At 37.5% G+C, this 61,956-nt stretch overlaps 3 protein-coding genes across 4 annotated transcripts in view; 2 read left to right on the forward strand and 1 right to left on the reverse strand.

Annotated features, from left to right (window-relative positions):
- The window catches only part of LOC144445317 (uncharacterized), a 1,507-nt gene extending 848 nt beyond the window's left edge, over positions 1 to 659 (reverse strand). Inside the window, exons 1-2 of the mRNA XM_078134855.1 lie at positions 600 to 659; positions 369 to 479 (exon numbers count right to left, since the gene is read on the reverse strand). Coding sequence (XP_077990981.1) covers positions 369 to 479; positions 600 to 659 — 171 coding nt within the window. The remainder of the gene's footprint in view (positions 1 to 368; positions 480 to 599) is intronic.
- A 26,486-nt stretch (positions 660 to 27,145) lies between these two features.
- Positions 27,146 to 33,784, forward strand: LOC144446062 (uncharacterized). 2 transcript variants are annotated; one of them, XM_078135754.1, is made up of 3 exons: positions 27,146 to 27,266; positions 33,088 to 33,255; positions 33,633 to 33,784. In XM_078135754.1, the coding sequence occupies exons 1-3, from the start codon at positions 27,215 to 27,217 to the stop codon at positions 33,641 to 33,643; spliced, it is 231 nt and encodes a 76-aa protein (XP_077991880.1). In that variant the 5' UTR covers positions 27,146 to 27,214; the 3' UTR covers positions 33,644 to 33,784. The 2 variants fall into 2 exon arrangements, with proteins under 2 accessions (XP_077991880.1, XP_077991879.1); XM_078135753.1 differs by lacking the exon at positions 33,633 to 33,784 and having other exon boundaries at positions 33,088 to 33,563.
- Positions 33,785 to 43,672: 9,888 nt separating this feature from the next.
- LOC144445318 (uncharacterized) lies at positions 43,673 to 60,166 on the forward strand. The gene is made up of 6 exons (XM_078134857.1): positions 43,673 to 44,048; positions 53,470 to 53,532; positions 53,767 to 53,832; positions 55,073 to 55,114; positions 58,125 to 58,331; positions 60,129 to 60,166. Exons 1-6 carry the CDS (start codon positions 43,940 to 43,942, stop codon positions 60,164 to 60,166), a joined length of 525 nt encoding a protein of 174 aa, XP_077990983.1. The 5' UTR covers positions 43,673 to 43,939.
- Positions 60,167 to 61,956: the final 1,790 nt, after the last annotated feature.

Raw genomic sequence — 61,956 nt, forward strand, 5'->3', positions numbered from 1 at the left:
TCAAGGAGGTATACAAGACGTAGACGAAGACATTTATATGAGATGAAGACGAACACAATATACAGATTGTAACTTTTAACTAAATCTTAAAAGGTCTGGTTTTTCTTGGATGTGACTGAAGCAAAATTGACCAAATATATTTTGGCAAGAATATTAACAGGAAAATAGTAGTAAACATTCACCATTTTACTTTTTTGATTGCAAAAATTCTTTGGAATTTATAAATACGGAAAGGGAACTAACTTGTTTAGAGTCGGCAGCTTAACTATACAGGGCCGGTTGTGTTACCGGAAACACTTTGTTTTTAGTTAGCCTTAGATTTTATTTTATCTATTATTTGACGAATTTGTTATTTATCGTATACTTACCAGAATATTGTATGGCTTGATGTCGTTATGGACGATACCAAGTTTGTTGTGCAGGTAGTCGGTAGCCTGACAAAGCTGAATGGCTAACCGAATTCTGGCAGTGTAATCAACCTGTTTGATGAAAAAAAATGAAACTTGAAGTACATATTTATCATTTCACATATAATGAAAATGAAATTCAATATTCATGAAATTATGATGACGTCATAAGGTCACAGGTCACCAACTCACCTGTAAGTCTTCGTCATAGATGACATCACCTAATGTGATCTCACCAGAAATATACGTCATAAATATAGACACGGTGAATACGTCGGTAGCTACTCCGTACAAATGGGTAAACTTGTCATTTCCGCCACGAGTGATATCCCTAAAGAGAGAGAGAGAGAGAGAGAGAGAGAGAGAGAGTGAATGACGATGAAGAGTACAAGATGAAAATAAAATTTAGGCATAGATTAAAAGTGATATGTGTAACACACTTCCTAGACTGTAAGATACGTCGTGACGTTTCGCCCTCACCGGCCTCCTCTCCGCACACCAATAGGGTTGGCCGATGTGTGAGTGTGCCCCATCACGGCATACCTTACAGACTACACACTTCCTAAAGTTGGCATAGTGCCATGACGGTCTAATGGGTTACATTGGCTGGCTTGCAATCTGAAAGTTGTTAGTTCGGCCCATCGTTGCAAAATCACTTCCTCTTTTACGGCAATCCAGTAAGGCGGAAGAAATAACAGCTCTGGTTTGCGACAATGGTTCTGCCTCGCCACTTCTATTCCTGTTATTTCTTTCTGCACGATTTACTCTTTTGGCAAAATTTGAATCATTGGTGTGTACGGCCCCGTCAGCCCAGGTGTAAAATTGGGGACCTGGTAGGATAGTCGTTGTAAATTAAAAGCTTCAATCCTATGCGCTTATAGAGGATGCAATTGATTGAGGAAGTTGTGGAAGTATAATAACCATTGTACCGCTCTAAATCTTTGCCATAATAGTAAAACACTTTGAGCACAGAGTGGGAAAGTACTATATAAAAACTAACATTAATATCAAATTATAATAAGTTGCAAATTATTAATACATATTGATTTGCAATTATATGTTAACTCACCTTAACAATGTCAATTCGTTATGAATATCACTTAGTTTCAACTCATGACCAAGTTTGATGCGTTTCATCGCCATAAATTTGTCTTCATATTTTACTTTATGTACAGAGGTAAATTTACCACTGTAAATCACATCAACCATTTCCCAACTGTCATAAGGGACAAGGTTTATATCTGTAAATTGAAAAAAAGAAATTATGAATGTCATTCTGAGACGTCTTGATCGGCACAGATGACGAAACTTCCTGAACAGTTAGTTCATTGTAATATTTTTACCATGGAAGTCGGGTTAGTATTATCCAACATTTGATGAAAACGAATAATATCACACAAAAGTGTTAAAGGAATGTGTGTAAAGATCTTAGACCACAAACTTAGCTTAGACAGTCACGAGATTCTTTTACTCACCAGAAGGTATCAAACCACCAACAATATCGCCACCACCATTAGCTCTTAGACTACTATCATTGTTGCTTTCGTCTCCTTCTTCATCTTCTGGAGTTCGAAATTTGCTTTTGACAGCGGACCACAACGTTTTCCAAGAGTTCCGTTTGAAAATACACGACACTTTTCGGGGTACCCCGAGCACAACGTCCACACACTTCAACCATTTACTTTGATGTGGAAATTCAAAATGGTTATCTTCTGAACAAGAAAGACAGAAACAACGAGAATTAACACTGTAAAGTCGGTCTACGCAGACATGGAGACGCTGCGTGTTTAGAATGTACACGATGTGCTGTCATTATTATAAATCAGAAAATCAAAGAATTTGTAATAATTTTAAGTCTACTTACCAGGCTTACACTGAGACTGGTGGATATCCAGTTCATGTAAACCTTCATAACGCGAAATAAACTGAGAGAACATACTGACACAGTTTGTATTTTACGGACTGAAACTAAACACGATGTTCACGAACTATCGTACTGCTTCGAACTAATAAACTAAACGCGAAGTTGACGAACTATATGGTAGTAGTGCTTCGAATTTGGAATCTTTCCCGAAACAGAACAAAGTTACCATGTGAACGCCTAAAGTGTTCTTCTCGACAAACATAGTCTTAGAACGCAAGACGCAGTACAAACCAATGATATGAGGCGAGAACTGTGACGCCGACATCGTCGATTGAAAGTTATAATAACTACGTAAAAAAGTTCTATTTTTATCAGAAGTCATTTACGTTAAACCCTGTGTCTCTTTTGTTTTATTCAGCTGTTATCAACGAAGCCAATGTGACGTTTTCACATTTACTGGTATCGTCAACTTCTCACAAGAAACAAGATGTTTCTTGTACATATTGTCATAAAACGGAGATTGGCGTACAATGTATTTTACAACCTCTCAATACTCGTGGCAACTGATTAGATCTTCAATACTACATATTAATTATTTCTTTCCAAAGATATTTACTCCGCAGATATTACCATATATCTTCTGATAAAAATTTACCCAAGATATACAGAGAATATTAGTTTTTGTAGGCCAAATTTTGTGCTATGAATCATTGAATGTCAGTTCTAACTTTCATCCGTGAACTGGTGCGTCGATCGTTTTTCGACCGATGTCATGCTTTCAAAGAAGTGAACATTTACGATGTATTATATTATACCAGTATATTGATGGTGGAAATCGAGGGATCTGATTGGTCTAGACATCGAACTAGCGCGTCTAAAACGAGTGGTAATGGACTAATGCACTGCTGGCACGATAATGCACTGCTGGCACACGTCCAAATTTTGTTTGTTTTGGCTACGGTCGAGCGTTGAGTTGTAGTTCGCTGTGATACTGATAGTGAACTCTTCGAATTGTCAGACAGAGGAGGATTTTCTCTCAATGAGACAATATTTTATGAGAAATTATTGAAGGAAATTTCGAAAGCAACCAAGTCATCGCGTATTTGAAATCGGTCCCAGCCTCGGCGCGGCTAGCTGGGGTACGGGTGGAAACATTGGTGAGTTGCCCTGTCCTGTCATAAAAATGAAGCAAGTGAAAGAGCTTACACTGGCCGACTTACCATTAATCTAAATATAAATTTGTCTGGGATCCTGTCCTAGAGTATCAGTCATCAATCCGAGAGGGAAATCCTCAAACCCGAAAATCTACTGACGTAATTTCCAGTAATATAAATACATTGTAAATATCAACCTGTCTATCACTTCACCGAGTCGCGAATTCGGCCGGGAACGATCGAAGCATGCTATATTCAATAAAACACTTCAAGTTTATACCTTGAGTCAAACAGGTTGTTTATTCATCACTGTGCACTTTTAATGAGCCGATCAATGTACAGATTATCCCTAGAAACGATTCGCAGATAAAATAAATCCAGTCACTGCACGACGTTCACGATGAGGCCAGGATCAGCTGTCTTGAAAGCAGTGTTATTGTTATGCAAATTAGCCACAGGGGCGCATATGAAACGAGAAAACGTTAGTTCTTATCTTGTTTCCGATATTTTCAATATACTGGTATAATATAATAGCGATAAACCACCCCCTGGGAAAGGTATACCACTCGGTTTTGACCAGTGAACTCAATATATGCACTCGCTATCGCTCGTGCATATATTTCGTTCACTGGTCAAAACCTCTTGGTATACCATCCCCAGGGGGTGGTTTATTGCTTAAGTATTTCATTCTTTGATAAAAAAAAACATCTTTATTTTGCCTTAAAGTCAAAGATATGTCCGTAATAGGTGAACTATCTGGACGCCCTAAAGGTGTGTTGTTCTTGTGTTATTCAAATTTCTGTGACTATGTCACCAGACTATTATGTATGTCATGCCAGTGACGTTTTCGAGATCTTTCGACTTCACGTACGTGGAGAGAGTTCATGCATGTAATACCGTGCAGTTACCTCATGATGCGCTACAAATCCATATTTTATTTGCATGGAAAGTTGTTTGTGACTGTGACGTACCATGCCTATTCCATTATATTACTATTCATGAGCAGTACATGAATATTCATTAGGGGTTGGGTTACTCATTACCCTTGGCTTGTAACTTTTAGTGTACACATAGACCCTCCACCCAGTGGATGGAGGGTCTATGGGTGGAGGGTCTATGGTGTACCACATGTAGAAATACTAGTAGTAATTTGACTCAAACTGAATATTCTCCAGTTGCCCAGTCCACAGAGGACAGCAGGTGTGTAATTGATTGATTGATTGATTGATTGATTGATTGATTGATTATGTGATCGATCGATCGGTCGATATATTGATTGATTGATTGATTGATTATGTGATGGGTGGAATGAATGAATGATTGATCGATCGATCGATTGATTGATTGGTTGGTTGATTGATTGATTGATTGATTGATTGATTGATTGATTGATTGATTGAATTATTCGTTTTTGTGATTAAATAATACTTATTTTGTGTGTGATATTGATCAACAGACTGGTTGATTTTTGTGGTGATATAAAACTTTTTTCTTTTTTTTCCTGGCTAGTTTTCTCTTTCAGCTGTATAGTATTCTCTCTTTATTAATTAAATATAAAGACTTCTTCTCCTCTTGTCTAAATTAAAACACCTCTAATCTTATAATTACCAAGGTATCGGTTACAGGAACAATTTGCTTTATCTCTGATCTTCTGGGAGATTATAAAACCATTACTTAGCCATATACAAACTAGTATAAAAGAGAGCTCTACTTTGTACATGGCTAAGTGTTTGCTTTATATCAACACAAAATAAGTCAATTGATCCATGCAATACTACACAAAAAAATTAAGTTTTATTTTATCAGAAAATTAATCATTCAATTCAATCAAATAATCAATCGATCAATCAATCAATCGATCGATCAAGCAATTAGATGTCTGCTCACCCCTGTGCCCAGATATGGAATGATTCAACGAATGTTAGTACTAAAATAACAACATCAATCCAGTCTACTCCATCTGTTGTCTTAATTTAGCTATCTCTGGTTTATTAGGGCGTATCTTCTGTGGACTTCAGTTTGTGTCGATGTGCCAACTTAGTCTGAGCATTTAGAATTTATAGAATTCACAACTATTGTTTAAACCAAGACTGCAGCGATATTGTAGTGAGTATAACGGTTTGATTCTGTATTTATCCATAAAGAATGATAACACTTTAATTTGTTTATTTAATAACAATAGCCGTCTTACACTTAGGCCTACGACTACATTCACCTTGTGATCAGAAAAGACTTCGTTAACATAGACGGCACCTCGGAATTCAGCACTTTATATATTTGTTGTTTATTTGTTCAAGAAAACTCCAACCTGTTCTCGGTTAAAATCAATAAAAACGAAATGTGTCAATATACAATTTATTTTAAAATAGAGGTCAAAATGATACCAAAATCTATTCATAAATAGAATCCAATATGATAATAAAAGGTTAACGATTTCCATGAAACCAAGATGGTGAACCCCAAATTTCTTTGAATATTTCTAAAAGGACCAGGACCTTTCGTATCTTGGATGATACGATAAATTTCAATGCCAACACAGATTCCATTGTGTAGTAAAGTAGTGGGCGAAAGACAGACTATTTTGAATAAATTGTTTATATCTCGTATACAGATAAAAAAAAAAAGCTAGGGAAATGATAAATGATAAAGGCCACGTTATGTCTCAACACTTTAAACTTCTGCAATCAGGGAGACGATTTCGTGTCCTAAAATTCAGAACAGTCAGAACCAAATCAAGTTTTGTGCCCACTTCAATCAGAATATCAAACCAAACAAACTGATTTTTTAAAGAGATATTTACTCTACATACATTGCTTTGTTTTATCAATATATCTGACTTACTTAGGTCCAAGCAGTGTAATAGTTAGAAGATATTAATGGTAAACTTTGTAATTTGTAGTGTCACACTGTATTTAATTGTATATTGGCGTATTTCGTGTAAATGAAACATAAACCGTGCGTATATTTTCATATTGTATCTTCATCTGTATTTCAACATGTGTTTAATGTATGGAACCACGTCACCGTTTTTTTCTCTTACGAGAGATAATCAAGTTTTCTTGTATCTTGTACAGAGAATTGTCGTAAAGCTGACTGACTTTTGGGCCGCGTTGATAATGGATTTGGTAGTCCGTCTTAGATTAACTTTAATCAAAAGAGGCTTAGTTCGGATTAGTATTAGAATATTTACCCTGGCTTATTTTCTCAATGCAGCATTTACGATTTTAAATTGTAAATTTTCAGATTTCGATCGTACAGTTAATGCACCTTTCGTGGGTTGGGTACTTTTGTCAATAGCCTAATTTGCTCTATGAAACCTTTATGAAATTCATACAATGCAATGTATGAATTTAAAGTCAATCGGACCGGAGATAGTTATGAAAACAAAATTAAATCACGACCCTAATATATATAAAGTCAGATTATGCCCTTTATCTCATAGAAATGTCATGCTTTCATATGGCAAGGTTTTGGAGAGAATTGTTGTAAAACTGATAAGTCGTACAACTGACTGGCTCATGGAAATTAACTCTGCTCGAGGTTGTTGAACGTGTTTCAATATACCGCTACCTATAGGAACACTGATGACAAACTTACGTTCCAACAGAACACTGAATAATGCTGTATATACGAAATGCCAACAGCGAGTGCACTTACTGCGTAAACTAAGATCACTGAATATTGGTCCAGATATATTGAAAGCATTCTACTCTAGCCACATTGACAGTGTAGTTAGCGTTTCGTTTCTAAGCTTGTTTGGAGGGTTGACTGTTTCAAATGTTAACAAATCGTAAAACTGACTGGCTCATGGAAATGTTATGTTTTCATATGGCGAGCTTTGGAGAGAACTATCGTAAAACTGATAAGTCGTAAAACTGACTGACTCATGGAAATGTTATGTTTTCATATGGCGAGCTTTGGAGAGAACTGTCGTAAAACTGATAAGTCGTAAAACTGACTGACTCATGGAAATGTTATGTTTTCATATGGCGAGCTTTGGAGAGAATTGTCGTAAAACTGATAAGTCGTAAAACTGACTGGCTCATAGAAATGTTGTTAGGTTTTAGGAATGATAACTTAGAATATACATGTACATGAATATATAATGATATGTAAACGATGATATGTTTATATGGTTTTAACTTACCGCACCAACTGTTCTGTTTTATTTTATATTATCACCAAACATACAATCAGATAGCAATGGCGAGATCTAACAGTTGGATTTTTAGACTTGACTTAATTTTACTCTTTCTGTTATTGATTCCAAGAGTTCAAGGTAAGCACACATACACGTCACTTTTTCATTTCATGTAAGGCGCGAGATAAATATTTCATTGTATGAAAAAACCTCAATTATTTTACTTTGGAGGTTGGGTGGGGGTGGGGTGGGAGTGGGGGTTAAGCCATTTTAGTTCTCATCCTGAAAAAAAGGATTTATTTATTATAGATCTGTGTGTATCCCTAAATACAAATATTTCTAAAAAATGTCAAATTTAGAAATGGAAGAACTTTTGCTATGGTAAATGCACGGCACTAAAATAAAGTAAAATGTCAACAAAAGAATTATTTTTTCTCACTACATACTGGCTTTGTATTCATAACAACACTATATACTACTACATGTACATACTGATTTGAAATTGATTGTGCTGTCTGAAACATTTTCAATTTGGGCAATTTATTTTTTTTGGGGGGGGGGGGTCTGAGGCCTAACTAGAAGAATTTATTTTTTGAAGTCCAACATTGAATTAATGATCTCGCCCCCAATATAATGCACAGCAAGGTCATTCTACTCATTGCATTTAATATAATACAACTTGTCGGTTATTTTTAGTGTTACACCATGCTATATTTTGATGTAACTTTAACGCCATGCTAATTTTGTTGTAACTTTAACGCCATGCTAATTTTGCTGTATAAACGTTCGACGCCATGCTAATTTTGTTGTAACTTTTAACGCAATGCTAATTTTGCTGTAACGTTCGACGCCATGCTAATTTTGTTGTAACTTTAACGTCATTCTAATTTTGCTGTAAGGTTTGACGCCATGCTAATTTTGTTGTAACGTTCGACGCCATGCTAATTTTGTTGTAACGTTCGACGCCATGCTAATTTTGTTGTAATGTTTGACGCCATGCTAATTTTGCTGTAACGTTTGACGCCATGCTTTGTTGTAACTTTTAACGCCATTCTAAATTTGCTGTAACTTTCGATGCCATGCTAATTTTGTGGAATGGGGGAACAGATGCAATATTGACATCATCTTAGATGCATTTCTATATTTTTAGAGACTCAAAAATGTCATTTTCACCAATCATACATCGTGTAACCTCTCTGAAATAGTTATGAGAATTAGAATATTTTAGGCCTTCTATACACTGGTGTGATGCATTCTGGGAAACAAACAAAGTTAGAAGCTTAGCTGAGGCTATTGTTTAAAGGGATCAAAAGCTGCTAACGCTGTTTGTCGCCTAGTATGCCACGCCCTGCCCATTACAGAAGACTTTTCTAAGCCAGATTTTGTCATTTTTTTAAAGTCTAATTTGCTAGAGATCATGAAACACAGGTTGTGAGTATATCTTCTTTCTGGCCCTAAGCATAAAAATGTAGCTGAGATAAACTAAACCCCATCTGTGCTCCCACCCTGTCCTTTTACCCGTTAAATAGTCAAGTAATTTAACAATTTAAAGCATCATGTATAATTTTAATATTTTGGCAAAAATGCTGACGACAGTGATGTTATTAGTCTGAGATCGGGTCCCCTTATTTGAGATTTAGTAGCACCAGACGTGAGAGCTGACGGTTCTCCAGACACAAAGCTGGCCCCGCGTGTTTCTTCTCAATTCATACGACAGTTATTGATGGGATCGCCATCGGCCCATTGTCGGCAAAATCTTTGTTAGCCTTCGATATCTCAGTACATTGTAGCCGCCTTTGTTATAGCCACATGGATTAGATATGAACGTTTATTTATTTGTCTTGACAAATTGATGCTTGTGGTCATATAAAACTGTTTTCCCTTCTTTCCCTTGCTACTTTTCTCTTTTTCAGCTGTATATAATTCTCTCTTTATTGACTAAATAAAGACCCCTAATCTTATAATTACCAGGGGATGGTTACACCAACGATTTGCTTTATCTTCTGGGAGATTATCACCGAATAAACTCCCAGTCATGCACTCTCTTCATATATATAATACTTGTGATAATCTCCCATAAGATAAGAGCAAATTTTTGGAGTAACTAAGTGTCGTTTTATCAGTAGTAGTACTAGTATAGTAGACAATTAAAACTGGCTTTGAATTTGAAAGTGCCAAGATGTCTTTTCCTTGTCATATTTTCAAACTGACATACATTGATACAAATCAACAGCGGATGCCTCTGACGTAGGTTCACTCATGTTCTTATAAGTTTGTTTATGTCTGTGAAAGTTATTTTGTCATACTGTAGTACACCATATGGCTATCATTCGTAGACATAAACAAACTGATAAACACATTGCTTGAATCTACATCAGCGGTGCCCGTTATATTATTGTGTTTTTGTATCAATACATGTCAATTTGATTATATAATGCGATACAGGGAAGACTTTTCGGGTACCTTCAAGGCCGGTTAAGATTGTCTACTACTGACAAAACGACGACGTTCTGAATAGGGGCATCTCTAGATGGCTGCCGAAATGATTGTATCTTTCTCCCAAGGAGAGTGTCCAGCTGGGTATGAGGCATTTCAAACGTCTTGTTACTGGTTTAGTGATGGGGAGCTTCTGTCATGGTCAGATGCGAATCAAGCCTGTATCAACATGCAGTCGGTACTAGCAGTTCCTGATACAGCAGAAGAAAATACATTTTTGTTTCAAACAGGATATCCCAAACGTTATGCTGGCACAGTGTCTTGGGATTATTATTGGTGGCTGGGATGTCATGATCAAATTGTGAGTTGAAAATTACAAATTTGTATTGTATTTTCTAAATCACAAGACTTGACGAGAGTAAACTATAGGAGAAAAATCCATGACAAATTACGTCCGCTCCTTCTGAAACTCCGGACACTGCATGAGACATGCTTGTTTTTCATAATTCACCGGACAGGGCGCCCCATCTTATTATATATTGAATGTTGAAAACCAACAAAGCCAAAAGCCAAAAGCCAAAAGGTGGCCCATACATACAATGGAGTAAAGAAAGCCTTATATATGGTGGCCCATACATACAATGGAGTAAAGAAAGACTTGTATGGTGGCCCATACGTACAATGGATTAAAGAAAGACTAGATTCGGTGTTACACTGAGCTTGAATGGAATCAAGTGAATCACCATCTCAAGAAGATGGTTTCCAAGTTAGAGATAAATGCTGCCTCATAAATGCTCAAGTTGAATATATTCTTTTCTTTCTTTCTTTCTTTCTTTCTTTCTTTCTTTCTTTCTTTCTTTCTTTCTTTCTTTCTTTCTTTCTTTCTTTCTTTCTTCATTTATTATAATTTTGTTCATAGATTGATGGTATATGGCAATGTACTGATTCATGTGAGCTAACATACTTTAATTGGGGCCCAGGTCAGCCGAACAACTATGGTGACAATGAAGATTGCTTAGTGATGGACATGAGATCAGGGAGACCACCAAGTGTATGGAATGATGGTGCCTGTCATGTACCACTGCCTTTCATTTGTGAGATAAACCAGGGTCAGTCAGTATGTTAATCACAACCAAGTGTTACTTATCCAATTCATTGTTTACTTTCCCTGTTTGTAACTAATTCAGCTTGTGAATGTTTGCCTACATTTGTTGTAATCCAACCCCAACCCCCAATCCTTACTTTTACTCATTTATTCTGGGTCACAAAAGGCCGAAATCTAAAGCATAGCAATGGTTCTCGCCAGAAACACACTGGAAACCTAGCAAGTGCGGCTAGGGCCACTCAAACAGACCTTTGTGTCTGAGCAGAATTTTACATGCTTTATCAAACTTAATATTGCCCGAACTTGAAATTGGTAGGATGTTATATAATAATTGCGATGCAACACATCATATATGTCAACAAACAAACAAACAAAGAAACACACACACACACACACACACACACACACACACACATGCACATGCACACACACACACACACACACACACACACACACACACACACGATTTTGACATGTGTCTCGGATGACAAGCAACCCCACTGTATATTTTGCCCACAATTCTCTCTGATTTGTATGCTGGGATGTTCCTCAGTTATGCCATCACTTCCGAGATACGCAATATGTCTTAACATTTTAAAGCATACAGTTTATAGTTGAATGACATGTACCAGAAGTGTGATTAAGAATCAAAAAAATAAAAGTTGCACATTTTGGATGAAAATGTACCAACAACTAATACTTTCTAAAATCAAAATCAAAAACTTGGGTAGTCAGTCTGTGTATAGAGATTTAACAATAAATTTATTTTGTCAAACCTATTCAAAGAAATGATTACATTGTGTGAAGTGATCACAGGTGCATATATTTTCCCGTGTTTCCTTACAAATATTCTACATACCTTTCAAGAAAGTCTGTTGACTCTCCTTCTACAAAAAATCATAGGTATTTGACCCGATGGAAATCGGTATCAGAAACTCACTGGTTAAAAAAGTATGATTCGAAAATCATTTTTAAAAAAACGATATTTTCATAAAATCCTGTACAATGGCGAGATTTGTCTGAATTGATTTGCTATATGTTATAATCTTAGCTTGTTTATTGTTACTTTTCTGTTGCTAACCAGGAAAAATATATATCTTTCATCTCATAAAAACATTAGTGTCATTTAGCATTTGCCACAGAGAAAATATCCGGCGTTTAGTGTACTGGGTGTATGTATTAAATGGTTGATTTGACATGTTTTGCAAGATGCAATACTTCTGCAAATATCAGTACTTCAACTCAACAGCTGTTGTAGAAAATTGATATGTGTATGGTATTTTAACGGTAGTTTTTGTACATTTTAGCCCTTAGCTCCGTGACTATGGTATTCCTTTACTGAAATAACACACAAGTATGTCCTTTATAGTATTTACTGAATATTGTTTAATGAACGAGTGGCTCACTAACAAATACAAAAATAAAATAAATGATCATTTATTTGGGCAACCCCATAAGCTGTCCACATTGCAGATATGTAATTGCACTTTGACCTTCGCTATTCACTTGTCCTGTTATCAGCATTGAACGCATTATTGAAGTTTGAAATATCTGCCTAAAATGATTGGTAGCGACTGAGAGTGAGAATGCTACATCTGATTATCTATTTATTCAAAGGAAGTCTTTTTCTTAAGAGCTTTGTCATTCATTATTCTGTAGAAGTGTAAATCTGGGATGGTTTTCGTATTGTTCAGACATCCAGGAAAGCAGTATCATTAACCAAGTACCCTATACCCATGGATATCCACAAGGTACACACAGACAGGAAGTAGAGCGGCATCATAGCAAATTTTGGAAAGACCTAAAAATAAAACTAAAAATAAAAGATAATAATATCAACAACACAAACTAAAGTAATAATTCTGGCGAGGACCATGGGAATAGTTCACTTGGATCTAATCTAGCCTCTGGTCCTGTCAACTAAAGAGATATACTATTTACATGACGTACAAGTAATAATATAATTCGTCCCCATTATTTCAACCGTGCTCTCAATTTCATTTAGCAGACACTTTTTTTTCAGTTAACGGGACATTTTTTTACACATACAAACACATACTGTTAATCCGTGAAAGAAAGTGTCTGCAGAGACTTGAATCCATGAATGAAACTGTCTGCAGCTTGTTCACTATTTCAATGGCACTGTCCCCACCTTGCCAACTGTTACAATGCAACCAACATGTCCTGTCCTGCCTAAGACCGTATGCCACCACCCACGTCTAATTATGCACATTTCGCTCTGTAAAGTATGTGTAAAAATCGCTTACCTTGGCCAGGTCATGAACACAGTACCTCTAGTTATGTATCCAACGACATGCTCTATAGCCATGTCACTACAAAGTAACTTGTACTGACTGTTTCATTATAGAAACTGTCGTAAAGTGTATCAGGTGCAGTTTCTTGTTGGTTTCAGCATGGTTGTATCAAACAGGGCCAAATATCCAAAGAAAACAATGTTCAGTGGCGCTTAGAGTTAGAAAGGAGATGAAAAAGCTCTCTGAAATATGTGGGTTTTCAAGCGTCTTTTGAAAATGTTAACATTGGGAGAGGTTTTAATGTCCAGGGGTATACGTAGAGAGTTCCAAAGTTCAGGAGCTGCTGAAGAGAAGGAGCGGCGACCATAGGAAACCAGATTCCATTTGGGTGCATGCAGAAGGCATTTATCCGATGAACGAAGAGTGCGTAATGAAGAACGGGGTGTAATTAAGTTCTTGAGATATTGTGGAGAGATTCCATTTAGGGCTTTATAAGTGAAGAGCAGAAGTTTGAAAACAATACGATGAGATACTGGAAGCCAATGAAGTTGTTTTAGAATAGGGGTTATGTGTTCGAATTTCCTGGTGCGCGTAATAATCCTTATGTATTGTGCGCGTAATAATCCTTATGTATTGTCTCACACAGGTCCCACCAGAGTATGTCATACCACGGCATCACCTTCTTCAAAAACAACCAAGTTCAATTCTACTCCTTCACCCACGACAACGGAAACTACCACATCTTTGAGAACAACAACGGAGTCAACAACGGTGTATACGTCACCATCAATCGTAACACCCTTATTTCCATCTTCAATAACCATAACTCCACCGAGGACCGAACGAAGCGCCTCCGAAACAGTCACTACAACAACTACAACAACGCAAGATGAAGGGACAACATTGATGTCTAAGCTGTCAACAGGACAACAAACTGTAGTGAACCGGGAAGATGAAACTTTCCATTCGACTTATCCTAAGACGCTGACCAGCTTGGTGTCACCAATGATTACTGATAGGGAGAAAACCTACACCATGACCAGTCTGAAGACCGAAGCAACCGAGACTATTGAGAAAACCGACCCTTCAGCCAACTTTTTGTCTACAATGGAAATTAATAAAGGTGTCAGAAATGCGAGACAGGGTGTGCAAATGTGTGGTCATTCCCATAACCAGTGTTCTAAGGGTAGGTATACATGTGTTCGTGTTGTTTGTAGCCCCAAACGGTCGACGTCTCTGTGGGGGCAGTAGGAATAACCTATGTCCGTCCATTCCTCTACCCATTCGTTCACCATGACCATGTACTGAGTTCTATCTCTGACATCCACCATTTAATGTTCAACCAAACCTGGCACAAATGTCAGGCACCGTGGGTTACATATGTATGCCACTTAACTTCAAGACCATGACCAATATGGCCAAACACTAGCTATATTTGCCATGAAAACTAACATTTTAAAACATTTTTACCAGGGTTAGCTTTCTGTTTGAAACCTCACAGAACCTTTCACCATGACTTCATCTTCAAGGTCAAATGGCAGTTTGTTCAATACATTAGCAAGTTTGTTTCCATAGAGATCAATCAATCAATCAGTCAGTCAGTCAGTCAGTCAACCAGCCAATCAATCAATCAATCAATCAATCAATCAATCAATCAATCAATCAATCAATCAATCAATCAATCAATCAATCAATCAATCAATCAATCAATAAATCAATCAATCAAACAAACAAACAATCAATCAATCAATCAATCAATCAATCAATCAATCAATCAATCAATCAATCAATCAATCAATCAATCATTGTGATTGATGCGACCACACTGATGTGTATCGCGTGAGTAACTAATCAGTATAACGACGTTATCAAAAATGTTAAGTCGACCAACACAGAGGGCGCACTTTTACCCTAATTACCAATTATGAGTACTGTAGTGCACAATTAATGATAACGATCTAAAAGTACATATTTTCAGAAACCTTTAAGGTAACTGTGTGAATTTTACAATACGACAGTGAAAGTGGGGTACTATAAATATAAAATCTATTAGTCATAAACCTCCCTTTCACTTGTTTTGTCAAGGAACGGGAGATGATAGGAGCATAGAATCTTGTCGGATTTATGATAACAAATCATATAGGAACAGAAATCCTCGCACGATGCATTCAGTTTACAACTGGTTTCGTTTTTTCTCATAGGTTTGGTGTTGCTATGGGTGATACTGGCATTACCGTTCATAACATCAATGTGTGCTGTGATTCTAATAATCGTAATAAGTAACAAAACAGGAAAGTGATAACAGCAGACAAGTTTGCGGAAAACAACTTATTAAGGTTATGGGTTATGAAAGGACTTGTTCCGCAACCGACTGTTGATTTTACATTTAATTGCATACAGTGAACTCTAATTTTTTCACATTCGAAGAGTGACAATTCCTTCACGAATTATTAGTTCAATGCATTTCGGCAAATAGCCAATTTAGAAAACACCGACACCTACACCCATGCACGCACTCACGCACGCACACCCCCTACACTTGCACATACACCGTGACACACAGACAGACACAGACAAAGACACGCACGCACACACACACACACACACACACACACACACACACCTACACACACCTGTGTATCAATAGGTGGGGTTATTTCTTTAATGAAGACTTGTTTCAGTTTGTATTTCACACCCCTGGACGTTTTATCAATGTTGGCCATATTTAATTTATTAAGATCTCCTAAAATTATGTTATAGGATGTGTCTTATATCAGTACTTGTGGTAAGCTCATTTAGCAAACGTTGTTGTACCGTTACTTTCAGAATCTCTTCCAATCTAGCTGCTATCCCGTCGGGCTTTCTTTTGATATAAGGGAGCCTTCAGTAATTACAAGGGGCAGGGTAAATCAGGCCCGGCCGTGCTGCTACGTAAAATGTGAACCGCTCCCAGTTCGGTCGTGCTAAAAAGTGACCATCCCCAACAATCAAAATAATATTACTTTTGTAAGTGTGCACCTACCGGCTATATTGCACGGAGTTGACATACAACTGTGCATAGATGTCAGTATTACAAAAATAATACTAAGCTAGACAATACAGTTAGTCATTTTCAAAAATAAGGCCTTCCCCCAAAAACCGGTTTGTAAAAGGTGACACCCCTCCCCAATTCTCACGCCCCCACCCCCTGGTGATTATTGAAAGCTCCCTAATGGACGACTTAGTTGCACATCGAGGGCGTTTACACTTGACTTACAGGTACGGTCACCCGGACTCTAAATGTGTTTACATGAAGATGAATGATTAAAAGGCTTGTTTTATGTGACGTATTTTAGCTACGTTTATTTAATGTCTTGTCTGTATGAAAGGTATACATATTGACTGGTACTGTCACTGTACATACATATACATGTATCGTGTGTAGTGATGATGGGTGGATGGAATCTGCATGTTGTTGGTTCATTCAAGCCCCGTCGCTGCTGTTTGTTTCTAAATGGCTAAAGTTGGGCAAGATTTGAACCACAATTGTACCCTCAGTCAACCCAGCTTTATAATTGAGGACCTGGTGGGATAGAGGTTTGTAATGTGAATGCTTTAATCTTATACGCTTATAGAGGCTGCAATGGATTGCATGCTCCCCAGGGAGTTGAGGAAGTTAAGGGCCGCTGTATAGTCTTGCTGCTAGACGTTCGGGCTTTCTTTCGATGCTAAAACTATAAGCGAACGAAGTTCGCATGTGAGGGCCTGCCCGAACTCGGATGTTCCATCCTCGATAGCGTTGTTCGGCTGTGTGTCGTATTTTATCGGAAGAACATCCGAGGGCTAGCTGATAGACTAGTCGCTGTACCGCTATAGATCCGTACCGTGAAAGCGCTGTATGAAACACCAATTACTATCTTCAGCTGCATGGAGCGCCCCCAACGCAAACTAAGAGAAAGTTGTTAGAAATGATTTGCCCGTGTATGACGTAACAATTACCTTCTAATTTGCAATCGTTATCATTTCATTACGCTCGTCATATTATTATTACCATCAGATTTGTTCGGTTCTTTCATTGGTCATAATTCTCCCTAGAGATCTAGATATGCCTATGACGTCACACATGTGTTTGAAATTTCGGCAACCCTTTAGTAGCATGCTGATATCACTATTTTTGGGTCTTTTCTTGACGCTTGCGCGACTTGGATACACAAACACAGAATGCAGAGATTATATGCGATATTCGACGGATGCTGGCGTGTATGGATATTCACTGAGTAATAACACGAACATCCAAACTGTCGATTCCTGTGCTGAAATGTGTGCGCGGGAAAAAAATTGCCGCTCTTTTATTTATAACTACAGTAGCGGGCTGTGTGAATTAAAGAGTGCTGGAGAAGAAGAACTGGATGGTTTGCAATTATATGATGGCGACCATGTCGTTGTGTATGTAGAAATACAGTCTGTGGCGGAGGTAGGATCATATTAGAATTCTCTCACTCATCAGAAACACGTTTCCAACATGCCATGACAACATATTTTCACACTAGTGTTATCGCTTATCAATAGGAGTCATAAGGATTACCCAGGATCTTTCTTTTCTTCTGGACCTAGACGACAGTTTTTCACACCTTGGTTTTAATGCTCATCTGATCTGGCCCTTTTAAAAGGACATCGTGATGTTGACTGTCTTAGAATCAAATCTCGTGATAAGCAATCATTAAGTTCAAATACGCCTCTTTTGTTTGCAAATACAAAATGTCGATTTATCCTCTTACGAGACAGACGAGTCGGAACTGAAAGGTTTTCTCACTACTGGCTAATTTACAAGATCTTTGAAGTTATCATGAAATGTGTTCATCATTTATGTTTGGGCCTACAAGTGTCTTGATAACCTAGCTTGTACCCGTGAATTACATGAATGTACAGTGCTTAGAAAATGGACGTTTGCATATACCCCCCCCAACATCCACATCCACACACACACACACACACACACACACACACACACACACACACACACACACACACCAGTAAAAGAAAGCTATGTTGAACAGAACTACCTCTGAGATTGCCAAGAATTAAACATTAACCCACTTTATGCCAATTTAACGTCACATTTCTCAAACGATATTTTACAGGAGGAAGAGATTGAGAGTGAAACAACTTCTGGAAATGACGGTATGTAAAATTTGATAAATCGGTCCCTGTCGCGGCGTTCACGTCAGAACTCAGTTTATGATTAAAATCTGATGTGGTGAAAGGGGCTAGATGTCTTTATTTACCTCTATTTCCATCGTTTTGTGTCGTTCACTTTATTCCGGGTGATCGCCGCCTTCCCACATCTGACCCTGTGTAATAGAAATTCTCATTCAAATCTCGCGCTTTTTTGAGAGATTTCTTCAACGGATCAGCACGTTTCTTTCAAAACAGAAGCTTAAAAAGATAAAATGGTGCGAATTTTACCTGTTTCATCATGGCTGTGTTCTTTCTGGTTCACCAATTTTACTTGAAGGGCAATATGACAATGTGCATGTTTTGCTCACTGCGCTCACTGCACTTTGCCAAATCGCAAAAAAGGGGCTGGCACCTCCGAGTTCTCTCCCAGCCCATAATTTCAGAAGGCATGTTATCGGAAAATATATTTATTTTTGTTTTATATTGGTGCGCACGGACCTTTTTATCACAAACGATGTTAGTAGTATAATTTCAATTCGTAGGCTATCAAACAATCTCCTATATAATTCCAGCCATTAGCCATGCACTCAAAGTTTAAACTCTGTCTGGTTTTTTTATAGGCTGTAATATATGGTACCATGGCTATACAGGTTTTGACTATAACTATACATATATACCTATGGCATATGAAGCATCATCCCATCGTTTCATGGTCAGGGGACAGACAGAGAACGTACACATTGCAGTTGCAGGGGAAGATCCAACTCTAGGCACCGTAAACGTGTATGAGATAATTCTGGATCGGACAAACGGGACACATTTGGAGAACGCCGTTAGATTTTGCAATAGTAGTACTATGCAGTGTGAAGACGTGGCAACTGAAGTTTCATCCGGTGTGCTGGACGCGGAATATTTCCGCAAATTTAGGGTGCGTTATTTTGGTAACGACAACGATATCTTGCAAGTTCTTCGAGAGAGCGAACTTCACGTGGCTTTACATAATGCACAGCCAATGCCGATCAATTACTATGGCTTCACGGGCTGGCAGGGAGGCCAGGTGGAGTACATTGTATGTGTCGTCCGTGTATTACAGGAAGGTGAGTACGAACTCTCAAGGCAGGTTGGCATCACGATTATAGCAGTGACAAAACAAGATGATGATGATGATGATGATGATGATGATGATGATGATGATGATGATGATGATGATGATGACGGCGAATACGGCGACAACAACAACAACAACAACAACAACAACAACAACAACAACGATATGACAACACGAGACAGACAGACAGACAGACAGACAGACAGTCAGAGAGACTATTTGGTAATCGTGACGTTTTGCTATTTTCGACCACTTTCTCTGCCATTTTGCCATATCAAGAGTCTTTATGGCTTGTCTAGCTAGGAGACATTTTGTTTCAGCATTTATGATTTTCGTTATATATGTGTCAGCATAATCTGTGACGAAGTGAGCTGAAGAAACATCGCATCGTCGTAATAAAGGATTGTACTGTTATGGGTCTGTGCAACGAGTAACAATGAGAGTACACTACAAAGTTGAAGTGAAACGTAGATAGGAGAATATCAATATTGTATTCAAAAATAATTTCAATTTGTCGCTTTTTGAAACCACTGTCCACTCGACGCCATACTTGTTTGATCATTGCCGTTGGGAGCGCATATAGACTTTTATTACCAGAAGGAACATTGGCAAGTAAGTGTAGCAAATTGTGAGGTAAATGTAATTTTTACTAAGAAGACAAGCTATTATTATGACGTATAACTTTCATCCCTAGCAACCACGACACTGTCTATAGCAACTACGTACTAACTGCTTATATGTTATTTTTAATAAAGGTTATTTGTGTTCATGGTCCGAGTGGCTGGACAGTTATGATGCCGACAACATTGGAGATTTCGAAACATTATCCAGTACCCGGGAAATGTACCCTAATGACGTATGTGAGGCTCCCTATGCCATCAAGTCCCGTTCTCAGAATGGAGCAGCCATTCTTCACAACAACGAGATTTTACGTCACTATAGCGCCCTAGAAGGTTTGGTGTGTTACAACGAAGACCAGATAGACGGAGTAACGTGTAGTGACTATGCGGTAGCTTTCTGTTGCTAATATCATTGCAATGTATGAAATTAAATGCTTTCAGTTAGGGACGATTGACAGACATGAATATTGATGAAAAAAGTGCACTAAAACTTACAATCTACCTCAACGTCAGTGTATATACATATCTCTGTCTGTCTGTCTGTCTGTCTGTCTGTCTGTCTGTCTGTCTGTCTGCCTGCCTGCCTGTCTGTCTGTCTGTCTGTCTGTCTGTCTGTCTGTCTGTCTGTCTGTCTGTCTGTCCGTCCGTCTATTCGCAAGGATTTGAACCCCTTCCGTTTTGATAGAAAATGACTTAAAGCTGCACCAGCTGCAACTGGAATGTTTAATACAGTAACCTACTCTTACTATCATACACCCTGAATAGTATTGCATTACCCGTGAGTAAAAATTGTTTTGTAACTTATACATCATAATCAAATCAAATCAAATTGATTTTGTGTCCGACCCCTAAAATCAGCGCCCTCAACGGCAATCATGATCTCGACCAGTTTCTGTACTGCGTATGGTCAATATCGACCACTGGTTAACAATGTAAAATCATGTCTGATTATAATAATTGGCATTTCAACAATTTTCAGTGGATATATAGATATTGTCCCATCGCGAAATGATACTCCAGTTACAACTTGTGCAGTTCAAAATGGCGACAGATTCAACCCTAAACTTTTGCTCAAGATTTCTACAGAAAATATTGATACAAATTAACAGATACAATGTCTTTTTATGAGTAATTGATAGGTATTTTTTAGTGAACAGTTCTTTGGTTACTTGATGAAAACAAAATCTCAGTTGCAGCTAGTGCAGGTTTAACACTGTGTATACAATTACAGTCTGTATTTAAGTGAAAATTTGATTACGTAACCGACCATTCACCAACATTTATTTTTGATACAATACTTTAATTGATGGCATTCATTTGGCAAATGACGTACTTCCGGTTTAAATTACAAAACACTGGCATTGACAGTGAACGACAATATAATGTAACCGTGGGCAATATTTTATAGTCTACATGATTGGTTACCTCCTTAACCGTGTTTAAGTACAGTGATCAAAAAAGTATTTTCTTAATTGGTTTGAACTTTCTCAGGGTGCACTCATCTATCTAAAATATTTATGTGATGTAAATAAAAAGCCGTTATTTTCACCTCAGGGATATTTCGACTTGATTTATTTTCAGTAATTGGGATGATATTCGCACGGAAACTTCATAGTTTCAGCAAAATTGAGCTCAAAGGGTTTCTCAAAAAATCTGACTAGCTTACGCTCAAAATCAATCTGATTAAAATCCGATGTAGATGTCGGCTAATCGTTCATTGCTATTTTACCTTCGTTATTTTGCCTGAATTGACCTTCTTGGTACATGTTTACATTTTTTAGCCTGATCACCTTCTCTACTGTAGACTAACCAAGAACTGGACCTACGATACAAAACAACACAACACAACACAACACAACACAACACAACACAACACAACACAACGCAACGCAACGCAACGCAACGCAACGCAACGCAACGCAACGCAACGCAACCCAACCCAACGCAACGCAACGCAACGCAACGCAACGCAACACGACACAACACAATGCAACGCAACGCAACGCAACACAACACAACACAACACAACACAACACAACACAAAATGCAATACAATACAATATATCACAAAATACAATACAATACAACACAATATAATACAGTACAACACAAAATAAAAATATAATACAATACAATACAATACAATACAATAAAAATACAATACAATAAAAAATACAATACAGTACATTGCAATACAATGCATTACAAAATACAATACAATATATATATATAGGTCGTTTATTGCAGTCCATGGCCATTGGCCCAAAATGCAATACATTTACATAATTACATTCACTTGTTAAAAGCAGAAAAAAGGAAAACAAAATGTCGCTCACAACAAAGAATCTGCTTCTTTCCTCAGAGAAAGAGCATGAAAAAGAAATACAGCCAACTTTTGCAATATATCTCCGTTCTCACTATGCATTATTTCAATAAACTTTTCGTAGGATGGTGGTGAATAATAATAGGCAGGAATATATTTGTTGCGATATTGGTTGAAAAAGGTACATTTCAGAAGAAAGTGGAATTCATCCTCAACTTCTCTAAAATCACAAAGTTTACAAATACGATCCTGTCTCTCTATGCCATATTTTCTCTCACTTTCGATTTTTAAGCAATGTGCAGAACACCTGAAACGTGCTAACATCTTCCGATGTTTGTCAATGGTAACAGAGAACAAATACTTTTCAGGTTGCAGCAGGGATTTGAAATTTCTGTAATCTTCTAGTTTATCTAAGGTTGATATTTCACTGTGCCAATTTAAAAATAAAAACTGTTTAAATCTAGTGGTGAATGTGCCTATAAAAAGGTCTATATTGTCAACTTCCTGTGCGTCCCATATATCTTGTAAACCAGAAATAGAGAGTAAGGTTCGTACTTCTCTGACCCATGTACCCTTAGATCTTAAACCAGAGTTTTCAATTTGGTAAAGCATATTATAGCATTTTTTTGGGTATCTATAATTTGGCATATTTACAAGTTTGGCCCAATATTTAATACATTTTTTTGCTGTTATTAGATATATTGGGTATCTCCCACATTCACCAAGAACAGCACAATTTGGAGCGCAATGTGGAAGCCCTAAAAATATTCTGCATGCTAAAAGCTGTACCCTTTCTAGTGACAAGTAACTTTGAAAACCCCAAAGTTCAGATCCATACGTCAAAATTGGTGAAATCATTGAATCAAACAACTTAAAGAAAGTATCATATGACAAGGTACCAACTCTATTACACTTGCTCCAGGCGTTTATAAAAGCTTTTCTGCCCTGTTGTGATAGCAATTTGGTGGCTTGAAACCACTTTAAACGACATGATAACAATAATCCTAGGTATTTGTAGTATGAAACAACTTCAAGTGCCTTCCCGTTAAAAACCCATTTTTCTCTCTTTGACTACTATTTTTGTCTTAGATAAATTGACAGTCATCTGCCATTTACTACAGTATTCACTTAGAGTGGTTAATAATTTTTGAAGTCCTATAATTGTGTCAGAAAACATTACAACATCGTCTGCAAATAGTAAACACATGATTTCAACTAAGTCTGGGGACAGCTGCACTCCACGCTGGCCAGTAACATGGATTTCCCTTGCTAATTCATTGATAAAAAATGAAAATAAGAAGGGGCTAAGCATACACCCTTGGCGTACGCCACTGTGACAGTTAAAATATTCAGTATTACCATCACCTGTTCTCACACAAGACTTGACACTGTTATAGATACTGTTAAGCATTCTGAACATCTTTCCCTTCACACCACCTTTCAAAAGGAGATACCATAACCTCTGACGTTCAACCGTGTCAAACGCTTTAGAAAAATCGACGAATACGCAATAGAATTTCCCCTTATTCATTGTCAGATACTTCTGGATAATTGACTGAAGGATGAATACATTATCGACAGTAGAATAACCTCGTCTAAAGCCAGCTTGCGCTTCGTCAATTTTATCGAAAGCCTTTGCCCAAAATGTAAGACGCCTGTTTAAAATCCAGGTAAATATTTTACTAAAGATACTTAAAAGAGAAATACCTCTATAGTTATCTGGTACATTAATAGGTCCTTTCTTGTGAATAGGTACAATTATAGCTTTTGACCATTCTGTTGGAAATAACCCAGTGTCTAAAATTCTATTGAACAAAACATTTAAATATGGTACAAGAAAATGTGAACAGGTCTTCATAAATTCGCCCAAAACTTTATCAGGTCCTGGTGATTTACCATTTTTCAGGTTTGCAATACTACATAAAATTTCCTCGTTTGTAATAGGACCATTCAGAATATCATAGGTCAAATCTCCTTCAATAGGGAAAACGTCATCAACTGTAGATTCTAACAAATGGGTAAAATCATCCGATAAATGAAAAGGTGGGGGTTCAGAATCATTTTGGAACAGCTTACTAAAATAATTGAACCAAACATCTGGCAGAAGAGAAGGGGTGCGTGTTCTAAAAGAAGTAATTTTATGGAGAGTATGCCAGAAACGGGTTGGGTCGTTGATAGAAGTAGCCAACTGCTTTCTACGAGTATCAAGAAATTTTCGTCTTTTTACATTACACATATTTTTAAACTCTGATCTCAGTCTTTTAAAACTATTGAGAAAACAAACGTTACCCTCAGAGCGAAATTTCCTCAAGCACCTAAACTTCTCCAATTTTAATTTTTTGCACTCTGAGTCAAACCAATCGGGTTGTTTTCGCTGGCGTTCTTTACCCAAGCTGTACACTTTCTTGACCATATTACACTTAGATGCTGCGTCATCAAAAATATGTTGAATGGCTGACACAAAATCGTCTACCTCAATATTGTCATTCTCAATACAATTGTTTAAAAGAGCAGTAGCGGAATCTGACTGACAATGATTAATGAAAGAATACAATACAATACAAAACAAAATACAATATATTGCAATACATTGCAATACAAAATACAATACAATACAATACAATACAATACAATACAATACAATACAATACAATACAATACAATACAATACAATACAATACAATACAATACAAAATACAATATATTGCAATACACTGCAATACAAAATACAATACAAGACAATACAAAATAAAATAAAATACAATACAATACAAAATAAAATACAAAATACAGTACAGCACAGTACAATACAAATGTATTAATCCTTCACAGGAAATTTCAATGTCTGTCAGTAAAAACAGAACGAGGATATAAAAACAACTAAAACGAGTACATCAAATGCAAGACTTTGAATCAAATATAGATATATTCACAATAAAAGAACACCACGACGAAAAAGATTGGACCTCCCAGACTAAATGCACATATATCCAAGTAAAAGCTGGTGTATATCTCGTACTGTACAGACAGTTACATTCATCGCATTGGGGAATAAAACCACATTACGTGACAAGTGCTCCGAATCAACACAGTGTCAAATAACATTGCACAACGACAGCTGTATTTAACGGAAATCCTGTACCCGTAATTCAATAACTGCACGTATAATCATAGTGCCGTAACTATAGCAACGTGTATGCTTCATAAACAGTTGTAACGATTCATTCTGTAAGATCATATTTAAAGACAGTCACGTCGTCGGAAATCTTAACAATTAGATGCAAACATGAATGCAGGAATAGATACACGGATGAATAGAGGTGTGAATTTATATTGCTAGACAAAGTCACAATTCGTGAATCAATCCGATGGAGTAACTATGAAAGCAAACTCTCTATATATCTGGGTACGTTTAATAATATATACAAGGTTAAAGCAATAATTTGAATATAATAAAGAGGGAGTTATATACAGTTGAAAGAGAAATCAATCAATCAATCAATCAATCAATCAATCAATCAATCAATCAATCAATCAACCAACCAACCAACAACCAACCAACCAACAACCAACCAACCAACCAACCAACCATTCAGTCAGTCAGTCAGTCAGTCAGTTAGTCAGTCGATATTCCACCCATCCATCCATCCATCCATCCATCCATCCATCAGTGTCTGTCTGTCTGTCTGTCTGTCTGTCTGTCTGTCTGTCTGTCTGTCTGTCTGTATGTCTGTCTGCCTGTCTGTCTGTCGTTTGATGAAAAATGTCTGATCGGTAGATTGATTAAATTCAATGATATTGATTTCCATGTAAATTGGCGGATTGATTCTATCATTCATCAACCCCCCCCCCCCCCCCACACACACACATTGTACAATAAACCAACAAATGCATCGATCATACAACTGGTTACAACTCCAGCGCGATAAACTTTAACTACCAACCAACCAACCAACCAACCAACCAACCAACCTACCTACCTACCAATCGAATCAGTGACCGATGACCAACGATGATCTTCTTTTTCAAACATTTTTCATTCTCACCAAAGCATACAAAAGTGACAATATTTCTCAGTCCGAATGATTACATTTAAAGGGAACTCTGACCCACATGTACCATTTAGCAAAATAACCGCAAGATTCTCTTACAGTAATGGATTGTATTCTTCTCACTAAACGGCAATAAAGAACAATACAGACTGACGATTGTTTTTCATTAAAACTCATCTCAAGGTCGAAGAAACAAACTATACAGAACAGGTTGTCTGAGAGATTGTATTGAGAATGCCAATGGAGCTTTCTTTTTGTCACGGGTACTGCCTTCCTACTAAATACTTGGTATTAATTGGCGGTCGACAATGCTCAGTAAATGTTGTAATGTATGTACCTACAGAATGGGGGACAACAGAGGCCAGCACTCAAATGGACGTCTATTCAAATCCAAAGGATTCTCAATTGACGTCAGGGTCCATAACACTCCACTTGTGTACACCGTTATAATACAAGGTATGTCGTCAGGAGTACAGAAACAGATCTATACTGTCATCTGCACATAAAACGTTTCTCTCCGTAAAGAAGGTGTAAACAAGTGCTAGAGTCAGTTTACGTGAAAAGTTATTGGTGGTAATATGTACATGACGTCATGGGTTGTGGTTCAAGCATCGACTATGAACATGAACGTGAACGTGAACAAGGTAAGATCGGTAGACACTGTATTATTTTTAACAAATTTTAGTCATACAGTACCGACCATCAAAACTGAATGAAGACACTATTTTTTATCACTTTCAACATCATTAACGCGTCTTGCGCATGTCTAATTCAATCACCAACCCGTTTCTAAGATACATATTTGTGCGACTGAATACTAAAATGAATGTGGAATTGGCCAAAAAAAGTTAGTAAAAATCAAGAGTTTCTGTTTACGGTCTCTTAGTGTTGTACGTTTTGTCCAGATATTCCCCATGCCCCTTTGTATATGTTCAATGAAATTTGTGTTGAATCACAGACAAGTAAGGTGGTTGAAGACAGATACAAAGCTATACTGTAAAGTGGGCTCGGAATAAATTCAAAGCTTACACGATATAAATTAGTTCTTTGTTGTCAAAAACCTTAGAATTTCTCCTCTTAATTCTCTCTGGAAGTCTTGCGTGAAATTACACAATCAAAGAAAATACAAAAGCTATTGTTTCATTAAACACGAGCTTTTGGATTGGGATTTCTCTGCTCCTCACAAGAAAGTTGTATTTGTTATTATTCTGTTCTTAAAGTAACACACGCTGAGTTAATAAGCTTTATACTCGAGTGAAAATACTTAAAGAAAACCACATTCCAGTCTAATGTTAATGTCAGTACATGTCGTCTATGCCATTACAATTGTCTTCTGACATTGTTAGAATAGTTGATTCCATAGTAAAGATTTTCTGACATTTTTTGACGCGTGTGATAAATTACGTCATCGGATCGTTTACGAGTTATATCTTAATATCAGGTTTGAAGTCAGTCAATTGTAAACGTACATAAACTTCAGCTTAATTCTATCACGTATCACGCGAGAGAGTGGTATGTATGTATGTATGTATGTATGTATGTATGTATGTATGTATGTATGTATGTATGTATGTATGTACTAGTATGTATGTATGTATGTATGTATGTATGTATGTATGTATGTATGTATGTATGTATATTATATATATACAGATAGCGACTGACAGAGACAGAGACACAGAATCAGAGAGACAGGGAGACAGACAATCAGACAAATATAGAGGGACAGATAGACAGACAGACAGACAGACAGACAGACAGACAGACAGACAGAGTAGAGAGTGGAGAGTTCAGTGTGTTGGACGATTAGGATTCATTCTTTTATTCTTTTCTAAGCAATTAAACTTTAAGAAGATTTACGCATTTATTGACGTCACTTTCAAGAAATTGTAACTGACTGAGTTGATGAAAATATAACAACAGTCTGTTAAAAATCAATGTAAAAAGAAACAATACGATCAATGATATGTAAAGTCAACGACACTCAACTTTATGAGAAGTGGTATGTTTATGAGCTGGGCGTGTGCTGTGTACTTTATAAACTTCCAGAGACTGAAAAACAGATGGTATGTCAAGTCAAAACATTTTACGACTTTATTCCTCTTTAATACGTGGCTAGCAAAATGGCAATCATGTGCTTGGACCCTTGTAATATTTATGACATCAGGGATGATCGCTGGTAAATTAAGAACAGACGTGATTTTTCACGGAAAAAGTTATCACGTGAACCATTTGTTTTCTGCCCCCCCCCCCCGAATTGTTGGATGCAATGGGGAATGTGCTTACAAACTAATTTTTCGAAGGAGCGGGGATGGAGAGGGAGAGAGAGAGAAGGCGGATACAGAGAGCGACACAGACAGAGATAGACAGACAGACAGACAGACAGACAGACAGACAGACAGACAGACAGACAGACAGACAGACAGACAGACAAACAAAGACAGAGAGACAGAGATAGATAAACAGGCAGAGACAGAGACACACAGTGAGAAACAGGCAGGCAAGCTGACAGACAAAAAGACAGATAAAGGGAAGAGACACCCACAGACTGAGACAGACATGTACACAGAGATAGAGAAGGGAGGGAGAACATCAAAGACATTTCACACAGAAAATACACAATTTCACTAATATTGAATCATCATTTCAGAAAATTATCAAGACATTTAATACATTTGAACTTTACTCTCGTCAAACATTTTACATTTGATACATTTGAACGTCAAACATACTTTTTTATTCAATTTTTAATGAGGTCCCGAAATTTCAAAATTTGATCAATAGGCGAAGTCGGTGTACCATAATCTAAACCCATGGAAATTATATAAAGTTATGTACGAATAATGAATTCAGTTTTGAAGTCGCTGCGCCGTTACATCCGCCGCCGCCGCCGTAGTCTCGCTGCCAGACTCGTGACTATCGTCCCTAATCTGTTTATGTATGCCGAGCGGCAAGTCCTCTCTTCTCGCGGCTGCGCTGCTCGGCATACATAAACGGATTAGGAGCGATAGTCACGAGTCTGGCAGCGAGCGAGACTACCGCCGCCGCCGCCGCCGCCGCCGCCACCACCACCACCACCACCACCACCACCACCACCACCACCACCACCACCACCAACAACAACAACAACAACAACAACAACAACAACAACAACAACAACAGGAATCGCAGCAACAACAACAACAACAACAACAACAACAACAACAACACCACCACCACCAACAACAACAACAACAACAACAGCAGCAACAACAACAACAACAAAAACAAAAACAAAAACAACAGCGACAACAACAACAACAACAACAACAACAACAACAACAACAACAACAACACAATCATCATCACCATCTGTCCCTCTATGTTCGTCCTACGTGAATGTGTGTATGCATGTTTGTGTATTTCGGAGCACTGCAGGATTGCCGTCGGCAAAAAGCCTTCACTATTCAGTATACCATGAATGTTTGACACGGTGTTATGACATTAAATCTCCACGTCTAGCCTTGCGTGTTTGGTAAAGATCGACTCAAAGGCACTTGAAATCTATTAGTTGGTACTCTTTATACTAAACTGTATTTTCATTATCAAATGTTTTTTTGTCAATCTCCGATTTTTTCTTTGACACACTACATCTCACAAATACGTTGCAAGCAATGTCCTACACTGTCGCCATGGCCACCATACCCAAACCGAGTAGACGTTTGATGACTATTGTTGTCCACCTGGTCTTCTTTTATTGTCGTTGAAAAGACATATAAGGTTTGGACACCGATCTGAAAATATCAACGTACAAAAAAGACACTGAAAATCTACACACAATTACGTAAATGTACAGAAGTTAATAGGTGTGAGATATACATAAAGATGCATTGGCAGTTGTGTATGTTTTTTTATTTTTTGATCTTCAATATTATAGTCATTGATATATCTACTGTAAACCTGGCACGCAATCACAGCGCCCTCCTGACCTGGGTGTGTTAACACACAAAAATCGCTGTCTGTGATGCATTGTTGTGACAAAGAATGGGATGCCTCCTTCATGGGTGTCACAATACATTACTTACGCTGTGACGTGAATTCTGGAAAACAGTCTTCTGGTCACAGGACAGTATGTATGAAGATAACAACTACTGTGTACAATGAAAAACATGGACGGTCATCTGAAATAACGGTGTTTCTCGATCGATGCATGGTACCTGATTAGTCTTACAAATCATGAACTCAACTAGGTGGAATGTTTTAATTTGAATAATCCGATATCCAAAATTGGCTGCTACTCATCAAATTGGTTTGATAGTTACAAGCTCAATATGTGGTTTCTTGTAATTGGATTTACACTCTTTTCCAATTGGCTGCTAACCAATCAGTTTCCAAACTATAAACTCAACAGGCTATTACTTTTTGTATATTGGATCTGCACACTCCTTTTCCATTGGCTGTTACCCGATTGTTTCCAAACTATAAGCTCACCAGGTGGTTTTATTGTAATTCGATCTGGATACCCCTTACCCATTCGTTGGCTGCTAACCAATCACTTTCCAAACTACAAACTCAACAGATGGTTTTGTGTAATTCGATTCATACACGCCTTTTCCATTGGCTATAACCCGATTGTTTCCAAACTATAATCTCAACAGGTGGTTTCTTGTAATTCGATCCAGATATCCCTTTCTGATTGGCTGTTAACTGATGAGTCGTTTCCAAACTATAAACTCAACAGGTGGTTTCTTGTAATTGGATACAGATATCCCTTTCTGATTGGCTGTTAACTGATGAGTCGTTTCCAAATTACAAACTCAACAGGTGGTTTCTTGTAATTCGATCCAGATATCCCTTTCTGATTGGCTGTTAACTGATGAGTCGTTTCCAAAGTACAAACTCAACAGGTGGATTCTTGTAATTCGATCCAGATATCCCTTTCTGATTGGCTGCTAACTGATGAGTCGTTTCCAAACTATAAACTCAACCAGGTGGTTTCTTGTAATTGGATACAGATATCCCCTTTCATCTGCTGCTAACCATGTGATTAGTTTCCAAATTAGGAAATCCACAGGAGCTTTCTTTTAAAGGGACTTGGACCTCCCTCAAGTTTGGCTGATACACATTGGAAATTGAAGAATAACTATTGTTAATCTTACTCGTGCTGATGCTTTCAAAAAATGTTTTTATTTTATAACCAAGTTTAGTTGTGATTTCGTGTCCCGTGTGTCTATGGTTTGATTCGTTCGTTCGTTTGTTAGTGAAGTGATGGTGATAAAGTGATAATTTCATTTTTTTTGTTTGAATAAAACCGAGTATTAATATTATAAAAATCCACAAAAGAAGAAATATGCTATCTCAGCGTCTTTATCATCTCTCCCCCACAGTGGAGATGGATGACAAGCGCGCCCTCAACGGTTGATCTTTCAATATATAAAACGATAGATCGAGACACATGAGAACATAGGGGACCTTCAGGGGCGGGGGAGATCAGGCCCAGTCTGTTCCTTAAAATATGACCCTCCTCCGATTCCTTCGTTCTAAAAAGTGGCCCTCCCTCCATTTCCTTTCTCTAAAACATAACAGTCTCCCCCTGTTAAAAAATTCAAAAACATGGTTTAAATGCTGTCAGACATGGAAAAGGACACTAGTCCCAGAAACAAATATTTGAAGGACGTAATCCCACCGCTGCCACCACGTTGAAAGTTTGAACCGTATTTCACTACCACTATACCATCGGAATGAATTTGTGTAAAAATCGGCACAGTATTAATCAATACCTGTGTTTGGATTTCATTGGCTGAACGGAAGGCCGGCTAGAAAGTTAACTCCAAAATACTACGGTAGTTGGGCACACTCCCAATATTGTCAGGACTGAGGTCAACATCTCCTCAATATTATCCCTAATATCTTACTCAACTGTTCTAATTTTACTCCTGTGAGACTCACTGTGACTTCTCTCCTCACATCGCACTTGACAATCAATTTACTACATGCATGGTTGTTTGCAGCTATTTGATTGACATGGTCTGGTAATTTTCTTCCTAAGTCCAACCGATGTGGCAGCAGTGGGGTGCCAAATTCCCCAAACACTGCAAAATTAGGCAATATCAAAGTCAAAGTAAAGCGTGACCTCCCCTTATCTCATTTTCTAAAATTATGGCCCTCCCCGAAAACGGATTTGTAATAAGTGACCCCCATTCCCCCGCTCCTTATAATTACTGAAGGCTTCCTAATATCGCAAAAACGTGAACTCATTCATATAAATAATTGGACTGAATTCTTCGGTGGTACGTGGGGCGTTTTAAAAAGCGCCACCAACGGCGAACCAAGACCGTAAGGTATGTCTTTTTGTTCTGGCTTCTCTAACAAATGATTAGTGTTGCATGCACGTAGTAGCTTACAAACTGCGATGAAATGTATCAGTCTTGTGTACAACTGTATATTATATCTACAATTGTGGTTTTTCTTCTTCTCAATTTTCAGAGAGGATGACGGAGCAAGAGATCTATGAAGCATTCCGAGCTATGGACACTGATGACAGTGGAACAATCACATACGATGAACTACGTGCAGTGATCAAAAGACTCGGTGAAAATCTAACAGAAGACGACATTGAAGACATGATTGAGTTAGCGGACACTAACAAAGACGGTGAAATAGACTACGGGGAATTTGTTAGAGTCATGAAAATGTAATATAATGACATCATAGTAATACCATTTCAAAGATGACGTCATCGGGATATTGTTTCAAAAATGATACCATTAAAATACTATTGCAAAGATGACGTCATAGGAATATTATTTTAAAGATGACGTGATAGGGGTATTATTTCAAAGATGATGTGATAGGTATTATTTCAAAGATGACGTCACAGGTATATTAGTTCAAAGATGACGTCATAGGGATGTCATTTCAAAGATGGTGTCGTTAATACGTTATCTTTTTCAAAGATGACGTCATATATAGTATATCATTACGAAAGAAAATAATGATATACACATATAATTATATCTAATCTATCTTAGATTGCAGATAATTTATTTGACATTTTGAGTCTAAACCGTCTGAATGAATGATGAAGTAATATAGCCGTGTACTATATGCATGGTATCAAGACCACGGTAATAACAGTCCAGTCAACGGTGTGGTTCGGACTATGGGCAAACTCGTGCATTGCTGTAGTGAATAGTGGTTCCTCTAAAAGGTGTTTGAACCCAAATGATGTTTAGAGAGTTGGCAGAGAACAACCACATTTATGTAATTAACGCGATACATGTAAACTGTAGATTCTCCCTGTGACATACTACATCCACCCATAGGAATACGGTTCACAATATTGCCACAGAGAGACCTGGTGTTTTTATACGACTATATACTACACAGTCATTCCAAAACATTAGTCTTAAAAACTACATTGTCGTTCGCTCGCATTGTTAGAATGCTACACAGTGTATGCATGACATAGAGGACACGGCTATGTCACACAAGTTCTCACAATTCTTATCATCCGATGTGTTTAGCTTGAAAGCAGTCGTCGGTTGTTAAAGGCACAGACAAGGAAGCTAACGTGGTATAAATACAAACATACAAGTGTGAAGTTCAAGATCAAGATCACTTTATTTACACCTATCATATTTGTGATCGAAAGCCACCGGCAAATTATTTCATTCATAGGAAATTCAATTACATGCATTTGACTAGTGTATCAACTAGTACTCTTTGATGACGATTTATTTATACAACTTTAAGTCTATATGTATGACGTCACTACGTTAAACTGTCTTTGATGAGAATTTCAGATAAAGTGAGAGATTCCGTAGTTTTTAATTTGATAATTAGCATTTTCTGTTGTCATGTATTTACATTCTAACAATATATAAGGAAGACAGACAGACAGACAGACAGACAGACAGACAGACACAGACAAGTGGATATATATGTGTGTCATAAATATACTGACAGGTAGATCAACAGAGGACTTTGAAGATCACACACATAGATGTATATAGGTAAAGGAATATAAATATTGCGAGAGAGAGAGAGATAGAGAGAGAGAGAGAGAGAGAGAGAGAGAGAGAGAGAGAGAGAGAGAGAGAGAGAGAGAGAGTGACTGAGATACAGACAGAGAGAGGCAGAGGGAGAGAGGGAGAGGGAAGAGAGGGAGAAAGGATAAAACAAACAGACGTAGACAGAAAGACAGACATAGTGAGGTAGTGAGCTGAGACACACCCACAGACAGAAGGGACAGGGATACAGGAGATGATTTTTATCCATTTACATGTCAACTTAATGTTTCGATAATACAAGTTATATTTAATGTATGCTACTTTTACCATAATTACAACGTCATTTTGTTGGCAGCTGAACATGTCTGCGTCTGATGCTATTGCCACTTCATCTATAAAATGTTCGTTTGCCTGATTGCCAGATTGCAGTTAACACTTTCACAAGCACAGCATCAACCGTATGACGTGATATACACAGTGGTCCCTTGTTCAGTCAGTCGCCTAGCATTGTATATGAAGCCGTTGACGTGTCTCCTTAGAGAGCGACCCCAACGGCGAGAGTGGGTAACCGAGGCTTTCAATGAGTCGGCCAGTCGATCAATCTGTCACTCACCTTTCTATTGAACCCCTAACTCACTGAAAAACCTCATGTACTCCTTTAACAAAATTAATTTATCAATAAATTACTCATTTGACATCCATAGTTCATATAAAGCAATTAATTCACTGAAGAGCTGTTTGAAGAAACTTTCAGATGGAATGTTGACTCTTGATAGCTGAGGAAATAAACAACCTTCAAACGATTCATAGACACTTTCGTGTAGGGTCTGTAATCGGTTACACATTAAATAAATCAGTTCTTATCATTACATTTGTCTCCAATGAATGAATGAATGAATGAATGAATGAATGAATGAATGAATGAATGAATGAATGAATGAATGAAGTGAATGAGTGACTGATCGTAAATAAATAAATGAATGAATGAATGAATGAGCGGATGGATTGAGTGAGTGAGTGAGTGAGTGAGTGAGTGAGTTAGTGAGTGAGTGGGGGAGTTAGTGAGTGAGTGAGTGAGTGAGTGAGTGAGTGAGTGAGTGAGTGAGTTAGTGAGTGGATGAATGAGTCAAGTGAATGAATCATCCAATCAACAATCGATCGATCGATCGATCTATCAATAGGTCAGTCAGTCAGTCAGTCAGTCAGTCAGTCAGTCAGTCAGTCCGTCAGTCAGTCAGTCAGTCAGTCCGTCAGTCGGTCGGTCGAACAATCGAAAAATCTATGTTATATATGTTTGCTTGGCGACGAGCCAATATATATGGGAATGTCACGTGCATGGCATCGATCCCTACTCGAGGTTTACATCAAGGCGCAGGTTCGACTAGATTCGTACGTCATGTCATGTTGTTCCGCTCAAGGGCCGTCTTTTTTAGTGAGTGCTGACGGACTGGGTATTAAAGACAACACGTACATGATATCGCACAGTCCATAAAGTGTAGGGGCTTGGCATGGATGACATGTAGTGGCATGTATATACGTAAAACGATTATTAACCATTAACTGTTGACTTTAGTATATAGACTAGTAACAGCACTGACGGCTACTACCGGGATACATTGACGGAAACAAACATTGGAACGGATACATACATAATAACAAATGTAACGTTGTGAAATTTGTTAGTCTTAATGATACTAATGATGATTTATCGTAGTTGGTGGTATACTAGAATGAAAAATGCCTTAATAATGAAAATTAACTGTACTGACATTTATGATAGAGAAATATGTCAACACTACACTACATGTAATAAAATACATTTAATTAATCACATTTCTAAAGATTGTGATACCTCGCCCCTTTAATTTTGTCATTAAATACAGGCAAGTCGATAAATTCTGTACAGTTGTGTGTTGTTTTATAAATTGACACACTAAACATTAATTGTTTTACTCTACGGTTTCTAGGTACACAGTGCGTTGACCTCGTCAGTACAAGGTACTTTCCCGCCAATATTCTGTGTACAGTAAATACATATTCACATTTCACAGAAATAGTTGAAACACATGTATGTGTATTTCAATCAACATTTGGTTTAGTAGACATTAATTAGAAATTAGAGATAGCTACACCAAATCATACACACATCCATCCATCCATCCATCCATCCATCCATCCATGTATGCATGCATGCACGCACGCACACGCACACATACATACATACATACATACATACATACATACATGCATACATACATACATACATACATGCATGCATACATACATACATACATACATACATACATACACGTACATACATACATACATATATACATACATACATACATACATACTTTTTTATTTATTTATTTATTAATCTTTATACAGACACCATTTCAGTGCATTAGCACTGTTCTCCCAATGGATCCTGTACATACATGCATACATACATACACACACTTACATACACACATATACATACATACACACATATACATACATACATACATACATACATACATACATACATACATACATACGCATGCATGCACACACGCACACACACACATCCATGCACGCACACACACACATACATACATACATACATACATACATACATACATACATACATACATACATACATACATACACATCGTATGTACATAAATACACACACTGCTGTCTGCCTGTCTCACATGAAACTCTATCCCGTTCTCCCCACCCACCCACCCACCAAACAACCATACAATCTTCAAGTGGTCTGACTACACATGTAAAATAGTTATTTGATGTATTCTGGACACTTGAAATAATACGTCAACTTGTCAGTCTGGGTCAACCATTTCAGCAGACAAGTGATCAAACACACTGGTAAAACAAACAAAATGCAAAATAACATAATAGTAACCATAGTGATGGCAAAGGATAGGAATGTTCAGTGACACCTGCATGTATGGTTGCTCTTTGCCCCGATCAAGTAAAATGACTCAAGATCTGTTGGATTGCCATTTCAAAAATAATTACTTAAATGTGCAGTGAAATGAGATAATTTCATGAGTTTGTCGTGTTTATAGTGGTAACAGTTTTAATGATTATGTGCTGCGTTATTTAACCGTGGTCAGTAGAGGTCGTGATAGTGTAATATGACGTAAACACACTGTCTCACAACATATGTATGTGAAGTTACATATCACGACATTGACCAACCACACACGGACTAATGTAATGAAATAGACACAATAACACACAACCAAACTTTTCATTGTAAATAAGATTTTCAGGTAGTGTAGGTGACGTGTGTCCAATTCACGATTTCGTCACACCCTCGAGCCCCATTCGGTCGCTTTTGTGTGTACATGTATGTTTCTCTAAATGTTGCGATTGTACTCCGACACACATACCGACATACCATTGCATACTTTTCTCCTTTGGTACGACAGGAGGTGGGAGATAACATTTTTTTTCATCAATTAATGTAAAAAACAATAACATGTATGTTTCTTAAATTTCGAATATTGGGACAATAAAGTGGCTATAACCTCTATCTACATGACTGAAACTCGAAGGAGCAATTCAACCTGAGGACCGTTACTGTGTGACCTTTACGTCACCTCCAACTTCGGTTGTTTTGACCCCCTACCCTTTGCCCACATTCATTCTACTTTGGTAATTTTGCCCCTGGCCATTTGCCCACACCCATATTCTGCTTCTTTTTGGTGCAACCCCCTGTTGTACACTAACCAATAGATTTATAAACTTTATACTGAGATCTAGGAAACATAAAATATAGACCAAGTCGGTTCGGTCAAAGGGAATCATTCTGGAGTCCTTTGTTGTTGTTGCCATTCCATTCTAATCTAGTGCTTGAATGCTGCTTTGATGCTAAACTTCAAAGATTGTCTTTGAGGATCGCTGATGATGAAGTTAATGGCAAGTCAGGAAAAAAAATGTCGGCAAAGATAATTTACTACTAATGTTTAACACCTGTTGTAAGACCTTTTGATCTATCTGCCCTCAGTTGAACCGAAAATAGTTTTCTGATATCGCATGTAAGATAGAGTTTTGCTCACATCACCACGATGTTATATCTCTATCATCTCTCTCATGTATTTTTAACTGACCGGTGTGTGTATGTGGGGGTGGGGGTGGGGGTGAGGGTGGTGGTATTATTGGTGGGGGGGGGCGCATTTTCAAAAACACCAATTGAAGTGGGGGGGGGGTTATTTTGGAAAACATCACTTGAAATGGGGGACACATTGAAAAACGACAGGATAAGTGTCAGCTTGGTGCCATGAAATGACTCCTGAACAAATGTAATTAGTAGCAATTTTCCTACCGTACACGCTCCTCCATCCTTATTTTCCGCATATTTATGTCCCAAACACTATTTCTCAAACAGCAAATTAAAATAGTATTTGGGTACATGTATATAGTATTTAAGAATGGCTAGTTGTGAATTACGGTAGGGTTTAAGGTTTTATCTTTCCATTTTCATTAAATTCACCACTGGGTATATATTGATGGCAGTTTTAACCGGTGGTTGAACTAGCCATTTGTGTTTTTAATCAATTTAATTAAGTTGTCATTCTCAAGATAAAAACTTGCTCTGAATGAAACATTATGGTATTGGCTACATCTGAATGAAGCCATAAATAATAATTGTACAATTGGTATATTGTAATTGGTTTTACTGCAGAGACTGTGTATAATACCACAAACAGGTATATGTGTCATAGGTAGCATTTATATCATTAATTAGTTTATGTTGCTTTCTGCTGTTAACATTTGCTACATTTGTAAAGACTAACCTTTATAGAAAGAGCTGAATATTAACTGGCACCTACTAATAATAACCACGTAATTATAGTCTCCCGTGGATTTATGCAGTGTAAAGTACTGACTAACAATATCCAATTACATTCATTTGGCGTTATAGTAACACCAATATAGTAAGACCTATAAAATGATATATTAAAAATATACAGGGTGTGTGTGTGTGTGTGTGTGGTGGGGGGGGGGTCATTTTGGAAGATGTGGTACTTACTGTGGGTCACTTTGGCTTTGGTTATAGGATGGGGGAGGGAGGGTCAGTTAGAGAAAACATGGCAACTTGAAAACACCGGCCCCCACAGTCAGGTATAATGATCGGCCCCGTAAGGGATATAAACTAAGTTTGTCATACAGTATAAAATACCCTCTAAGGAAAACTTTTATATTGCAATCGGGATAAATGACCTTTGAACTCTCTAGAGGCACGTAACTATGACGTGGCGCATATGGAAACAACCAGGGGTCAAACATGGGTTGCCCAGGAGGATTTTTTAAGTACACGCTGTGAAGTCTATTTTTGAAGATATCAATAAGCCGTCTACGTTACTGATCTGTGCTCTGATAGCTCTCAGCGACGTAGACAGACATAGACACAAACAATCTACAAGCAAGGTTTACTCAAGGTTATATGTACATTGCACCTTAGTATAAAAAAAGCCAATAAACTCAGCTCGTACATAAATGATGAACCCGACCGGAGATGTTCATCACGTCTAGCTCTGTGACTGTAACCATGTTCGTTCGTAGCCCACTTACCTGGCGCGTCACTGCAACCGTGCTCATCAGAATTTTATGAAATAGACGTTTAAATTGGTCTCAATCCATTTCCCGTATGAATAAAAATAATCAAGTCGCTTTGCTATTTGGGATGAATTCGTGCGATGCGGTTTCTTTGTGAAGACAGAATACTGAATTATTATAAAGTGGTCGGAAAGATACATTTATGTATTGCTAAGAATAATATTTACATTTCTAGGCTCGTCTCCATTTCTTGAGATCATAGACCGAGATTGTTATTTTGTGAAATACAGAAAAATATTTAGGTTTCCTTTAGAGACAATGAAATCGCATATTTTTATTATCTTTATAGAATTGCAAATTAATTTGTACTATAAATAATTTTATTTCTGATATATTTCCGAACGGTAAAGGATTACGTGTTACTGTATAACTATGTCTGCCTGCCTGCCTGTCTGTGTGCATTCGTTCGTGCGTATGAATGTATGTATGTATGTATGTATGTATGTATGTATGTATGTATGTATGTATGTATGTATGTATGTATATGTCTGTCTGTCTGTCTGTCTGTCTGTCTGTCTGTCTGTCTGTCTGTCTGTCTGTCTGTCTGTCTGTCTGTCCGTCCGTCCGTCTGTACGTACGTACGTACGTACGTACGTACGAATGTATGTATGTATGTATGTATGTATGTATGTATGTATGTATGTATGTATGTATGTATGTATGTATGTATGTATGTATGTATGTATGTATGTATGTATGTATGTATGTATGTATGTATGTATGTATGTATGTATGTATGTATGTATGTATGTATGTATGTATGTATGTATGTATTTAAATATTTTGATAACATAAGTATTACTATTTGCACTTGAGTGAAAGCGCTTATAAACATATCCCATATTAACAACTCCCGTAAGTCATAAAAAACAACGTATGATATGTTTCTATGTAAACCATATTCCTCCAAATCGTGAATATGTCAGGGTTCGTATATTCGTGGACATTTGCTGAAAGTCCCGAATTTCATCTTGAAATCCGAGCACTGGATAACATACGATAAGGGAAATTACACTTGGATAAACTTTGTGAATTAATGAAATAGTTTACAAAATATTGGAAATTGCAATTGCCAAACTTATAAACTTTAATTTCCGAGGGGATCGAGGATAGAGCTACATTTTGTATATTTATTTACACCCTAAACTTGTACCAGTATTTACCGATTCCGATTAGCATCGCTATTTTCTGACTCCTGATTTTGGGCAGAAACAGCACCCCTTGATTGCTAGCGGGGAGGGTGTGTCCCCCTCCCACGGTAAAAATGAAATAAATGATATTTATACATTACATATTTATACTGGATAGTTCTTTAAGTATATCTCCCAAGAAGTTCAGTGAGGGCCATCCCTCATGGGTTCACGGGAGTACCCTTGGAAAAGCTTCGTTGTCCGGTAGATTCAGAACACTCTACACAGCGTGGTAAATTTTAATCAAAACCTGAATGGGTTCCAACCCTGGCCGCGGTGGTAAGAGGCAATGAGTAAGCAAATAATGTGAGCATTTCTTTTTGAAAATTAGGACTTGATGTAGGGGGACATTTACAGGCATAACATTTCAAAACATTCACATTATTGCTTGAATATTAATCCAAATATATTATATGGCTATATCGGCTACATTTTAATCTATAAAAATATATCACACGTCATCCGCCTCGTTATGAAGTTTAGGCTTAAGAATTTATTACGGCGAAGCTGCAAGAAATCTTGCAAATTAATGTGCTCTAGTTAGTAAACGACGTCCGCTCATCATGAGGTTCAAATCATGTGGAAAATCATAGTTCGTGGTTCCCCTTTCAGACCATTAGAATTTTCATGGCCCGCTTCGCATCTCCAATTTTTTTTCGTGTCCCCCCCTATTTTCTCTTCAGCCCCCCCCCGCCATAAATTCTGCTTGTTCCCTAAGACTGAGCCTAAGATGACACGAAAACTTCTGAAAATGGTTCGAAAACATCAGGTATGAATCCTGTATTACGTGTGTGACGTCACTGTGACGTTGGTAGCTGAAATCTATGGGGGTGACAAGTGGGTGATAATTGACAGGCATGCTTTAACAAGTCGACATATTGCATTGTGAACATTTGGTTTTCGCACTCATTGAAGCAACAGAAAAAAATCATTTGATTTAAAAAATTCGAGTTGTTTCCCTCCTTCTGAATGGACAGGGTAGTAAATAATGCTATGGTGTAAACCTTATATCCCAATTCTTAGAGTTTGTCTGACTTTTAAAATGTTAGTTGTACTTTTTGATCAAGGGATCATGGAACCTATATTGTTACAGTACTAACTATGTGGTATTTGTATTTTAGTTTTTACACCCATTTTGAGATTAAAAAAACACACACGAAGTTCTCAAACTCTATATGATCATGGAAGATCGATAGTGCAGTGTGTTAGAACCGTACAATCTTGGCCGCACAATTTGTTTTGTACTTCATTATAGACCATAAGTATTACTGACGGGTTGCTATGGTTACAAATGGTCCAGACGTACTAACACAGATTGGAAAAATCCAACATTTTAAAGCCAGAAATTTGACTGAACTTCAGGCCACTATGGCACTGAATAGATAACACAGCGGAGGATAGTGTACGTGACGGTTAGCTAAGATAAAAAAATACCCCCGAGGTTTACATTTGAAAGGGGGACTCACAACATCTTAAAAACAGACTTCGCCGAGGGTCAAGCAGTATTCAAATATTTTTTATTTGTCTTGGTCGGTTCTTTTGTCAGGACTCAGGTACTCCGTGAAATGTAACTATCCATATACTTGTAATATTACCTAGTACATTGACCCCAAACGATATGTTATGTACGCCATTCGATCGTGAAAGTGAATCATTCGAGTTTGTTGTACGGAGTTTGATTCACTTATTTAACGTGCTGACGTCTACAGTGTTTTTTGACTCATCGTGGTAGGAAAAGAGCGGTGACCTTCAGTGTATCTTCACTGTATGGGCTTCTTTTTATCGGGTTTTGTGTGGCATGACCGCGGACAATAGACAATGTTTTCTACAGTGGTATACCACTCACCCGTATTAAACACCAGGTCAAAGGTCACCCGTGTGTTAACATAATTATAGTGTAGCGACAACTTATGTATGGACGTTTTATACATTATGAATGGGAGATGTCTTTCTCGCAGTACAAAACATATTTTAATGCCTTTTACGTTGGGAATAGAAACGCACAATAAATGAAAAGAACTATATGGCTGGGCCAACTGAACTCAATCATCTGGAGCAGTTACCTAATTCTAGAGTTAAATGCCCTATTCTTTATCCAGGCACAATAATGAAGGCTTAATGGCAGGGAACACGGGAAGTGGGTTGTTCCATGGCAACGTTACATTTCGTACATATTTTTTTACAATCCAGACATCTGCCTTCCGAAGTGCAGCCATTCTGCCAGTTACTTAAAAATTCATGACATTATCACAAACATCGTAGTACAGTGTAGTCCAGCTGGTGGCGCTGAATAAGTAAGCGCATATTAATGAGGCGGTACCATGACAACAGGCACAACAAATAAACAGTATATAAATGTAACAGCCTAATGGTAAACAAACCATTCTAATCACTTGCCGCCTGACAACTCTACCAGTGAGGGACCTTGTCAACGCCTGTCATTGCAGAATAATCGACAGCTCTTTTCAACGAAGCTATTTTTTTTTCATCTAAAATTTAACAAAAATGGGTTGCTCATCAAGTACACAGACTGCCAAACCTGAGGACGCTCCTCAGGATAAGCCACAGGAAGAGCCAGCAGTTGATAATAAGGCAACGGAAGAGGCAGGAGAAGGTAGGTCAAAACTTCGAATTCCAAACACAAAGGTGCGACCAACGGCGTCGTTTAAAACACCGGTGTACAGCAGAGCACCGCACCACATCACATGTCATGCCTTCGTTTCGTTTGCGACTATTTGGAGTTGCCAGACACACTATCAAATAACTCATGTACTCGAAAATGTTAACATGCATGGTTAGTAATAAGATACTATCAACTTCATTGATTACACAAAGGTCTGACAGGCAGGGCTAGTCGGCCCTCATTCAACTCAAGTGCTCAGAACCGACAGGTCAAAATGGCGTCCATTTATGTTCAGTTGAGAGGTTGGTGTAAGGTACATATGTATTGTTCACAAACGTGTTTACGTTTTAAAAGTCGTCTAGATATGTGCTCGCTCTCGTTCTTCGTATCATCAGAGGTTGTATATATAGTTTGCAGAAATCGGCCGCCATCATGGTTACTACGGGTTACACTGATTGAATAATTGTACCTGTGAATATTAATAAGTTAACCAACGCGGTGTGGGGGCTGGTTGAAGTTCGAAATGTCCTTATCCGAAAAGTTAAACTCAGATACCTCTAGTATTGAGGGTAATCTGTGGGCGCTGTCGTCAGGCCACATAAATGTAAACACATCGATCGATCGTATTCATTGGTTTGCATCGCAGTTGTCTGGCTTCTCGAAGTTATAACAGAAGAGAAGCCAGGCACAAACACAGCTTGTATTTCGCAAAGATATTTCAATTTCTCGTACTTTATATACACTCTAAATAGTCCGAACTTTTTTCAATGCATCGATATCTAAATTGTAAGAGCTCTAGTGTGTTGATGTTTATTAGTGACTTGTTGAGATTTGTAAGACGAAAATCGAACTTTACAAATGATTCATGTGCGAGGACAATTGCCGATTATGTAACAGTTAGTTGTGAGGTCATTAGCATATAAAAAAAACAATACATTCGTACTACAACAACAGCACTGTGTTGCAACCATTTATATAATTAACAGTGCCATGGCAACCAAGGCTACGCTTTACTTCACCGAGGAATACAAAAGTGAGAACTTGAGAATGGTTTAGAACGTCTCAGTTGAGATAGGTACATTAGTTTTTACACGCTTATAAGTGACGGTGTTGGGGAAGACAGAACTAATGTAAATTCTCCAGTAGTACAAACAATCTGAAATGCCCTTACAATTGTAAAAGAAGTGGCAAATATTTTGTTAACCTCGTATACAACGTATGTTGTTATTTTGAAGGGGTATACATTGGTGTTGTCTCAACTATTAGTGACACTCAGTAAACATTACTCACTTTGCAAAATAAAAGTAAACCCATCATAATTATACCATATCGGTGTAGAATATTCGTAGAATTAATCCCCCTACCATTGACACCCACACCACCACTATCACCACGCGAACACTCTGACGTATGTGTTCCATTCAACATAAATAACAATGCCTTTCTAATTGGCCACGACGTAAGTGACGATAATTGTCTCTTAATAAGTTTGGCGACCACCTGTAGGAGGAGTTTAAAAAACCCCACGGTATCCATGGTCACTTGATTGGTCTCCAAGACGCCGTCCATTCATGCCATTCGTTTTTTGGAATGAATCATCAAGAGCATTGTATATCTTTAACCGTGCAACGTCTGGCACGATTCCCAGCCCCCCCCCCCCCCACACACACATCGAGGTATCAAGTATTTCTAATTACTGATATAAGCGAATACTATGAACATGTGTTATTTTTTTAAATGTCGAAAACGCTAACTGGCGTACATTTCGAAATGAAACACCGTCTACATTGAAAGTCTCACGGCACCGTGTTTCGCTGTTTGTTGCATGTCACATTTCAAATAAGCTGATGTATTCTATGTCTCGAGGGAACAACATTGGCAACAAATTAATATCTTATTTAACTCGTACGAAGGACAATTGACAGCGAAGTTTGTTTAATTAGTGTCCAATTTTTAAAAATGACATTACATGCTATTGTAGGATTCATTTCTTTGTGACGCGTTTTATTGTATATATACACCGAAGGCAACTAAATTAAAGGCCTCGAATCGACGTTTAAATTGAATGCGTGTATTCATTACGCGATTTTTACCAATTACGCTCAACGCCTAGTTTGGTTCGGAGGCACCGACCCAAATAATGGGGAGTTACGGCGACAAATGCACAAAAAAATATCGACTTATTAGCGATGGTGTATGACGAGGATCATTACCATCATTGTAGCCTTTCTATCTCTTTCTATAATCACCTCGACTGACCCTTCGATTGAAAGATAATTGCCATGACAACGGATTTTCACTGTAATGAACATAACCGGCTTAGTAATCACATTAGTTGGTATAAAGCCCGAGAGAGCTGGTGGTTAGCAAGGTCATACATATTGCAGCAGATACTCCTGGCTCTAATACTAGTAGTAGTACGGCGTTTGTTTGTTTTCGAGAAATAATAAGAAAAGCTGAAGGGCAAGATCGCGATATAACATTTTACAATCTGAAATCGTAAGAAATCGGATTAACAGATGCGTGGGAATAACTTCAAATGTAAACCCAATTTTTTTAAAATTTTAATTTCGAAATGGAGATGTAGCGAAAACGTTCAATCATGACTTCATATACGGTACCGGTTGTGTGACATTAATATTACACAAGGTCGCTTTTAAAAAACTCCACCCTAAATTCCGCCATCGTCCGTGTATATAGATAAGGAGGTGTGTAGGCACTTGTTTTACGATACGTCGAACTATAAGGGATAACCATAAGTTATAAGGATTTAGCTGATAACAAAACGATGAAATATTTCCACCGTGGTGATATAAGCTTTCTCTATCGGTATGTCTATACAAACCAGCACGTATATACTGTGTCAGCTACATGGCGGCCGCGAGAAGACACGACTCCAGCGATACAATTTACAATGGCGGGCATTCAATTCAATGTCGGTGATTGTTCGCCGTGGTACAACACAACACGCATCGCTGGTGTGTAGACACAAAAGAAAATAAATCAACCCATTGGAGTAAAAGTCGGTTACACCTTCCCTGTTTTAAAACGAAAACCAGCGGGTGATTGATGGTTTAGATTTGGCAACAATGCGACTCTCAGTCCTCCAACTGAATGATGAAGAATCACCGGTAAATCATACCCGGTGTGCACGTGAGCTTACACGGTCAGAAAATGCATAACATACGGAAGACAAGAAATGAATAATTGAGCTGTTGGAACTAACAGAGAATAAAATATGTCTTTTAAATTTCACAAATTGTGAATTTAAGAGATTTCCCTTTCAATAAATTTCTATATTGCGATTAGACTACAGTATTATGATACAACGCGTTATACTTAAAGGAAAAAGTTCAATTCCACTTTCTCGCATTAGTGTGATCTTGACCATGGAGCCATTACAGTTCTTTTCCCCAGTGCGAGTCAAAGGTGAACTATCAAGTTGGCAAGCCTGATCACAAGGTTTCACGTTGAGATAGACACCAAAAAGATAACACACACACATCACTTACACCTTGTGGGCTCTGTATATAAACAGTAACTACTATACAAGGTATAATATGTTGAAGTTCAAAGAAAAGCCATGGTCAGCAGTCAGTGAAAGTTGGTAGAATCTGTTAAAGTAGTATGCATACTGTTACTGTTTATATCATTAACTAAATACAGAGTCCACAAGGTGTAAATGATGATTGTGTGTTATCTTTACGGTGTCTATCTCAACATGAAACCTTGTGATCAGGCTCACTGATAGTTCATTTAATAGCTTTGACTCGGTTTGGGGAAAAACACTGTAATAGGATCACTTGTATCAGCACATATTTTTTGTATAGCTCGATCTCTACCAGACGCATATTTTTACACCTAAATTTTAATCCCAATCTGAACCGGGCCTTTAAAGTCCAGTGATTCATAACACAGGTTCTCACATTACCGTTATTCAGGTACACATTTTTCTATATCTCTGCTAGACAACTATTTCCACACCGTTTTTAATCTTAATTGGAACAGGAACATTAAAATATATCCCTGCAATGGAACAAATTGTGTAAACTAATTCAATGCATTACAATGCTGCCTAGTAGCACTGCAGCGCATTACATTACATTACATTACATCACAATTTGCTATGCATCGCATGATTATAATAGATAAAAACAACGTAATTACCGAGAGCAATGCACTTGTGTTTTTTTAACAGAACAAAGGGGATCATATGGTTATCTTTAAATACCCTTTGTTATAAGTGTCGGCGATCACGGTTTAATAGACCACTCAACGATACTAACCAAACACGCACTAGTCACTGTTGACCGACTCGAGAGTTGTCTACAAGATGCGAAACATGGTCAAAAACAAATATATATATATCGTTAATACGTTGAAGTGTTTGCTATGGACGCAAACATGGCGATTGGAGAGGCACAAAGCCGCCAATGTTTTGTCCAAATACGATTGGAATTTCCAATAGACCGTTAGTTGGCATCTCAGTGTAGATAGAAACATCGTTACTTCGCTGGTTGATAATCATTTGCAGAGCAGGTGATCGCTTTTAGCAGAATGGGGTGTGGAAAAAAAAATTCGAAACATAAAAATTTTGTCAAAAAAATAATAATAGTGATAAAAATAATAAAATTGTTTGCTTTGTTGTATTCTTGAACTTGACAATCACGTGTCAAAGTAAAGAGTAAGTAGGCGTCAAAACATGAAAAGAAATGTTGCGCTCTTGCACTTGTAACTATAGAAGTGGTATTTTGTAATTTTGTGGAGTATGTACGAATTTCCTTTACCAGTGGGAGTTATATAGCATGAAATAAAAGCGGACGCCGAGTCCCGGTTATAATTGTGAATTTGATAGTATCTAATACATATATTTATATTAGTGTGAAGTGCTTTACATACATATTTGAAAGTCGCAAGGAATATTTTATTTTTCGCCTCAACGCACATAAAAAATGGTTACTTCAATGTCTGTTGTGTTTATCGTGAATGCCGCAAATGATCCGTATCTTTAACTTTGTGTGGCATAAAAAGCAATTCTTAAAACTGTTTACTTCACTACATTCAGGTTTATATTCTAAAAATGATCATCCACGCAAATAGTCAGCCATGAACGGCTTCAGTTGAATGAATCTTTTGTGGGAACCCAACCTCCAATTTTGAATTTTGTGTTTGAAATGTCACGATGCATCCTGTGTGATAGATACGCATAGTACATAGTACACCGATAGAATGTGCGTACCACTTTTTATAAAGTCTACCGTCCCATTGTTCCGATGTGATATATATCACGAAGATCACGACCCCACTTTGATTGCCTTGGCAACGCAAACAAACAGATCTAAACATCATTAAAGCACTGACTGATCGCTACATTACGTTGTAATTTTCCGTCGAGAACATTATTTGCGTACACACTATAAATTGAACTTTACACCCGGTGTATGGAATCACCGACAAGAATTACACTGTTGAGTCATGTTATAGTGAGAGAGACAGACGAGGAAGGAGAATCGTTGTCATGGACACGGCAGCAGGAAATTAAAAAATGGAGACGAATGAGGCGCTCGGAACATCTACGCCTCACGAAGTTAGAGGCAGGCCACGCAGTCATTTGTGGTGCTAATACTACTACTAAATACTCGCATTGTTGTTTACGAGAACGGATACCGCGATGATGACATTTTTTGAATTTTCGCACTAATAACGCAAATATTTTGTACTACCACTACCTTGAAGAGAATATTATTCCACAAGTAACTGTGTGACAGGCTCAGCTTTTGAGTGCTTACTAGGCACTAAACATAAAATCAATTCTACTAATGCTATGATGAACATATGGTAAATTTTGGTATTAGAACTGTAGTAACACGCAATTTATTCAAAAATCGTCGTTTTTAGAAATTTTTGGTCCATTTTAGTTCCATTTTGGATTGGAATCTTAGTAATTATCAAAAATGTTGAAATAATATCAAAATTACTGTATTAAGATTGATTACAGCGACATAAAAATATGATAAATAATCGTTAACGTAGACTTCATTTGCATATTGTAGAACGCGACACTGTTCCATATCCATGGTCTGCCAGGTTTTGAGTGCGGCTATAAAAATGCGATTCGGTCACAAACGACAACACACGTTAAGGAGAATTGGTGTATCTTTCTGATTGTGGGATAATATTGACACAGAAAGTGGAAAAGTGTCTAAGTACAGAATGGCGCTGAGTGAGTACCCAGCTGCAGCGATGCCATAAAAGGACTTGGAGTTGTTTAGGTGTCCAATGTGGACGTATACCGCTCAACGAGAAAGACACAGTAATTACTGTGCGTTGAGTCGTGTCAAGACAGCCTTCTTTTAATTTATAGGTGTATAAAGTTGCAAATGTGTATGAATTACTACAAACGCCACTTCAAAACACCCAAGTGCCTTCAATATGATTTATCACTCGACGCCGTGGCCTTGTTGAATTGCTGAACCCCAGCTTAAATGAAATATTTATACCAACTTAACTAAAATGAACTTGAAGTCATTCGAAAAATGAAAGAAACTCCAGGCTTCTTGGCATAAATTCAAAAATCTCGGTACATATTTTGAGTGACGTATTAGCATTGGAAGATCGTTGAAAGATTCCTATCTGCACAATAGAGATTTTGTTGAAAGCTCCTAGTCAATAAATCTACCAACTATACTATATAAAACCGGGTTCTTTGTATTTGTGCAGTTGCGCCCGTAAGTCAGGTGTGTGGTAACCATAGAAATGCTGCACGATAATTGTGAATGACTTCGCCATCCCGTCGGCTCGATGAATTAAAGGGGTCATTCCTCTAGCGAAGCTTAAATAATACAGAGACAATTTTTGAGAAATTTTACTAAAGCGATCGTTTTTTTTTTTCAAACGTATCAACTGCAGAACCAGCTGTTACTTCGATTTCTCAGTCAATGGAGTTCTTATCTCGTTCTGCAAAGTCGAAGATTGAATGAAAACACTAGACTAGTATAACAGACAAAATGTATCCCGAATCTAACTTTGATTATTACAAAGAAATTTGGCAATTTATCATCACGGAGTTATCTTTTAAACTAACACAATCTGTGACGTATAAATGTGGTCCATTCTCACCATACAAAAATTGTATCTTGACGGTACGTCTGGGACGATGCCGTAAAAGGAGCTGTGTAGATTACGACAATTCCAAAATCCCATTTTCATCTGAAATCAACGTATTATGTGCCTAAATAACATACAAACTAAGGCTGTGATATTTAGCACAGAATCTGAATCGATTGGCGATCGATGTACACTTGAATACCCTCTCCCGAATGACTGAAGGGGTGTCTGTATTTCTACTTTTCAAGTCTCTGGTCTATTTGGATTTGATGATCAATAATCGATACTCAAAACACATCGATACTTATCAATCTAGACATAAAATGTCGCAACAGGGATTTTAAAATTGTCGACTAAAATCCTTCAGTCAGAACTTTAACGCACTGTTACGTGAATGTACACCCATTTACCGAATTATTTGGTTGTCATGGCGATGACACGTTCAAGTTTTAACGTGAGGGATATTATACATCACATTTGAGCCTGAACAAATATTTTGTATTCCGTAATCCAAAATTGATACCTAGAGAAACACTTCGAAAGCCTAGGTTCATAGAATTGATGACAACTAATACATTTATATTAAAATTTTGGCTGAGCATCGATGTAAGTACAAAGTAAACCTTAGGAATATGAATTTATTTTATTCATTCAAAATATTCCCGGAGAGAAATATATCTCCCGGCATATTGTAGAGAACTAGAATGGATTTTCTCTCCGGGCAACCTGGAATAGAGCACACTTATGGATTTATTTGACTGTGGAATTCAACGCGGCGAGGCAACGCCGGGTAAGCAAACTAATAAAAAAGATCTCTCGACAAAGTTATGACAGTACCATCGCAACAGTAACCAAAACAGACAAAAACATTGCAAAGTAGGTGAGAGCTACTCGATAATCTTTAAACGGGCGAGGTTTAATTTTGGACCGATGCCACGGAAAAAAAAGCCCGTTGACGCGTTTGCTGGAAGGACCTACGTGGCAGTATGTCGTCAGAAAATTGTAATCTTGACTCGAGCTTCTCAAGATATGTTCTAAACTAACAAAAAATGATAAGTACATAAAAACAACACGCACTTTCATTGATGTGAAGCGAGACAATGGTTATTCAGACAGTAATCTGGGAGAAGAATAGCGGCCTATTGTTCCACTGTTCATACTTTGTCTCTGAGTCATTGGACAGCATTGGTGTCACCATAGCACCCTGTAAAAGTTCTATTTCTTAGCAGACCCACAACAAAACACACCGGTCTGGCGAAAACGACACCTGCTAATTAGCTCTATGATTGATTCGAGATTTTGAAACGCAAGGTCAAAACCCGGCATTCGAATTCTGACGTCACGGGACCGACGTAACAAAATGTTCAATGACCCTACACACATCTGTAGTTTAGAATCCCCGTAGTTTTTTTTAGCCTTTCACCAACACTCATTTTAATTCCATTCAGAAACCATGAAAATATTATCCACGACTATTTATTATGTTCTATATTTTTGTCACATATTCTTGAAGAATTCGCCACAAAATCATGACAATGTTTGAAATGTGACCGTTGTTGAAGTACTCGAGAATTTACAAAAGAAAACAAAACACAGACGAACGAACAAACAAACGACAAAAAAAAAATCCGACGGTAATCTAGAAGAATGATGAAACACTTTTAGGTCCATTTAGTTATCGCACTATGTACACCAAATACTTCAGTTGTGTGTGAAATGTCATCCTGCTATTTTCACCACTGTAATATTCATATAAAAGTCTGACCAACACGTCCATCCAGTTCAAAAAAAACAGTCGTACAATCTGATATGTTGCTAAGAACGCAGTCTGTTAGATTCCACCATGGAAGTATAACCGACCCACGCCGCTAAACAATCAACACTTTGATCCCCACAGCAGACCTCAAATTTCTTAAGAATGTGTGCGGTCAACCACACAATGTTGGAAAATTGTAACACGGTACAACCTCAACGAATATAATTTTGAAGAGAGACAGTTTATGATATATAAGTCAAGTTGTTGGGTTGTTGGATAGTGGCAGTGCACTCCGGTCAGTATCAAAGCTTGTTCACAGAATAAAATCGCGATTTATCCCCCATATTAGAACAAATTCAAAGATATAGCCTAGCTACTGTGGACAGGAAGAACTTTAGTACGTGATACTGTGAAGATCTGTGAACAATCGGCAACGGAGTGCCAGCCAAGCAAGGAGTTCAACCCACCCCTCACACACAAATTACGAACAAACAAACGACATAAAAAGGAGAGTAAGTAATTCGGTTATCCTGTTGTTCCTTATTGCAGAATCACCGAAAGAAGGTGAAGAGGGCGGAGAAGAGAAAGCAGACGAAGAAAAACCTGCAGAGGGTAAGTGACAATTCTGTCGTAGGGGGCGGCCTTGGAAATTATATGACTAAAAAAATCAATTAAAATAATTTCCACCATTTGTGTTACTTTTTACTACACCTTTGTTGTAATTTGTGAACTATCATGGTGACCAAAAAATCCAAGATGATTTAATATCTTATCTTGGAGGGAAAATTGTATTCTTGTAGCAGACGACAATGTAAAGCACACTTTGGTTGATTAATTCATTCACAGCGGCGGCAGAAGAAGCACCAGCAGCGCCAGAACCAGAACCAGCACAAACAGAAGTTGCGACGGAAGGTAAACCTGGACGGATAAAAAAAAACCAATCACTCGAATCAAGTCACTTTTTGTACAGCTCGTCAATCATTGCTTTAAAATGCTTGTAAATATGCAACCTTCTGCAAGCAGAACATAGTAGAAATGAACAGGTGCTGAAAGCCAATGGGCACTGCCATATTTCACGAAGCTTAAGTTCAAAGTTTCTCCGTCTTCAAATTTTACCTTGGGCTGCGGTCTTTTGCTCTATATTATGAATTACCTTGCATTTCTAGCCATGCATTGCAGACTTATATACATATATCTTGATTATATCATTAATTATATCATTTAATTAATAACTTCTCACAAATTAATATATTAATATAAAAAAATTACAATGGCAAAAACAATTGGTGCATGCTTCAAACCACCAAAGCTTTTAATTTGCTCACCTGCGTACAATCTTGAACGGTTTTAATTAGCAATTTGCTATTTATTTCATCGCAATTAATTATGCCTGCTTGAGTACACGGGCTGAATAAAATGTGACCCAATTCGAGCGATATTGTTTTTGATGGCAATTTCCAAATTAACAGTAAATGGTATTAATCATCCTCTCCTTAATCCTACATCCTCTAGGAATAGACCTCATCCAATGCATGAAGGTGTTGTGCATGTCTCTAATTTTGTGTCTCGTTTGTCTTGTTCTCAATAATAACAGAGCAGACGACAGGCCTCATTGTCTCTCATTCTCAACGTTGAGGGCAGTCGTCGACAAAACGTACCGATACAAATATTGTCTTCTCGTATATCGTATCATTGTTAACAAATAACGCATGCTTGAATAAACAAACTGTAGTTAATATTATAATATAACATTTAGAAATGGTTACTATAACAACGTACATTTAAAATGAAAATCGTAAAACTACCTATAAATGTATTTTATTTACTTGTATTAATTTCTTTAGGGACCCAAAAGGGTCTAGTCTAAATATTGTTTTCCAAATATATCCTAAGGGGTCCATTTATTGGACTTATTACGTAAACATGGATCTAGGCTATCGATCCCCCTTCTTTTACTCCTTAGATCAACAACTAAAAAACCGTTCGAGCACGACTTCAACATCTTCTGACTGCTGCAATTTGAACACTGTTCTTTCTTTTCAAGTTTAAGTCGTCACGTTCTACTTATAAGCCATAGATAAAGTAAAGATATTGATAGTACTAGTGCTGATTTACATAATTTCATATCCGGTCGATTCCATTTAACCCATAGGTGAACAAGCTGAGAGCGGAGACGCGGAAGCAACCACAGAAGGTAACAACGAAGTCACGTGACTTCGACCATATATCTATATCATCCACAGTTTCTTCTCTAAGTTATCGGTTTCCATGGTTACTCTTTTAAAACCATTCTTTCTATCGCATTTAACATATTCAATATCGAAAAAAAGCAGCATATACCTACCCCATGTATTCAAACCATATTCCTACCCCTCAAATTTTATTCCAAACCTAACCCTACCTGCGTAGTTCATGCGTGTGTCCCTCATTTACATAATCAATAATTACCTACCCGCTTCTTTTTTTTTAATCCAATCATGTAAATATCCAATAACAACCACGGTTTCCGTTTCTGGTTGATATATCCGATAACAACCTGACTTCCGGTTGATATAACCCTTCATATAAACAGTAACAACCCTGCTCCAGATTGATATATTCAATTTAACCCCCCCCCCCTTTCGATTATATTGTTGATGCATCATGCTTGAGACAAATATGAAAAAAATGTTGCACTGCATCAGATCAAAACATTGCTTCTGGTGAATAAGTTCTGCTTCACTGCAGTCCTCTTCATTTTCATATTACGATTCGAACCCTCCACTAAGTCAATATACTCAATATAACCCCGCTTCGGGTCAATATTCCCAATACAACCCAGCTTGAGGTCAATATCTGACTTACAAACCCGCTATAAGCAAAAACCTGCTACCACCCTCTATCTCTCACAAATTACTCAAATCAACCTTGACGGCTGCTACCAACTTCCCGCCCATTTTGCTGTAACAGGGTTCGCACGGTCCTGGAAAACCCTGGAAAACCCTGGAATTTCAAACCCTCCCTGGAAAACCCTGGAAAACCCTGGAAAAATGCGCCCTACCCCTGGAAAACCCTGGAAAATGATCATGTTCAATCGATCGATTAATATTGACGATCGTCATGTCCGTGCTCGAGCCACCCATTCATATGATTTTGAATCTCGTAAATGTGAAATCGCGAAAATATTTTCAAAGTCTTTCGCCACGCTGGGTGATGAATCAAAATTCACGCCGATTGAACCCAGACAGTCAAGCGATCGTTCCACGAGACACTTTGCCCCACAAACCGTGCGTATTAGTTGAATGGGCGCCGCAGTGTTCCTTTCGATCTTGCATATATTGCTACTCCGTACATCTCCCAGTCGTCATTTCAGGGACATGATATTGTAACAGTCCCGGCCGGGGTAACATGTACAGTAGGTCTGTTAACAAGATTATCGTAACACTGTAGCGAGTATCAAAGCATCATCAACCTCGATTAGAAATTGTTACAAGTTCGGCGCACGAGTCGACTGATACTACAAGCTAGGGCTAGGGCCTAGAGAAGTGCAGTTGAATTTCCGGGTTGTGGAAGTACGGTTGTGACTTTTATTTCGTCGATAAATGGGTATTTGTGTTACATGTTCTAAAAGAATAAACTACTGTTTTATGTTGTCGCCGGTACAGTAACATTCGTCAATGGTCAAGTTGAGTTGAAATCGCGATGTTCCGCAACTCGTGGCATCGGTACATAAACATCGAGACGCAAGCGATGAATGTATTCAATTATTCATAGCTCGAAATTTCGTTACGTAAATGACGTTTTTATTCTAAATTTTGAAGAAAAATATTATTTTAGGTCGCTTATAAATCTAGTAACATCAAACCAAACAATAATGAGGACAAACTTTACTTTTTGATTTATTTTTCTGGATATGTCTGAATTAGACTGACGAATGCTGCGACTCAATCTTACACGATCAATGCACCAGCTTGACGAAACGGCTACTTAGCTAGGGGGTAGGACAGAGGTTTCTCCGTTAATCTTAGCGTGTAAACGTGGTTTTTAAACCAATATCTTGCATAGTGTCGATTGTCTTTAAAATGTTTTGTGACATATGGGAACTGTTGTTGATTTTTCTCGTCCACATCAGACAATTAGATGTCATTCAAAAAATATACTATAGTGTCAACACCCCTGGAAAATGGTCAAAATCAATATGAATACCCCTGGAAAACTGACGAAAAACCCCTGGAAAGTCCTGGAATTTTGTTTTGCTTTAAGTGTACGAACCCTGTGTAATTGACACCTGTCAATCATGAGAAACCGGTAACTACTGAATCAACTGTGGATGGATGTATAAAAGGGGCAGTAAATTAGTCGATCATAATGCATGGGAGCGGCGCTGCACGCCATTAAGATGTTGTAGTCTTAGAATTTATGTAAAGTATTTGTTATTGTAGTAACTGTTTAGAATTAATTCGTAAAACTGTTGTAAAAATGTACGTACGTAGAATTAGATTAGACTTCTAATTTCATTTTCTTTATCATTGTTCGGTATCTCGGGGTATATGTATAAACGTTGGGTTATCTCATCATAAACTGACTAAAAGATAATAGTTTATCAAGGCCACAGTATCTGTAACTAATGTCACCGTTGGTCGTTGGTGGCGCTCTTCAGTAGCCAAACAAAATGATCGAAGGCGCGTACACAACGACGAATTTCTCTATCTAGGTAGCAAGCTACAATATAACCATTACCGAATCATATTTGAGTTGATATTCAAAATTATCATCACGAGTGATATTGCAAGAAAATAACCCAAATTTCGAAGTCTGTTAGGAACCAATTAAATGCACAACTTCAGTTGAGAACAAGTGCATGCATAATATGGTTCTGGAAGTTTCAGTGAAAATTGTATTTTCATCGACAAACGTTTTCTTTATAGTTACGGATAGTGTGGCCAGTATATCATGGTGCTTGGGACCATCAATAATATTGTTATGTGTCGGTTATTTTTTAATAGCTCAACTCACAGTCAATGTACTATCTTTAAAAATGTAACTTTATAATTTTGCCGACAAGGATTGACAAGTCCTTTGTTTTACATATCGATACAAAATCAATACAGACGAAAGCTGAGATAGATATTTGATAGTGTCCCCACCTAGAATTATCTCGGAAGTAACAGCAGTACAGATTCATATTCTCATTTGATATTTGCCCTTAATTTCGTATTGAAAAGTTGAAGCTAGTGCCGAATCAGAACCTGTACCCGAACCCGAACCCGAATCCGAACCCGCGCCAGCAGCCGAGGAACCAGTTGCAACGCCAGAGGAACAACCTGCAGAAACGACGGCAGCTGACGAAACACCTGAAACAGAAACAGAACCAGAACCGGCTGCAGAAACGCAGCCAGAAACCGACGACACAGCAGACAATGCGGCAGAAGGTGACACGGATGACAGACAAATGTTCTATTTTCCTCTCATTGAGACGCACCTTTAAGGGCTGTTTTCACCTGATGATGTGCATAGTTGTTAACCTATTAACCACCGTGTTTATGTGCGTGTGTCAGTGTTTCATTGTCTTCTCGTTGTTGTCTTCCATGCTTCTATGTACAGCCCTGAGGTCGTCTTAATGAGAAGGATGAATTATACAACTTTCTTGCAGTCCTCACCCGCTTAGTAAAAAAACAGTCAAACCCTTCTTGTCTTCTGGGTTATGCACAAATTTCCTTGCACATTTCGCTTGAGCTCTTTATCTCTGCTACGATCCATAACGCCATAACTAATATAATTCGTGCTATTGAAATCGCTGCTATATTATACATTTCAGATGACTTTATGCTAATATCTTATCAATAACTTATTAGCATATTTTCTAATGCTTTTAACAACCCCTGTGCTTTGCTTTAACAATTTCGTATTCAATCCAATCTTATTTGCTTCCAAGCTAACATTGGCTTTTAACCCCCTTAATCATTTACTTTGCATAACGAGAAGGACTGCAAGAAAGTTTTAGTATCTCACCGTTGATGGCGCATTATATTCCATGTATCATTACAAAATTGTAGATGTTGTTTCCCTTGGTTAAATTTCAAAACGTAACACTGTCACATTTTTGATTACGTCACCACTAGCATTGAACTGACTGTCACCACACCTATTTATGGCACCTGCTTTTCTTCTTCAATATGCAAATTTGGTCAAATTTTTTGCATGGATTCAAAAGTTTTGACGATTGTTCATGAATTTTGCTAAGAGGAGGGCCTATTCTGAAAATGTTGAGGGTCCATTTGACTATATGTTTCTGGTTTTACGTGTAACTACAAATTCTGCTTCCCTAACAAGCGTGGCAAAACTTTCCAGAAAACGATGTAAAAGTCTCATTTTTATTTACAAAACATATAAACTAGAACATACACAGACAGACTTCAACATACTACAGTACTACATCACACAATTCACCGTAACATTAAAACTCGAATTTAAAAAAGGCAACACACAACAATAAAGTATTGGTATTCTAAACGGCGAATCTGATAAAGCAATGCAATATAAACATGCACATCACAACACCACACGGCAGGGCACGACACAACGCAACACAACGCAACCCGAAACGAAACGACACGACACGACACGACACAACACAATACAATACAATACAATACAACATAACACAACACAACACACCACTACGACACCACAACATGTTATGTAACAGTACACTGTAATAGAACTCCAAACCGAAACGATACAACAGAAAAACCGAAAGATGTTTGAACAAGCAATATTCACTGCATGCTTCACGGGATGCATGCAACATGAACACTAACGGCATCTAGCAGATGTCCTTATTTTGTGCCAATACGTCATTGTATATTTTCTCTCCTTTACTTTTTAGCTCTCTAGATTTCAGATCACATCATTGAATGTTATAGTTAAATTTTACAACTAAGATAAAATCTTGTAAATCCTTATGTAGTCTTGATCTTGATGTGTGTCCGTTGTATTGTGTTGTTTTGTCTTTATTAATAATTACAATATTTTTCACTTTTTTGTTTCGTGCTGCATGATATCACCTTGTAGCATGACCTTTCATACTCTAACAGGTCATCACCCAAGGATCCATCATCCATCATCATCACCACCACTATATATCCGCCATCTTGTCTGTGACAGACGGTGTCAACTTTGACCTTTGCACTGTGAACTCATAACGTTTTTGTTTTATTTGATTACAGATGCACCAGCAGAAACAGAAGAACAGGCAGCCGAATAGGAAAGCTGACGACCATCAACTACTGTCTTTTGTATATTTCTCTGTACATAAAAGAATCTTGCTTTTGATTGAAAATGAAAAACGAACAAAAAATCACTATCAGTTATTACTCAAAGCTGCAGCCTCGTCCAAGTTATATTAAATTCAGAGCTTATACATCCTCGCTCAAGACTCTTTCCTTCATATGGAAAGAGGCAAGCTTTTTTGCCCCATTTCGTTGCAAAACAACGGCCAGAGCTTCCACTGCATTCATACTCGTACTCTGTGACGCTAGCTGAATCAAGAAATTCCGTTTCAGGAAACATTTTTTAGTGCTTTTTGTAACCTACACTTTTGTAACCTGCACTATTATAGTTTTGTAGCAATGAAACACACAACAAATAAACTATAAATATCTTTAGTCCAAGGCTGGAATCTATTTATCACGCAATAGGTCGTAATTATTATCTTTAAGAGACCGGAATGTTGTTTAATTGCATTTTTATTATGTGCAATATATAGCATTTATCAGAATTTGAATTTTATTGTGTGGAATTCTTTTTGTTCATGTCTGCCTTGAGATTCGTATGCTGCTCTAGCGCCATAATTTTTCGATTGCTAGTGTTACCATAAGAAAAACAACAACACAAAAATGTAAAATATCGAATATATACATTGGACACAATAAATCGAACATCCTGCTTTGAAGTTAATGCTGAGAACTTTATGGCTGTGCCTTATTCATAGCTTCGCGCCATTTCTCAATGTATACACGTCACTATTCCGTCCACCGGTGCATACTATACTTAAGTCTTACTTGTCATAATATTGGACAGTAAAAAAAACTTAGTGGTCAAAAATTCTTCTGTCTATTACCAATATTTAGAGCACTATTGGCGCCATTTTGAAACTGTCCTCTTATTACCAGACTACACTATATAAAACTTACTATTTCGACCATGAATTCACGACTTTTGACTTTTTGCAGCAAAAAATAAACTTGACATTGTCAAATTTACCAAAAAATATCGAAATAAAAGAGGAAATTCTGGTAATATGAGGACCGAATCTACGCTTCTCCCAAACCGCGCCCATTTCAATGACGACATTTGGTACACAGACTTTGTCGTTGATGGCGCCCTTTATATGCAAGTAGAAAAACCTGCAATCATAACCCAGTGTAGTGTAGGCTTCGACTTCATTTTCACAACTCAATTTCGAATATAAAATGTGTTAATTTTTTTCAAAACCAGGCGCCAAGTATGCCATATTATTATTTTTGTATGCAATAAGTGTATATACCAATAACTCCTTCAAATAAATTCTACTTAATAATATAAACTTTTTATGACTAAAACATATCAAAAAAAATAATAACATTTTCCCACAGTATTCATAACCTTAAAATAAATTGTGATTCAAGGAATTATGGTTGGAGGTTTTTTTGTTCGAAGATTGAGGTTGAAAACATTCTTTGACCTGAACTTTCAGGGTAGTCTAGTTTAGTTCTATTAAAATTAGCTTAGCACCACCATATACAGCATGCAAGTCCATGACTTGGGAAAAAAATTTTGTTACAAAATATACATATGTAAATTATATTTTCCACGAGTGATCCATTTTGTTAGTTTAGTTTTCGAATTCTCGATCGAATTCCCATGAAATATGTAAGTTTTTGAGATTGAACAAAAAAAAGTAATGAATGATTTACACAATGTGGTGCCACAGATGGGTTTTCGAGGGATTTATTTTTTTGGTCATGTCACAATATACCTTTATCACGTTAATTATAATTTGACTTAGTCTATGTT

The sequence above is a fragment of the Glandiceps talaboti genome, chromosome 14 (assembly GCF_964340395.1).
Source record: "Glandiceps talaboti chromosome 14, keGlaTala1.1, whole genome shotgun sequence".
NCBI lineage: Eukaryota > Metazoa > Hemichordata > Enteropneusta > Spengelidae > Glandiceps > Glandiceps talaboti.

Bases quoted from the DNA above. Each gene is read 5' to 3' on its own strand.
- LOC144446062 (XM_078135753.1), top strand. From the start codon at position 27,215: ATGGGTTGTGGTTCAAGCATCGACTATGAACATGAACGTGAACGTGAA. The intron at 27,267-33,087 runs GTAAGATCGGTA...CTCAATTTTCAG, and splicing joins TGAACGTGAACGTGAACAAG to AGAGGATGACGGAGCAAGAG.
- LOC144445318 (XM_078134857.1), top strand. From the start codon at position 43,940: ATGGGTTGCTCATCAAGTACACAGACTGCCAAACCTGAGGACGCTCCT. The intron at 53,833-55,072 runs GTAAACCTGGAC...TTTAACCCATAG, and splicing joins AACAGAAGTTGCGACGGAAG to GTGAACAAGCTGAGAGCGGA. The intron at 55,115-58,124 runs GTAACAACGAAG...CGTATTGAAAAG, and splicing joins CGCGGAAGCAACCACAGAAG to TTGAAGCTAGTGCCGAATCA.